This window comes from Beta vulgaris, chromosome 8 (assembly GCF_026745355.1).
Source record: "Beta vulgaris subsp. vulgaris cultivar EL10 chromosome 8, EL10.2, whole genome shotgun sequence".
NCBI lineage: Eukaryota > Viridiplantae > Streptophyta > Magnoliopsida > Caryophyllales > Amaranthaceae > Beta > Beta vulgaris.
The window spans coordinates 3088934-3161022 of NC_079209.1; the positions used below are offsets into that span (position 1 = coordinate 3088934).

Here is a 72089-nt window from a genome sequence, read left to right on the forward strand (position 1 = left end):
GTTAGCCATCAAGCTAGACATGGAAAAGGCGTACGATAGATTAGAATGGAATTTCATTTTTGCAGTTTTAAGAAATTAGGATTTTGTGATCGCTGGATTGACTGGTTGAAAGAATGTATTTCTACTGTCTCCTTTTCTGTTTTGGTAAACGGTATTCCTGGTGACATTTTCACTCCGTCTAGGGGTATCCGCCAAGGTGACCCTCTCTCGCCTTATATCTTTATCTTGTGTGCTGAATTATTGGCTAGGCAACTGTTTTGTGCTAGCACGGAGGGTTCCAGACTTGTAGGAGTGAAGTTAGGTCATTCGGGTGTCAAAATTCCGTTTTTGACTTTTGCGGATGACACTATGATTTTTGCTAAAGCCTCAGTTGAAAGTTGTAGGGAAATAAGGGGAATTCTGGACACTTACTGTCGAATGTCTGGTCAATTAGTCAATTACAATAAGTCAGCATACCAATGCTCTCCAAATACTGATCCTACCCTAGCCTCTGCGTTTGCCCAAGTCCTGCAGATGGGTGAAGCTAGTTCGCTCGGTAAGTATTTGGGGTGCCCGATTATTGATAGTAAGGTTACTAATAACACGTTTGGGGAAATTCAGGAAAAAGTTCAAGCTCAGTTGTCTAAATGGAAAGCTAATTCACTTTCTCAAGCGGGTCGGACGGTTCTGATTCAGTCAAATTTAGCCACTAAAGCTAATTATCAGATGCAATGTTTTTCGCTACCTACGCATATTTTGCTTTCCCTGGATAAGAGTTACCGGAATTTTTTCTGGAATAAATCCCCTGAGTCTAAGTCCCCTAATCTTATAGGATGGGAGAAAGTTTGTAAGTCAAAGCGGGAGGGGGGTCTAGGTTTGAGGAAAGCTAAAGTAATGAATATGGCTCTTCAATTCAAGCTTCTATGGAAAATATTGGTTAGTCAGGGGAATTTGTGGGTAGATTTGGTTTCTAAAAAGTATTTAAAAGATGAATCTCTGTTTGACCACAATGTGAAAGTCACTGCTTCCTGGCAATGGCGTAAGCTGATGCAGTTTAGAAAAACGTTTAAAAAAGGTTTAAGGTGGGTGGTGGGAAATGGGGAGAAGATCTCTTTTTGGTTTGATAATTGGGCTTTCCAGTATCCTTTGAGCTCAATCTGCCCAGTGATTAGGGGCTCTGAGTCTCTGGTAGTCGCCCATTTTATAGACCAAGATAGCCATTGGGATTATCGTCGTTTGTTGGATTTTGATCCTGAGGAGGTTGGCACTGCTATTAAAGGTATTTTCATACCAAGACAAGGTCCTGAAGACAAATTGGTCTGGGCCTTGTCCCCTGATGGTTGTTATTCTGTTAAATCGGGGGTCGAGTTAATTCAGGGTAATGGGGCTCATTTGACTCGTCCCATTGCTAGTCCCTTCTCATGGATCTGGAACCTTCTTATCCCCCCTAAGATCAAGTTCTTTTTGTGGAAGATTTGTAATGATGGTCTGCCCACGAAGAAAAGGTTAGAAATTAGTCATGTTTTTTTACCTCTTGAATGTATTTTTTGTAACCATCATTCAGAAAACCTGACGCATCTATTCTTAGAGTGCCCTTTCTGCATTGATGTATTTGATCTTCTTGGTTTACATCATGGATGGCCCACTCTCCCTCCTAAACCGTCTGATCTTTCATTTGTTGAATTTCTTAGTAATATGAATAAGGTTGTTTCTCTTGAGGATATTGCCAAGATCGCTATAACCTGGTGGTTTATCTGGTATGCTAGGAATGGGGTTTCTTTTCGTCAGGAGCCGTGCTCGCCCATAGGAACCAGTCTCATGATTTGGAAATTTTATTCTAGAATTGTTGAGAACTTTGAAGGGGTCAAATTGGCTATTTCCAATGTTAGGTCGCCTCCTCGGATGCGGAAGATTCCCAGGAAAAATATTAGTTGGGTTGCTCCTCCTTCTGGGTTCTGTAAGTTAAATTTTGATGGGTCAAAATTGAATGATGGCTCGGCCTCTTTGGGTTTCATTATCAGGGATGAATTTGGGGTTATTAAAATTTGTGGGGCTAGTCCTATTTCTCCTAGTCATTCGATTCTGGTGGCGGAAGCTTGGGCTCTTAGGGAGGGCATTAGAGGAGCGTGTAATTTGGGGATAGAGAAGTTAATTATTGAAGGGGATAATCTTAGTGTTATCCAAGCTATTAAACGAATTTGGAAAATTCCTTGGACTATTCATTCTATTATTTTGGATGCAGGGGAGGACCTTAAGCAGTTCTCGGAGGTTCACATTAATCACGGAGTTAGGGAAGGGAATGCAGCGGCGGATTGGTTGGCTCACAGGGGCCACTCATGTTCAAATTTGACATACTGGTTTGATTCTCCGGATTCTAGTTTTTCTGTAATCATCCGAAAGGATGCTTTAGGGTGGCCTGTCTCTTGGGTTCCTCCCTAGCTTTTTCTTTCTGTTATAAAAAAAAAAAAAAAAAATATGCATGATGTATGATTTGATGCTTTAATCAACTCACATGATTATTATTGCTAATCAAAACCTAAACAACTGTTCTAACGCCTAATAAGATAATTAATGGGACAATTTGATTAGAATCCCAGTAATTTGATTGCATAATAACATGTCACCAAAAATTAATCTTTTGTTTGTTTAATAAAGCGACATAGATTAAGTATTACATTGCATTAACATATTATATGGTTGTTTAATTGCATAAAATATGACATGAATTGATATTAAATAGAGGCCATTAATGGACGAATTTTATTCTTGATCATATTTGTGCCCTCCCCCTCGAACTCAATCTATGGTTCAATGACCGTTCATGGAGTCATGATGGGGAAATCTACACTGGATAAGTCCCTAAGTTGTCTCTATGATTTTCTAATATCCAATTAGGTTTATGAGTCTTTCTTTAAAGACTTGTTGGCGACTTCAAAAACGATTTCAATAAAATCTTTACAATGAGGTAGTCAAATAAGCGTCCATCCCGCATAGGCAATACAAAACATGCCTACACTTATTGTCCAAAAATTTACACTTCATCGACTTACTATTTAGTTTATTTCTTCCTTTTACCTCATCTCTACACACTCTGATTACATTCTAGCGTCTTTTTCTTTAACTCTTCCCTCCGTAAGGTGAGCTCAATAACATTTCATTGAGTCGACTCAAGTCCATCGTATATAACAAATATTATTTCTCTCCCTTTGTTCTTGTGCAGTACCTGATGATGATGGATGCATGTACCTTAGAGGATGTAATCGAAGTATCACGAGTTTCTGAAACAAATTTACAAGGCTCAAAACTCTCAAAAGTTTTCATAAATATTGGAAACAAGGGTTCGTGGTCCTTTAGTAGCCAAACAAGTCAGCTTCAAACTCATTTGGATCGTCAATCATGTGACTTAAACCATGCACCATACATGAATAAATTAAGGTAGGAACAAACTTTCCATCAATATAATATAATCTCAATTTACAAAAGAAGTTATAAGCAATTTACTAAGACTGATCACTAAGTGGACCACTTTTACGTATGATGCTATATATTTATTACTACAAATTGAAATGAGATGATTCCATAAGCCATTGATAAGTAGACTACTGTAACTTTTCGAAAAGGTATAATGGGTCTAAATCTGCAAAGTTCACAATTAAAAGTATAAGTGTTTGCAAATCACCATGCATATAATTTCGATTACATATAATGGTAAAAAAAAAAAGAATAATGTCACGCACATTTTTTTATTACTTTCTATTTTTAGCTAATGTATTGCACGAATTTACCACACAACAGTAATTAGCAGTAAAAAGAATTAAAAAATGATTTAAATGAGTATTTCGGGGTTAAAAATATACAATTGTAGAAAAGAATAGTGCCACACGCATATTTTATAATATTAGTATCTATCTTTAGCCACGTATTGCACGAATTTACCACATAGTAATAATTAGTAGTAAAAAGAAATAGAAAATGATATAAATTGGTATTTCGGGGTTAGAAATACACAATTATAGAAAGAAATAGTGTGATACATATTTTTTTGATTGTTACTATCATCATTAGCCCGTGTATTACACGAATAGTTAGTAAAAAGAAATAGAAAATGATATAAATTGGTATTTCAGGATTAGAAATACACAATTATAGAAACGAATAGTGTGACACATATTTTTTTTGATTAATACTATCATCATTAGCCGGTGTATTACACGAAAATACACAATTATAGAAATGAATAGTGTGACACATATTTTTCTGCTTATTACTATCATCATTAGCCGGTGTATTACACGAATTTACCACATAAATAGTTAGTAAAAAGAAATAAAATATGATATAAATTGGTATTTCGGGCTTAGAAATATAGAATTGTAGAAGAAGATCTGCAAATCCGAAGATTGTTTCTAAAACTCTCTTCAACGACACAAGACAAGCAGCAAACAACACTCAACCACCCTCCTCTATCCTTTTTCACTTTCTCTCTCCTCGCCGTTACCACCGCAACAATATATATATCGTCGTCGTCGTCTTTGTTGCTGCGGTTGCTATTGTTTTTGCGGCGCCGCTTCCTTTGTTTTCTCTCTCCTCAGCGGTTCACCACAACAACAATGCCTGCGCAGAAACGTTCGCAGGAAAACTCCGACGAGGATCCTCCTCAAAACGACGCCGTATTACACGACGAAGATGAAGAAGACGAAGAAGATGCAGAGGTTGAAGATGGAGATGAAAATGAAGAAGAACAAGTAGAGCACGATGATGATGGTGATGATGATGATGGTGATGATGGTGATGGTGATGGTGATGATGATGATGAAGAAGATGAGGAGGAGGATGATAAACATGGCGGCGGTGTAGGTTAGTCATACACACTCCATAAATTTACGATTATCACTATATTTTTCTACTTACATTTGTGTTTCTGATTTAATTGAAGATTTTTTGCGACTTACGAGTAATTACGAGCAATAATGAGCTAACATTTTTGTTATTATGTGATCTTTTTGGTTGTTTTTAGTGTCCGATCGAAGTCCTTCGTATACCAGTGATATGAACGTCAACAACGAAGAGTAAGTTTTCTCTCTCCTCAACTCTTATTTTTTGCGGATGATTTTTCATGATGTTGTGTGTGGAATTAGAGAGGTTATTCATATGTATGTTTGGCATTTTTGGCATGTTTTTTTTTATTTGTAGTGCTATGGAAGCTTGCAAATCAAAGTTCGCAGGTGCTTGAATTTTTTTTTTTTTTTTTCTCTTTCGTGGTTTTTGCATTATTTGTTCATGCATTAATTACGCAAGTAGTTTGTTAAGACGTGCGTTTTGTTACACACTGCACTTATAATTATATGTATATGTTGGAAGTTTTTTTTCCACTGATCAATTTTTGTGTTCTGGAAATTTTCTATTAGTAATCAATTCAGCTCTATCTGTCTCAGCTAAGTTGCTTTTCCACTTCTGTTGTAATTTATGAAGAATTATTGAATTGTTATTCTTGGACTGTAAATTTGTTCTTAGCATCCAGTACATTATAGGATCAATTTTTAACATGGTGAGTTGTATGACTTGTGCTTCTTCCTCGAGTGTTCTAATGTTCTCATATAAGGATCGGAAGCATTTCCTTTCTTAAGTATTTTAGGGCCAATGGTTTTGCAATGTGTATAACTAATTTATAGTCCTTATTATCGTGCTTTATGGTGTAAAATTCTAAATTTCTTCATGCATTTTAATGCTATATATATTGCATTGTGTTTTCACAAGAGAACAAACCAACATGTTATGTTCTATCTCCATTCTTTTGCTATACTGTCCTTGATGTTGAATTTAGTTTGTGATTAGGAACCTCATTCTGATGTATTTGTACTGTAGGTGCACTTGTTTTAGTTTTAAAAATATAAGTTGCATGTTGTGGTAAAGCTATGGGTGTCTATTCTTATCAATCTCACTCTAAGGTTGTAATTTAAATAGTAGTGGACAAGAGGCAATGAGCTTGTTGGTCATTCATTTTTTATTATGCTTCTTGGACATGTTTGGTGATACTTAATGTGCAAGTATAACAGTAGTAATTGCATGGTAAGGTAGCTTTAATATAGGTTTGTTATTTGTAACTACCTCTTGGGTTTTCTTCCTTTTCTGGAAATTGGAATTTCTGATTATAATGTAGTTATGGATATGTAGTCCTTTGAGTGTATGTATTGAGTATTGACTAGTGCATGCATATTCCATAGAGACCTTTTGAACCAGAATCCAACTTTGTGACTGTTTTTCAACTGTACTGTTATGGATATATGCATGTTTCGACGGTTATTCAATTGGTCTATTTGTTACTGTCTGATCCTTTTTTACTTGTCCTAGCAGATTCATTTTAGTCAGACTATCGGATATTCGCAAGGAAGTACAATGTCCAATTTGTCTTGGTAAGATTCAGTCACCCTTTGCCAAGGAGTGCAACTAATTGATCACACTGTCACACTGATCACATTAACATTCTGAGACACAGTTCTGTATAAGTGAATGCTGTGCAAAATTTGAATTATGTGCTATATTATTCATAGTTTACTACAACGGTTTACTTAAAGGATTGTTGATCGTTCCTTTTCACCCTCTGAAGTTGTTAAGATGGGCTGAGAAATGAATATGTGCAAACCCTATCTAGTGTCAACCATCTCGCTTTTATTTCAGATATATAGTATGCGAACATTATCCCGCCACCTCAGATACTTCAGTTCGTCAGTGGAGAAGCAGCTAATTCTAGTGGCTCTCTTTAAATTGAAGATAGCAAACTGTTCAATGTGCCATAGATATACTGTCTTGGAGATTTTCTGTCAGCCTTGTTTTATTATCTGAGAATCAAAAGTTTGATGGCAAAAAGCTACAAGTTTTGTAAGTAGGGATAAGTACAGTGCTCAATGCATTTATATTATATTCTGTCATGCTCTACTGGTTTGTCAACGAGACATTGAGGACACATATTTGTCTTGATTCTTGGATAAAATTTGCATTATGACACATGTCGATGCACATGGGTTTTCTATGTGAGAGTTGGGACAATCTCAAAAGATAACAATCTATGAAAGACGGCTAAGTTTTTATTCAAGATTAGGCTACGCCTATATTGCCAATTGAGGCCCCACCAGTTTTTGTTTTATTTTAAACCATCTTCTACTAAGGTTGGTGTGAAGCGAGTATACATAGACAAGCTTAAGTTTAGATCTCAAAATTTGGTCTGTTGAATTATATATTTATAACCTGTAAAGCACTCTTATGTTTGTGTGTTGCTCTGTATTCTATAAACGGCTGAGAAATGGCCCGATACCTAGCTGATATGTAGAATATTAGGACGGTGGCAGTCTGATCTTAAATTTGAACTGGAGATGGTGCTTGTTCCACAAATTTGTCTGGGTTGATTGTGCATGAGTTACAACATAACTTGCCAGGCTTTTTAATAGTGGCAAAAAATGCTATTTGTTTATCATGCTCAATGACCTTAATGAACTATTAGCGGTTTGAGGAACTTGACAGAGCTTCTTGGACTGGGTTGGAACTACTTAATCCAGAATTGGTTATGCTGCATAAACTTGTGATCAACTTATTGTATGAGTGCGGCAAATTGTTAGTTGCAGATCATTGGGTGAATAAAGGTCTCAGAATGTAGGTATAATCAATTATGTATTATTTTGTGTGTCACAACTGGCAGAAGCATGAAGTGTTTGAATTTGCAAGATTGTGGTTTTTTTTTACTTTATCTTAAAAATGTAGATATGAAAACTATTGCATAACGTTTAATTTCAAGCAGCCACCTGCCCATCTGGCTCCCTGATTTTGTTTTTTTCCCTGCCCCTATGTTTTCCTGCCAGTCAATGTATTCATCAAACAAGACGAACTGACTTTTTTTCAATAGGATCCTTCTGAATGGCATTCAGGCCCCTAATATTTTTGTCTGTTCAACTGCTTAGATTGCCCAATAGCTTCCATAGAACTAACATGGTAACTTTTTCTCATCTCGCTCATCAATCTGATGTTGGTAGCTCAACTTCATGCAGCTGAGGTGGTTTTTATTACCAAGTTTTTTGCTATTCAGTTAAAGCTGCTCTTTGTTGGTCATTTGTACCTTGATATTCAATTTTCTCTTGTTGGCACCACAATACTTAAATTTCTCTGGTCTATGTTATAGGGATCATCCGGAAGACAAGAACAGTTATGGAATGCCTGCATCGCTTCTGCAGAGAATGCATTGACAAATCAATGCGGATGGGGTATATATTGAGATGCTAATACCTTTACTTTTTTATGAACATACACTGTTGCTTCTAAGATTTTCAGCCAATTAACTAAAAGATACATCATTCTTCGGCTTTGGACCGAAATGGACTATATGAAAATGGCTCATGAAATATTTGCACTTCATATATACTGTAAATTAGCAGAATAAGGTCTTTGCATTCTATACCGAGGGTCATGGTCTCTCCGTGTTTGTAGGGTTATGCTGTGCACACCCTATCCCTTTGGGGGAAGCCTCTTTGGAGTTATTGGTTAATGTATTTGCTGTTAGGATTTGAAAATCTTGTCAAATAGTTTAGGGCTTGCCCGTCCACGACCACATACTTAGTCTAGTCATCTTAATTTTGCAAACCAACGGCAAAAAAACTAGAATCTAAATTTATTAGTGCTATATGAAATTGCTCTTTCTTGTTATAAAAAGAATGAAAACCCTAAATTGCATTATAATTATTTTTATAATTTGTCACTGGATACTTGGCATGCCAGATGTAAAACCTTATATGCCTAAAAATGATAAGCAGGAACAACGAATGCCCTGCTTGCCGCAAGCACTGTGCTAGTCGGCGGTCTTTAAGAGATGATCCAAACTACGACGCATTGATTACTGCTATATATCCAGACATCGACCAATATGAGGAAGAGGTATGTATGCTTTCTGTAGCTGTATGTTTGAAATCCTTTGACTGCTACTGGATACCTTGTAATTCGTAACGTGCACTCTCTTCACCCAATGGTGATTGCTCCTTTGTCTTATTGCCAAATCTGATTATTATCTGATGACAGGAGCTCGCATTTCAGGAGGATGAGAAAGTTCGAAACAAGCAGGTAAAATATTATTCTTTCAGGGCAGCTTCTGTATACAACTATACGTGCATGATGGTATTCTTGCACAGTAAACTTACATTGTCAGCTCTGGCATCAATGCTTCTAGCGTTTGGGTTGAACATTTTATTGCCAGTGATGCTGCTAATTTTTTTACTAGAGTTCCATATATTTGTTGCATCAAACTGTTGACCCTATAAAATAATTGAACAGATTCAAGCTGCAATTGCCCAAACTTTTCGTCGACAAACAGAGGCACTTAGCAGAAAAAGGAGAAGATCACAGGGTAATTATCGAAGAAGAAGAAATTATCGGTCTGAAGATGATGATGATGCTAATGGTCATGATGGTGGCAAAGATTCATCTTCTGCGGATGAACGTGGCACGGAGCCTAAACCCAAAAGACCAAAGAGGTGGAGAGGTCAGCCTTCACCAGCAGCTGCTAGTGCAGAAGGAGGTGTTGAGGAAAATGATCAAGAGGTGCACAGGGAAGCTGGGGTTTTACCAGCAGCACTGGTTGGAAGCTCAGAGATTCTTGCTTGGGGAAAAGGTGGCATAAGGAGTAACACTAGATATGGCAGTGGTAGTGGTGGTAATGGCAAGCATTCCCGTAGCCGCCTTTCAAGGTTGAATGAGCATCTTCGGAATTTGGACAATAATGACAATGAGGTAATTGAGTTCATGTGGTACTATCACTATAGACGGCAGTCATTTATCTTTGTCAATCATTTTTTGTCAAATTGGACTTTGATAGTAAGACAAATCATCTTAATATATCTTGTGAGAGCAAGAGAACTGTAGGTCATGCTTTGAGAATCTCAATTTTGAAAATTTTACTTTAGATAATTGTAGTTGGTAGATCACTTTGTAATTTGTATCAATGTTTTTTCGTTTTTGTATAAATAATTTATTTAGAGTCCTTCGATAAGGGTGCTGAAATTACATTTTGTTGTTCCAGTTGGATATCCAGGTTTTGCTTGTTTCTCTAGATGAGCAGAAAGAACCTCTTCTGCAGCACTCGTCCTTGTGTGGCAGACCAGCCTTATCTGTGGGGCAATTATGCCAAGTATATCATCTGATCTAAATTTTAACTTCTATACCCCCCTGTCATATTGAGGGCATCTCTTTGTCTTTCCTGCCTTCCTTGTGCATGTTTATCAAGCATTACCATTTGTATATTCTTGCAGTTTATTTCTCTTCAGACCTCGTTGCCACCTGATCAAGTTGAAATTCTGGGAGCGAAAGGCATCTGCTCAAAGTTGAGCTCTTTGTCGACCATGCAAGTCCAGTCAGGTTCCAATGCATTTGAGACATGCAAAGATGAGTTGCAAGTTCTGGATTCTAAAGAAACTCTGGCTGGACTGAAAGCTGCAACCAATTTTACTCGGGGCCACTTGGTGAGGTTTTGCATTATCTAGGAACTATTCTGAACAGGAGAAAGTACAAAGTATACCTTTCTTAATTCTGTCTAAATTTTTTAATTCGTCACTTTGTTCAATGCTATTTTCAGATTTTGGCATATCGGCAAAAGTTGTCAATGTAAGAGGTTTACTGAGGAATAAAGCTGGCTGTCACACGGAGTTAAGTCAACACATCAATATTTGTAAAGGGAACAGAAGTATACACATAAAGTAAGGGTTTCATTGTTTCAAGTGTTTGTAGATTACAAAATTATGTTTTAGTTTGGAGTATGAGGAATTTCTAGGGTTGAAGGTGTCTATATATATGATTTATGTTGGAGTTTGAGGAGTTATGTGGTTTCAGAATCTTAGCTGACGCTTTGTAGTCGTTTAAGTCTCCAATTATGTGTCTCAAGTTATTTGAAAGGAGCTGCTGTTCACTGTTTTATAATAGATTTGGCAAATGCCATAGTTTTTTCCGAATTGTGTAAATTAATTTTGTTTTGTCCAGCAAAAGCTTGGATAGTACTATTGTCTAATGTTGAATTTACATGCCAAGCATGGTTTTAGTTAGTGCCCAAAAATGCCTATGAAATATTCTCTGTGAATTGTTGTGGAGCTATCTGACGAGACGAAAGTTAAGCCTGAGCAGTATTTGAAAAGGCAAAATATGGTACAAAATTTAAATTCATAGTCATACGCGTAGAATAACTTTCTCAACACTGATACTGAATGTTTTTGTTATCTTGTTATGGCTATCGCATTCGCATATTAATGAGTTGCAATCTTGGATAAAAAGCATCTAATAACTTGTTATGGCTATTGCATTCGCACCTAATAATAGTGGTATTATTTTACAACTAATTTAAACGTGTGTGTGATGTGATCAAGTGCATTTTTTTCATAGTATTCCGCCACATGTTACCTGAACTCTTGATATTTCTTCAAGCACCCATGTGTCTTCAACACTCAATCATGGGGATTAGATACATCAACACTTCTGCAAATATGAATTATAATTCTTTAAAATACATGAATGAAGTATATGAAAAAACAAAAGAATTCTTCATTGATACTGAAATTTTGGATACGAACTCTAATATAATTATCCATTTATTCAATCTTCACAAATGTTTAAAATGTACTTGATAATCTTATAATACAATATTAATTTCTTGAACAGGATCCTCTGTAGGGATGGTAAAAACCGACTCAATCCGACAATTCGACCCGAAATAAACGGGTTTTGGTTGAGATTTTTGATCTGTCTAAGTAAATAGGTCGATCTGAACCTAACCTTAAAACTAATCAGGTTAGGCCTGGGTTGGAAATTTCAACGTGAAAGCAACTCGCCTAACCCATTTAATGTTTTTATCATTTGCTCTGTTTTAAAATTTGGGCAAAGCCAACTTTGACTTTGTAGTCCTTAGTAGCAGCGAGCTTAGAAGCCACAAGGCTCCTCAAAAACCCAACTTTCTTCATTCTCTCTCTTTCACGCGACTTTCAACTCATTCTCCAGTCTTCACTCTTCGTCTCTCTTAAATCTCACTCTCTGTCCCACACCTCGTCAACCCTCACAGGAACCCTAATTTGCAACGCAAGCCTCGTTGGCGTCGCCGTCGAAATAGCACGCGGGCACTGTTCCATCGGTGAGAATCGCCGCTTATAAAGTATGAGGGCCCCTCTGGGCTTGCTCTTGTCTAATTCTTGTCGTCTAAAATGAAACGACACATTGATTTTGAGTGCTTGTTGCTCTTCCTTTAGGTCTTGATTGTATTTTTGTGTTCTATGATAGTTGAATTTTCTCTTTCCCTTTAAAATTAGAGCTGACAAACTCATGACGTGAACCAGATACAAAAAATGGTGTTAGTGTTTAGGATTTCCGACTCGTTTGATTAAATAGGTGATTAAGACACCACATGTGTTATAATACAGTTAGTGTTGAAGTTTCCCTAGCGCATCTATTCCCTCTTCGAGCCAACCGTTCACTTCCTTTAACGAGCGAGTCAACTTCGTTGACCACTTACTACGTTCTTTCAGAACCTTAGATTCCCTGAAAGCAAAGGTGTGGAATAGCGCTAGCTAACAAGTAAACGAGTCAATGTTGCGTAAGTGAACGGAATGCTTATCAAAAATAGATTTGGGATCACTTTCATCTTTTTATCCAAGGACAGAGCTAGTAGTTGGATGGGATTCGTGTGTGGTAGTAGAAGATGGAGCAAAGAAGACTTCCCCTGATAGTACTATCAGACGGGAGCTTGCGGTTGTGTGTAGACTACCGAGCTCTCAACAAGGTGACCACAGGTAAAGTGAAGGGAGAGGGCTGAAAGACTCAATTCTCTATTTGAATATGTTATAGATAGAACAACAAAAGACGTATTGGACAAGGAAAAAAGTGATTTAGTATTGAGATCCCAACATGTTTAGTTAAATGAGTCAATATGACATAATACATCTTATTAAATGAGTGAGATTAGTGTCAAGGGATTTGCAACTTGTTTATGTTTGACACAAACATGACACAGGCACGAACTTTTGCTAGCTCACCCTAAAAACAAGCTTCATGGCCATCATTGATATAGATAGTCCAATTTTGTCATCGGACTGTACGTAACACCCGATACACACGGAGTCGAGCCGATCTTCACCAATGCGCATCTAGGATCAACTATTCTCAATAACATATACAAGTTCTTCCGGTGCATTTTTTTCTCACTCATGCGCATCTCCAAAAACTTTCCAAGCCAAGTACGCTTAATTGTAAAGTAACTAATGAAATGAGCTCCCTAAAAAAAGATTTATCTTGTTGGGATGAGTAGCCTGCTAACTTCCTTCAAAACAATCATGAGGAGTATTACATATACTCTCACTTGAGGACAACAACGCCTCGTTGCGCCTGGGGACTTAATATATTCGGCAATAACGACCTATGGGTCGCCCCAACATTGGAAACTAATCATATATTCGACCGTAACCAGGGATATAGCCTCAAAAGCCTCCCCCACTAGGTGGCTAAGCTTGGATCAACTATCCACATGATCAGCACGCGGTCACAATGTTGCTCTGATACTATTTATAACATTCGACCCACACGGAGTCGAGTCTATTGTCACCAATGCGCTTCGAGGTAAATGATTGTCCTCAATAACCAACATAAGTTCTTACGGCGTGTTTTATCCTCACTCATACGACATTGAGAAATTTTCCAGGAAGTCACACATTCCTAGACTACTCCCAACCAAGCACGTTTAACCGTGAAGTAACTGGGGAAATAAGTTTCATAAAAGAAAGATGTATCTTGTTGAAATTAATAGATTGCTAAATCACTTTAAAGCAATCATGAGAGTATTACATTGTAACCCCTTAGATTTATCATAATTAATTAGTATAGACAAAAGTGAACTATTAGACTCAAATTAATTAATTATACCTCATTTTTTAAATAGTCAATAATCGACTTTAATGGATCGAATATGATGACATATCATAGTAACTCTTTTTTTTTTTTTTTTTTTGCCTAAATTTCATTTTGGGCTAGAGCTTGTTTATGCAAATAAATGAGTCCGACCTGAACCTAAGCATGGATCATTGCCATGTGCTTCATCTTAGAGGTGATTATGGACTAGGCCAAATTTCGGCAAAAAAATGATGAGTTTCGAGCCAAAGTCTCATGCTGAATTTTTTGCGCTAAAACCCGCTAGTTTAGACTGGGCCGGGCAAAAAAATTTAGCCTAAATTTCCAGATTTAGGTTACTCGTGACCCGATTTTTTTGCCCAAAAACTAGACCGAACCCAAAAATATTGTTCCAAAACCCACTAATTTTCGAGTTAGTGGACCGGGTCATATTGATCACCTCTGTCCTCTACCCCATCTTAACAAACAAACAAATAGGGAAAGAAAAAGAAAAGAGATGGGTAGTGTTACTAGTGTAGTGTAGTGTGTTTTGGTGTCTTGGAAACTGTGAAAACACTCTCATTGAAGGATTCAACCTAAGATTATTGCGGCCAGTTGAAGGATCTGATGCTGGAGACTCATGATTGACTATGTGATATTGTGAAGTGAGTGTAAAAAGAGAGATACAAAAAAAAAAAATGGTTAAAGAAAGTGCAGATGCTTCGGCGTACAAAGAATATTTGGCCGGTTTAACTGCCGGCTTAGCCACCGTAATCATTGGCCACCCCTTCGATACTGTCAAGGTTTCCCCTCTTTCTTCTTTTTTTGCTTATGCTATTATTACATTCTGAATAGGCTAAGGTTGTACTACCTCTATTTCTAAATTTCACATTTCACGTATGTCGATGCAAAACTTTGAGCTCGAATATCTTTAATTTTGTATACGTAAAAATGATAAAAGAGTGATATTAAAGTTAAAGTGTAACCATTATCTAGAAACGAGGGTAATGTCTCGACATTTTGCAATGATTTCTTTTACTGCTTATTTGGTAGGAGGCTATAAATTATGGGAATGGTAATGTATTATAGTGTAAATTTGTACTATAAAATTAATATCATTATTTGTGGTAATGCTATTTTATCTCAAGATATCTATTTTCTTCCTAAAAATTCATTACTATTTGGGAAGGTGGCATTGGGTGGTAATGGAAATTTGTAAAGAGAAACCCATGTTTTGTGATAAAGTTTCATTCCCATGATCATTGGAATGAGAACTTCTTTACACATTTACACTATGTTTCATTATCATTACCGCTATTTATGACCACTAACCAAATGCGGTGTCAAGGTCTTAAAGTTGCCAGTAAATTTCTTATTGCGAAAAAGTGGTATAAAAAAGGTCTGTTTTGACAAATTCTATAGAGATGATGAAAAGTGATGGTAGTTGATGGTTACAATTTTGCTTATTATAATGAGAATCTTAATGTGAGTAGATGGACAAGCTTAGTTCTGTCTACTGTTGTTGAGATTGATGAAGGCTGGAATTATTTCAATGTAAGACTGTTGTATTAGCTGGCGAGTTCCATATGAAATGCAGCTATGTGTTATGGATGTTTGTGGCATTATCTGGATTGTTGTCCTAATTGTTAGAAACTTGTAATGGTACGAAGTCTGAGCACAATTTAGTGAACATTTTAACGTAGACGAATTCTTTATAGTTTCCGGATAATATTCCTTATGCAAGATTGGAAGCGTTTTATGTATTTCATGACAATGCTCTGTGACAACATAGTTAACTACGTAACATAAAGAATGCAACAATTGGATATTATTTGTAAGGTAAATTATGCTCTGTGACAACATAGATAACATACTATTGGACATCTGTAACAAAAAACATTTCTTCAATGTAATGGGTCTGAAACAATAAAGTATTCTTTGCTGATAGAATATTATGGTGTTAATGTGATTATGCTGTCATAAATCATCTTTGATGCATTTCATCCTTTTTCAAGGTAGATATTACAAACGAGAATTGGTATCCCTGTTGGATTGACCCTTATTTTTCGCTGATAGTAGCCATGTCCACACTTGGACATGGATATTAATACTTCATTTAAATTTAAGCCATTATTATTACTGTATGTAAACGACCAAGGTGGAACCTCCGTTATGTATGTGTGTTGCTGACCTCTTTGATGTTCGGAAAGTTGCAAATTCTTTGCATTACCGAAGCTTTATATTTCTTTCTTGACAACTTTCGTCTCAGTTAGTGGCCTAAGCTAAGCATAATCATCTAAAGACATTGAACCTGCTTATCTGCAATTATTAAATTATTGCTCACTTCTTTTAGTTGTAAGTAAAAAGAGATTGAATACGGTTTGTGGTGAACTATAGACTGCTACTCAGATTCTTTCTTCTGTTTTTCTTTTATTTTCAAACTCTACTATCATGGATAGGCTTATTGGAATAGCTGCTAAGCAGATAAGCTGGGAACTCCATAGAACCTACATGTGGACCTTAAGTACTCAAATTCGCATGGCTCTTGCATAGCTGCATGTTTCTGGTCTGGCTAATGCAGATTGACTTTCTTGGAAATAACTAATTCTAGCCATCAAATTGCACTCTTAATAGTCTTTGTTTTGAGCTCTCAAATAAAAGTTTTGAGGTTGCAATGAAGATTATTAATAATTACAATCTTTGCCTTGTTTGAATCTGGGTCCCTCCAGATCTACTCAATTTTTTTGAACATTTCTAGAATGTATTTTTGTGCATAGAATATTTTTTATTTTTTATTTTTGGGTTTTTGATTGTCTTTATAGCTCATCTTATTATGGAGTTATGGAGCTCATTTTTGGTATTTTGTTATCAGGTGAAGTTGCAAAAACACAACACTGAAGTACATGGCGTCAAATATCGAAATGGATTGCATTGTGCTGCTAGGATATTGCAGAATGAAGGGGTATGGATCTCTGTTCTCCAGCTCTAAGGTTAGGAACACCATGTGTCTCAAAAGGTTTAGCAATCATAATGTTTTCATTGTGGCTCTTGAATGTTTTATTTTGGATTATTACTCGTAACTACTTCATAGTGAAGGGTCTATTAAGAAAACCACTCTTACCTCAATTTCATTAATAAAGGACTCCCCAAATTATTTGTTATATGGCGAAGTATAACCCACCTTAATGTCTTTTAAGTTTTGTATAAAATTCATACTTATCACTTGTGGTCACTGTGGTGGTCGGTTAGTAGTTTTTTTTTTTTTTTTTTTGGGGGGGGGGGGGTGGGAGGGGGTTTAGAGTGGTGTATTTGTTTGTAAACTGGTAGTGGTTGTCTGCATTGTTTTTCTCTTCTCCCTCCAAATATCCATGTGTTCTCTCTCTCTTCTCTTGGTTTTCCGATAGTGCTGATTAAGCCATTGAAGGGGTTTGGATGGAGTGTTGATGATATAAAATCAGGTGGTGGTTTGATAGTTTTACATTGGGAGATTACGGAGAGGATGGTGTTGGAGCTTGGAGGTTTATCGGGATGTCGGGCGGGGTCGGAAGAGGGTATACACTATAAGTGCTCAATATGGAAGGAGGGGGGAGGGGACTAGGAGAGCTGACTAGGGAGGTATTGGTTTTTATAGGGGTGGCAAAAGGCCATGATAATGGGCAATGTTAATGGGTTTCGGGTATAGCATGGTTAGGCTCGTGGTTAATGGCAGAGAGGTTAGACGATTGGGGAGGGTTCAAAAATTGCTGATTTTAAGTGGTGTTTGGACGGACACAGTAAAAAGGTGATTCAGTGAACAAAGCATTGGACCTAGGGTTGATTTCTATATTTGCCCTGTGCCGGATATGAAGAAAAGATTCTTACTTAAGGGTGGTTTTTAGCTAAGATGGCATTCAAGTGTTGTGGATTGCCTGGATGATGATTGTGCTGGATGGAAGTCGATGAACTATAAGTAATCACAGGAAATTATATAGTGTCTGAAATTGCTGTTGAAAGTCTTCCTCCCAATAAGTGATGTGGATGTAGCCTTTTTCTTTGCATGCTTTCCTAGATTAGTTACATGGTTTTACTTATTCTTTGGAATTGAAGTTTATATGTAACAAAAATGATTCTTTTAATGTCTTTTATTTGTATTAGTTAAATTATTGAATTTGAAGGGCCCTACATGGCTATGCTTGTTATGCATATGGGTCCTTCAAAAAAGTTTATATGTAGGGTTGTTTTAGAAAAGTTGTTAAGAGTTTGTTTATTCTCATTAGAAGAGTTAAGGCTTATTCTCATTTACAATGTTAATAGATACTCCCTCAAATAATTGTCTAGTATAGTATTTTAGTCCGTTCATATATAATTGTCTAGTATAGTATTTTAGTCCGTCCATATATAATTGTCCTATTACCTTAATGGAAAATTAGCTTCACCCAACCCACTCATCGCATGCATCTGGGTCCGTCTACGAACTTTATCTCTCTCACTCTTTTTCAACATATTACTCCCTCCATTTTTTTAATCTACACACTTTCCTTTTTAGTCCGTTTCTTTTTAATCTACATACCGTTGTTTTTTCTATTTTTGGTAACATATTATTGGGATTAGGAGCGCAAACGGAAGCAAATTTAGAGATTGAGAAAAGTGGATAAAGGATGGACAAAGAAAGTTAGAAAATAATACACACAATTTAATGTGGGAAAATCCTCAAACGAGGTAAACAACCCACCAACGAGGCAACGACGAGCACTTATTATCCAATATATGAAAAAGGGTACGAGAGTACAACTCCAAAGGGTAAAAAGATAATGGTATGACTCTCTAAATTATATTAGATCTAATTCTCAAAGAGAGCATATAAACTCACTATTGAGCTAGAAATTGTATTCTCTCTATGAGCTTATAGTATGTGTTTGATGTGTATTTTTTTGTGTGTCAAAACAAGGGGAGCATAGGGGGTATATATACTAGAAGAGATACTTTTTCTTGGAGAGCAAGTATTACATCCTTGGAGGCCAATGGTCTTCAAGCTTGGAGGCTAAGGGTCTTCAAGCCTTGGAGGGAGGCCAAGGGTCTTCAATCCTTGGAGGCCAAGGAAATAATATAGTAAGGAAAAATATCTTGTAGTAATTTAGGATTGTGACATGTACCCAACATTTTTCTAACCCCAATAAGTGGTATCAGAGCCAAAGGTTTTGCGCGTTTTCGATCTTTCTAAGATGTCTTCGGCGACAAAGTGTGATATTGGGAAATTTGATGGCAAGATTAGTTTTAGCATTCGGAAAATCCAGATGAGGACCGTTCTCGTCCAGAGTTGATTAAAAAAGGCATTAGATGGTAAATTGAAAAAACCATCTAATATAACCGATGAGCAATTGGAAGAGTTAGATGAGATAGCCTTGTCAGTTATTCAACTATGCTTATCCAAGGAGGTGCTTCGTGAAGTCATTCATGAAACGTCAGCATCAAGTTTATGGTTGAAACTTGAGTCATTACACATAACCAAGAGTCTTGCGAACAAATTGCGCCCGAAAGAGCGATTGTACACAATTCGCATGTCAGAAGGTACTCCAGTCCAAACTCATCTTAATGAGTTTACTTCCGTTTTAGTTCATCTCGAAAATTTAGATGTTAAAATTGATGATGAAGATAAAGCAGTTTTGTTGGTTGTTTCGGTACCTAAATCTTTTAAATGTTTCAAGGAAATCATGCTTTAGGGCAACAATGAAACATTGTCATATGAGGATGTTAAATCTAATCTCCTATCAAAGGAGAAATACGACCTAGGACAAATCTTCAGTATGTTGTGGGTAGTACTTCAAGTACCAAGAACCAGTCTAGATTGAAGGGACATAATTCCAACATTTCCTGCAAATATTGTAAGAAGCATGGGCATGATGTTTCCGACTGTTACAAGCTTAAGAGAAAACTCGAAAAAGAAGAAAATAGCAAGAAAAAGGAAACACCCGAAGTTAATGTTGTTTATTCTCATTGTGAAATTATTCTTTTGGCTTCTCACTCTAGAACTAGAAATTGAATTTGAGTACTTGATTCTGGTTGTGCTTACCATGTTTGTTCTCAACATGACCTCTTTGTTGATTATCAATCAATAAAAAATGGTTTTGTTTTCATGGGAAATGGTTCCCCTTATAAAATTCATGGAGTTGGCTCTATTCGAATCAAGACACATAATGGAAAAATTAGAACATTATCTAATGTTCGACATGTTCTTGCAATGAGTCAGAATCTAATCTCAATGGGAACTCTTGATTCAAAGGGCTCCACGTTTTCAAATCCTTCAAAGGTGCTCATGAAATTATGAAGACCATTAAACATAGAAATCTGTATGTACTTCAAGGTTCTTCCATCGCGGCTTGACCATACCGAGCTCCTGTTTGGCATTGGCGTCCACATCAAACGAGTTTAAGCATGTCACTTCACCATACCGAGCTCCTGTTTGGCATTGACGTCCACGTCAAACGAGTTTAAGCATGTCACTTTCTATTCCTAGGCCTGAAGATCATTCGGGTTTAGCAAGTGACATATCAGTCTAATACTCTTCAGGGTTCATACGACGAGTACACATTTACGGAATTTGTGCCAAGGTGGAGAATGTTGGGTACATCTCACAAATTTTAAATCACTACAAGGTATTTTTCCTTACTATATTACTTCTTTGGCCTCGAAGGCCTGAAGACCCTTGGCCTCGAAGGCATGAAGACCCTTGGCCTCCAGGACCCTTGGCCTCCAGGGCTTGAAGACGCTTGGCTTCGGGGCTTGAAGACCCTTGGCCTCCGGGGCTTGAAGACCCTTGGCCTCGGCCTCGGCCTCCAGGGCTTGAAGACCCTTGGCCTCGGCCTCCAGGGCTTGAAGACCTTGGCCTCGGCCTCCAGGGCTTGAAGACCCTTGGCCTCGGCCTCCAGGGCTTGAAGACCTTGGCCTCGGCCTCCAGGGCTTGAAGACCCTTGGCCTTGGCCTTTGGCCTCCAGGGCTTGAAGACCCTTGGCCTCGGCCTCCAGGGCTTGAGGACCCTTGGCCTCGGCCTCCGAGGACCATTGGCCTCGGCCTCCAGGGCTTGAAGACCCTCGGCCTCCAGGGCTTGAAGACCCTCGGCCTCCAGGGCTTGAAGACCCTCGGCCTCCAGGGCTTGAAGACCCTCGGCCTCGGCCAAATATCTCTTGTAGTATAAATACTACCTATGCTTCCCTTGTATTGACACAAAAAAAATACATATCAAACACATACTATAAGCTCATAAAGAGAATACAATTTTTAGTTCATTACTGAGTTAATATGCTCTCTTTTAGAGTTAGATCCAATATAATTTAGAGAATCATACCATTATCTTCTTACCCTTCGGGGTTGTATTCTCGTACCCTTTTTCATATATTGGATAATAAGTGCTCGTCGTTGGTGGGTTGTTTACCTTGTTTGAGGATTTTACCTTTTTTCATATATTGGATAATAAGTGCTCGTCGTTGGTGGGTTGTTTACCTTGTTTGAGGATTTTACCCACGTTAAATTGTGTGTATTATTTTCTACTTTATTTGTCCATCTTTTATCCAATTTTCTCAATCTCTAAATTTGCTTCCGCTTGCGTTCCTAACCCAAATACATATCACATCTACTTTCTCCTCTTTTTCCACCCATGTCATTCACTTTTTAATATTTTAACCAACTCTTTTGTTTCTCTCTCTACCTTTTCAGTTTTCCTCTCATACTTTTGTATTTCCTCCTTGGTTCTCACCCAAAGTGAACTGAGTAAATTAAAAAAAGAATAGAGGGAGTATATGATGTGGTGTCCTCCATTGATTCTCTCGCTTACTAAATCAACTTTTTATTCTTACTTTTACCACATCCATCCAAAATCCTACACAGATACAAGCCTACACTACACTACTATATGTACTCTAAATATGTGTGCCTAAACCTAAGAGGACAACTAATTGACCATATTTACCTTAAACTTTGCATTTATTAACAACATTTTAACCAACAATTGTGTTGCACTGGTCTCCCGTCATTTTCTTCATGCATGGCCAGATATGGGATTATACATATATGGTTTGACGTATTTTCTGTTAACTTGGTTGTGACGTTTCAAATGCGTGTGAAAAGAGGATACATGCTTGAAGGTTAAGAGGTTTTATTTCTTATTAGAAGAAAAGCAGGAGAAATGGAAATGGGATTGTTGTGACTTGTGAGGAAATGGCAAATATTTAGAGTGGTATTTTGTTATAGAATAATAGGAATGCACTTCCCAAAAGCTAGTTCAAGTGGAGCATAGCCCATTGTCCTATATAAACCACACACGAACCTCCCATACGGTCGATGTGGGATGTGGGATCCTTTTCTTGGGATCAGTCCATAACATTCGTCCCCCCATATGGGAAAGGATCCCACATCGACCATATGGGAGGTTGGTGTGTGGTTTATATAGGACGATGGGCTCTCCTCCTCTTGAGCTAGCTTTTGGGAAGTGCATTCCTATTGTTCTATAATAAATGATCAGTGCCAAACCTCGGAGTGGTGGCCTGGAACCAGCCAGCCGTGACCAACGTGGACGTTGGTCCTTACGGTGGGACGAATGTTATGGACTGATCCCAGGGAGAGGATCCTACATCGACCGTATGGGAGGTTGGTGTGTGGTTTATATAGGACAATAGGCTCTCCTCCTCTTAAGCTAGCTTTTGGGAAGTGCATTCCTATTGTTTAATAACATATTTATACACATTTCATGGCAATTGCTCGATTTTGCATAAATATAGCAAAATTTTCAAACATGGTTAAGGTTCAACTTTCTTTGTGGCTGTCATTGAATGTCATCGTCAATGGGGGGTGTGAATGGCAGCAGCGTAAATTCCAATGCATGTTTTCAACTTTCAACTTGTTTGCGATTGACATTGAATGGCGTTTCCGATTTAAAACTATGCTGACTATACACAATATAGGTTTGAAGTTGTGGATCGATGTGACTTTGAAGGCTAGTTGGTGTGACTGTTTGGCTAACATGCTATGATGCTAATCCAAATACAGCATCTAAGCATGTTATCTCAACACTCACACCACCCAGCCCTCAAAGATAGTCTACCTAGCTATATTCTAGAGGCATAGCATATAGACACACACGTTCTTTCAGATGTAGTTTCAACCAAAATCACAAAAGATATACTTGGAAGCTTCAAAAGATTGCAAAATTATACAAGTATAAAATTGTGAAAACTAAAAGTCAGAATCACATAAAAGAATTTCAAGAAAACTAACTTTTGTCTGCATCATTTTCTAATTTCAGGTACTTTTGCTTCAGTTTACTTTTTGCTTGCTGGAGCAGACTCAATTGACTGTTTCTTTTTTCAGATTTTTACGAATTATTTTGTTTCAGCAACTAAGTAACTCGAATTTTGGAGACAAAGCATAGTTGTGGCTTAATTTTAGGGTTGGAGGTGTAGGAGTGAGTTCAATTTGTTTTTGCTGTGATTTTAGTTGCTTTTGTGTGATTGGAGAAAAAACAGCGTGTAATGTTGTGTGTCCATCTAACGTAATGTGATGGTCCACGTTCTTTCTTTTTCTCATCTGTAAGGCCTTCTCACTAGATCTTGGCCCTTATATAGTCTTACATGTAAAATTCAAATCAGATAAAATTTACGAAAATTGTGAGCTTCGAGCTTGAACTGGTCAGGCTAAATCGAAACACAAAATGAGATATTTGTGCCTCTTGAACCAAGACTTAAATTGTGATTTTGAGATCTATCTTTCACGTCTCTATTGTTATCAAACACATACTTCACAAATTCGAACTTCTAGCATAGTATATTGTCCAAGGTCTGTCCAAGCTCCAAGAACATATCTATGTTTCAAGATTCGTCTTTTGTGAAGAGTTTCACCACAACGAGGATCATATCCTCATCAATAAGCCTCCTATCGTTGATGTTCATCATGGTTGTGTGCTTAGATGTATCTTTTTATTATTTTTTTTATTATTGATTGACATCTTATCTATTCTAATTATTGTCATCACTACTTGTGTCCCATATTGAAGTATCTAGGATTATTTTTTGGTTGTCCCAAATACTAACTTATACATTCCCTAATATATTGAACACTTTACGATCTACATTTTTCTAATTGAGCCCCAATATGCACCATTTTCTTGTCTCTATCTTCTCCATACCATTTGTCGATCTATACTCTACCATGGGACGTACGGTTAGTAATAAAGAGTAAATAGAGAATGTGGTAGTATTGGATGGAAATGAGTTGCCCAATAGTGAGTATTTTAAGTACCTTGAGTTGATCTTATCGAGGAATGGAGGTATTGACCAAAAGACGCGACTCAAAGGATTCAGTTAGGGTGACATAAATGGAGAAATGCACATGTTAAGATGGATGTGTAGGAACACTTTAAGAGAGAAAATTTGGAATGAAGATATATGAATGAGGTTGGAGTTTCACATTGAAGATAATATTAGAGAGAACTGGTAATGGTAGTTTGGGCACGTGAGATGTCTTCTAGAGGATGCACTAATTTGGTAGTGAAAAGTTGGGTTATTGGAGGTTTTAGAAAAAGTAGGGGGAGGTTGAAGATGATTTGGATCGAGTGATTTTGAAACGATATGCAGAAATTAGGTTTCAGGAGCATGTAATTTTTGATGGAAGAGAATGAAGATCCATAGAGACTACTGGACATAAAATCTTGATCCATGCAGCAGGTCTGTTTTTATGGGATTAAGGTCCGGCATTGTTGTTGTTGTTGTTGTTGTTGTTGTTGTGTAGCATGGTGCCATCTCCAGTAGAAAAAGAGCGTACGGAAATTGGTAAGACATGATTTAATATGCAAAAACCAACTTTTACTTGTCAAAGCTATGTTTCTCTTTTTTGGGGGAAGTGGATTAGCTAGAAATACATTAACTGGGGTTAATATTGAGACGAGCCGAGAACACCATTTGAACCCTTCACTTGCTTTTGATCCCAGCTGAGCCCTTTTGAGCTACTCCAGCTGTTAGCTAAGAAGTCAAGAAGATGATGTCCTCCCATCCCACTTTACCTAGTCTTTTCATATAATGCTGTTCAATCCCATGGAGCTACCAGTAATAGATAGATGGTACTGTTTGCTTTTCATAGCTAGTGAGACTAAATGCTATTTTAATTGCCTCAATAGCCAAGGTGGGTATACAGTGTGTCAGCAACTGTTGAAAAAACCACAAGAAAGCCATTGAGCTTTGTCTCTAGGCAAGATTAGTTAGACCTGAACGGCCTGACCATGATAGTAAGCAGGTAAGCACATAGCTGATCCCCAGCTCAGGCAGGCTCAACATGGCTTGAGATCGATCTTTCAAGCTCAAAGCTCACGGAGCTCAAAATCTGAGCTCAGCTTGAGCATGAGAAGTCTAAGATCGAACTCTATTCGTGGCTTGGTCCAAGTTAAGGTCAAATTGAGTTTTAACATGAAATTGTTTGTCTGCTTTGTTCCCATTTGTATTTTATTAACTCTAATTAATATACTATGAAGCTAGTTAAGTTTTCAAGCCGAGCTTTCACCGAGCTAAACTCTTGCAGCTTGTGAGCTGGCCTGCCTCTAAATCACCCGTAGAATTCACTTAACTGGATTGCTGATGGTGATTTGGGATTGCTGAATTTTCAGTTCTTAATTCTGAGGAAAGAAACTAATTATGAATGCTACCTTATCTTCTTCTCATCTATTGTTAACTTTAGTGCCGGCATGCAAGTTAACTCTGCATAGCATTTTTACTCCTTCGAAATAAATTTCTAGTGATTGGGGAAGCGGTGCGGTGATTAATTGATAGATGTGCCGGTTAATGCAAAATATATTTGCTTAATAGTTTTTTGTGGTAATTTTCCATAGGTAAGAGGGCTTTACCGAGGTGCTACCTCTTCTTTCATTGGGATGGGCTTTGAAAGTTCACTTTTTTTTGGCATATACTCGCAAACAAAACACTCTCTCCAGGTAAAACCTTCTCCCTAGTCCCTAAAACTCATTAAATTCGTTAGTTTTTATTCAGCGACCAATGTCTAAAACTGGAGGCTCAAAAGATGATGTCGAGAACTGCTTCTTACAAAATGATTTATAAAGTGTTTCCCACTGCTGATTGTTTGTTTTCCTTGTTTCAACTTTCAAGGTTAAGCTACAAAGTTCTGGACCAGATCCCCTTGTCATATTTCCATCAGCGGCATTTTCTGGAGCTATAATCAGCTTTGTGCTTTGTCCTACTGAGCTAGTTAAGGTAAAGAAACTCGTCTATACATGAAAAAAAGTTTTCTAGGCTCTTTTAAGTAGTGAATTTGAGCTTCTCCAGTGCAGGATGCAAGTTCAAGGAACTGGTTCTTTGATTCCGATGTCCAGCACATATACCAGTACTGTTGATTGTGCTCTAAAAACTTTAAGAACTGAGGGGGTAAGCATCCCTCACTGTCATTGAGGTACATGAAATGACTCACCGAGGATTCCAGAACTGATGGCTTAGCTGTGCAGGTAACAGGGATCTTCCGTGGAGGGATGGCAACCTTTTTGAGAGAATCTTTGGGTAATGCAGTGTTTTTTACTGTTTATGAGAATGTCAGACATTTCATGCACTTGCAACTTAAAGATGCTTCTAGAGATCATAAAGGCTTGGCAGACTTAGGAGTTGGGATCATCAGTGGTGGCCTTGGTGGTATCGCTGTAAGTAGATGATTCATCAGATTCCCTGATATTTGATTTCTCTTTTTCATCCATTTTGCTTTATTTTCTAAGCTTTTTTGTCTTAAACATCCAGTTTTGGTCTACTGTTTTGCCTGTGGATGTGGCAAAAACCATGATTCAAACCAACCCAGATCCGAACTACTCGAGAAATCCTTTCCAAGTATTGAAGTTGGTAATACTCATCTTGTTCGTGAAAACTAGATTAATTTGAACAAGAAGGAATTATCGTATTGTAATTAGTTGATCAGCTATATATTTACTCTTTATTGTAGGTCTACAAGCAAGCTGGGCTAAGAGGATGTTATGCTGGCTTAGGTCCTACAATAGCGAGGGCGTTTCCAGCCAATGCAGCAGCAATTGTCTCCTGGGAATTTGCCATGAAAGTTTTAGGCATCAGACACTAGTAAATAGTAATTATCTTTCTGACATGACTGCTTAGAAAGATTCATTTCCGGCGAATTGAAGCAGAGTAATTTGATGGAGGCCAGAGGTTGTGCAGTTGAAAGAAAAATTACTGAAGTTAATTAGCTCAAGTATGAATGTCCTTTCAACTTTGACGACCCGTTTGGTTAGTGGTACTAAATGGTAGTAATAGCAATGTTTTCTAGTGTAAATTTGTGAAGGCATTCTTATGTCGACATCTATGGTAATGCTATTTTATCCCAAAACACCTATTTTCTTCCTAAAATTTCATTACCATCCATTACCACTTGAAAAGGTGATACTGAGTGATAAAGACAATTTATAACGGAAAACCCATGTTTTGACATCTAGTTTCATTACCATGGATATCTTCACAATTTACACTAAAAACTATTACTATTACCACCATTTAGTACCACTAACCAAACGGGCCGTGAATGTTTTAGTGATTAGGCATCGTAGGAGTCTCGTTGAATCATCTCATGAAGTATAACTTGACTTGGGATAGTTCTGAGCTGTTCCACAGCCCCGGCATTCGATTACTGCTATGAGTATATTGTTATCAATAGCAGCGCGTCGCATATGCTTCTTGTTAATTGCCATACTTCCTATCTCTGAATACTTCATTGACTGCGTACATGCTTCTTATCCCTTCAATTTCACTTCGATCGTCATTGTTCCATTTTGGTGTCAAAATAATTGTCACAGCCTTCTGTTCAAAGAAATTAGAGGGCTTTGGTTTAGGGGAATCAAGAAAGACAAAGAGATACCCATTTTTCTCTTTGATGTTTGTTCAAGTTATTTCCAAATTTCAATCCCACCACCATCAACCCACCATGGCACCACCGCACCACCGCAAATAACCACCAGTCCGCACCCACCAAATATTATTTCGGATCAGAATAGATTACATATCTAGTTTGAACAACCTTAATTACCAACCTCTTAGCACGCCTTGGCCACTTTTCATATCACCTTATTTCAGATCATGTGCTAACACCAGTACACCACGGTAGCCAACTCCTGCACCTCATCACTCTTCATATCCCCAATCCTTTCAAAGCCTAGTTAGTGCACCTCGGCGTACAATCCTCATTGTCTACCCAGTACAAAACTAATATAACATACAATTTAAGTTGAAGTAACACACAATCCAGGTAAAAAAAAAAGGATATACAGTTCAAAATAAAAAAAACATGTCTAAGCTTATTCATTATTAGAGAACAAAGGTCATAACTAAAAAAACATGCACCTTAAATTAAAAAATATATACTTTTTAGGTAAAAAAAAATACACAATTCAAAATCAAACACCATGATTAAAAGAACATAGGTTGTAAAGAGTATACGATAAAAGAATATTTAGTTACATCAAAGAATTGAATATGTGTGGAATTTATGTTAAGGGGCCCGTCATTTTTTAATCGGATGCATCGCGAATACTTTGCATCTGGATGCACCTTTTAAATTGCGGATTTTTCCACTTTAAAATGCAACTTGTCCATATTGTTTTTTTTTTTTTTTTTTTTGTATTATAGGTGCTTTTTGTTTGTTATTGATAGAGTATAAATCTATTCCTGGGGCCTCAACCATCAGCTTAGGCTTTTGGTTGAGTTGGTTCTTTGACATGGTATCAGAGCAACACAGGTCTCCCAGGAATAGATTTATAATCTATCACGCCCCCTCACGCAAGAGCCCTTTGGGCTTGAAGTGTGGATGCAACACAGGTCTCCCTCATACCTGACGCTAAATACTTCACTAAGAAAGGAGGGGTGGATGAGATTCGAACCTGTGACCTTTTTGTCACGCTGGCTCTGATACCATATTAAATGACCAACTCAACCAAAAGCTTAAGCTGATGGTTGAGGCCCCAGGAATAGATTTATACTCTATCAGTTATGATCAACAACTATTAGATTGGGTCATGTAATTATGTTCATGAGAAATATTAGTTCTATATAGAATCACAACTATTATTTTCAAGTATCCCCCTTCCCCATTGTTGGTGTCGGGTTTCCCTTCTCCCCCCTGGTTATCGAGATTTCCAACAAGCTATGTCAGGTTTTTTTTCTTAAAATGTGTGTTCAATTTTTGAATAATAGGAGTGCGTTTTTTTCGACTTGCTAAAGATGTTGTCCGTGGTTGGTTGTGGCCATCGACAAATGTTTGTCAGTTGGGCCAGGTTTCGTGGTTCAAGGTTGTAACAATAGAATATGTCGGTTTTTGGGAATATGTGTTGAGGGACACGGTGACTAAAGAAGTTCGTGAGAATGGACGAGGTAGTGATAATTTTTCATGGTTGGGACGTATGTTTTCCGATTTCTCATGAGTAGATGGCCAACTATTTGTTTGATTTAGATTTCCATAGCTAGTTAATGATGCTAAGCCTGTAATTGCTTAGACAATTAACAAAGTAGCAATCAATTATAGTGGTTAGCTCGTATCTTTTATTTTGCAATTGTAGAGTTCATGATCTAGGTTTAATCATGTGCCATTTTAAATGTTGTTTTGATCTACGGTAAAGTATGTATTTCTGTTTCTTAATGCTCTCATCGGGTTGAATTTGATCCAAGTAGTACTGGAGTATTCATTGATTTGGGTTGGTGAAGGTCATACCTAAACTGAATAAACATAACTACATAAGAGAAGATAAAAGAACTTATTCCTGCAACCATTTATTGTGACTAGTACTTGTATGTCTAAATAAGTTATATAATGGATGTCTATAGTTGTCAAGTATTTCATGCCTTGGATTGTTCCTACTTCAATTACTTTGTTTTACGCATGATTTACTAGCATCACTGGTTAGAATTTTTGTTACCTCCTAGGAATCGTCTGGTTCAAGATATCGAATAGGAGGAAATGAAAATAAATAAAGGAGGGGAATGGTAATAAAAATGTATACTTTTATTAGGTATTTGGTTTAAGCGATGAAACGAAAAGGGAATGTTACCACAGACTAATGGTTTTTATTATTTGAGGGGGAGGGAAAGGTAACAAATTGGGGGAGTTTATTATTACCGAGCAATAGTGATGGATTGATGGGGATTGAACCGAACAAAAATAAAGGGAATTAATAATTAATTTCGTTTCTTGGAATCCAAAAATAATGAACCAAACGTGCTCTTAATTATTCTTGCTCTTATTTCTCCACAAATCTTTAAATTATTTTCTTTTTTGTGATGTTGTCATTGATCTTAATTTAAATCTATAGCAACGACATGATTATTTACTTTCACTAATTACAATTCAGGTATGTGCATTTCGGGTTTCACATAAAGCATTAACTGAAATATTGAGTGAATTTTCTCTCTTCTTTTGAAAACGTGGCGTAAAAAATGTTACCCGAGTTAAGCTTACAACACGAATAAAAGCTTTGCTAAAAGTAAAGGACTTCAACTTTCAAAAGTTATTGTTAAGAATCTAAAGAATAACTTCCACTAATTGTCTAACTTCCATTAATTTTCATAACACGTAAACACAAATTAGAAGGCGGCCCCCCCTCTCTCTTTCCTATCTCAAATCCTAACATCTATTATTGATTCTTTTACCGGTGGAAAGATACACTCTTTTTTTTTATTACTTTGTTCCTTTAGTTTTCTTTGCCTTTTATATTTATAATAATACTTCCTCTTTCCATGGGGAACTTTTCTCCTCTCTTTGCATTGTTCTTGTTTTCAGGAGTATTATCCAAAATCTTAGATCTGATGAATTATCGTAAAATTGGTTCGTTGATAAAGAATAATGTGGCACCAACAATTATCAAATTTTCAATTATATATGCAGATGAATCGAATAAAATTATTTTTCATGACCAACAAATCGTCATACCATTTATTTGAAAAACTTGTATATTCTAGCGATGCGTGCGACAGTGCGAGAATATCCCGTAGTGCAAGATCTACTCAATGATTGTAGTTCAGATGAAGGAAGCTTATATTCATTTTAATTTGTTATGTATTTGTTAGATTTAGATCTCTTTTACAGATATATATGACTAATTATTTATTGATGAACTGATTTGACTATACAAAATTTGTAAACTCAAACAAACAAAAGTTAGGCAAATAGTAATGGAATGCCCTCAAAATTAACTTTTACAAGTTCAATAAACAATAACTTTTGGCAAAATTCAGGTTCTTGTTATATGCTAACTCCAAAAATATTATAAGTCGTGTGTAACATCACCTTACAATAAATTATTGTAAAACTACCTTACTTTATCTTAAAAACATCGTTCTTTTTAGTAAAAAGATTCACTTTTAAACAAGGAGTGACATTTTATGTTAAAGAAAAATTAGTAATTTATTATAGATTTTATACTGAGATTCTTTACCTAAGATATGACATGATTTGAACTAAAGCGATTAAATGCGATTAAGTTGTCACCCATATCTTTCTTCTGCGTTTTGTCTTTTATTTCAACTTCTTGCAATTCTATTTCTCTGATTGTAGTGTAGAAACGAATTATGGGGATTGACAAGAAGTATCTAAGAGTTGCCTCTCTTTTTGGCGACTAATAGACAGTCACCACAAAAAAAAACTAGCGAATCTTTACTCGGGTTAAAAACATCAGCCTCGTGGTGTCCAATGGACACCATTTTCGGTTATTTACCAACACTTCAGTGTTGTCTTTTTTTAGGGAAAAAAAATAACCAACACAAATGATTTCTCACAGTTGTTAAGAAAAACATAGTATGACGAATAACGTTCAATTCCTTATGAATTGTTTTATGCAATGGAGGAACTAAGAACTATCAATAATTTCAACTACATTTCAGGAATCAGTTTTATATGAAAACATGTCCTTCTGTCACGATAGCTGCCCAAATTTCGAGTATTGTGATATTGTGTTGTATTGGTATGCTCTTGGGAGAGAGAAAGAGTTATACAGCCCTAGCTATCCATCATAACACATGGGCTGAAATACCAAAGCTACTAATACAAACAAGACACTAACACCCAATATCTATGTACGACATAAACTATATAAATATAGTTCAACACTCCCCTCAATTTGGAGTATGAGGATCACTAATGCCCAACTTGTCAAGTAAGTACAAGAATTGTCGAGTCCCAAGAGTCGTAGTAAAAATATCCGCAAATTGCTCCGTAGTAGAAACATGAGAACTAGTAAGAAAGTCATCTTGAATAGCATCACGAATGTAGTGACAATCAACTTCAATATGCTTGGTACGCTCATGGAAGACTGAATTTTGAGCAATGTAGAACGCATACTTACTGGTCACAATAAAAAGAGCAAACATCAGAATGAGTGACTCCAAGACTACCAAGAAGAACACATAACTATTTACGTTCAGCACTCACATCAACCATGGAGCGATATTCAGCCTCAGCAGAGGAACGGAACACAGTACATTGCTTGCAAGTCTTCCAAGAGATAAGGGAGGAACCAAAAAATATCATCCAACCTGGAACAGAACGACGAGTCAAAGGCTAACTGGCCCAATTAGAGTCACACCAAGTAGTCAAATGAAGATCACAAGAAGAGGACAAAATGATTCTCAGACAAGGACACCTTTTTAAATATCACACGACCTGAAGAGCAGCCTCCCTTGGTGAGGCTGATGCATGAATTGAGCAAGAACGTGGAAAACTTAAGCCAAATCATGACGTATAAAGGCCAAGTAGATAAGACGCTCCACAAGGCATCGATACTGAGAAGGATCGGAATACAAAGGACCATCTGCATGAGCGAGGTTATGGTTCTGCTCTAAAGGGGGTGTCAGCAGGGTTAGGTCCAAGAAGACGAGGCTCATAAATGATATCAAGTGCATATTTTTGTTGTGACATTAATTAAGAATCCTTTTGGACTATGAGCAACTTCAATGCCAAGAAAATATTTCAGGAGGCCAAGATCTTGCATACGGAAACACTCACCAATATATGCTTTGAAAGAGGACAAAGCAACAAAGTCATTACCAGAGATAATGAGATCATCAACATACACACAAGCACATTCAAACGAATAGATCCACGACAGTAAGTGAAAAGAGAATAGTAATAGGAATAAAAGAGTGAGAAAACCCATACTGACGCAGAGAGGTAAAAATAAAGTCTAGCAAACCAACAACGAGGAGCTTGCCTCAGACCATAAAGAGATTTCTGTAACTTATACGCCTGATCAGGATGAGTACAGTTGAAGCTAGGAGGGAGTTTCATATATACCTCTTCATCCAGATCACCATAAAGAAAGACGTTAGGAACATCCATCTAATTAGATTCACAGTTAGAAACAACAACTACAACAAGGAAAACACAAACCATTGACCATTTTGGTCACATAAGCAAAAGTTTCATGATAATTAATCCGCTCTAGCCTCCAACTGATGATTGCCAAAAATAAGCAAGCGACCTTTTGAGACCCTCAACACTCCCATCAGAGTGATATTTAATTTCATACACCCGTTTACAAGCAAGAGCTTTCTTGCCATGAGGAAGAGTAGTCATGACCCAAGTCTGATTTATCCTATAAAGCGTTGATCTCTTTCTGCATAGCCTCCCTCCAACCAGAATGCTCCATAGCTTTTTTTGGGGCTCAACACCCTCATCAACTGATGTAAGAAAGGCACGATGGCACATAGAGAAATTATCAGAATTCACGAAGTGAGCTATAAGATAAGGAGTACCTGAGGGACGAAGAGCATGTGATGAACCTGGAGGGGGGCACGCAATATCAACTGAATGCACCAAATAATCCTTCAAAAGAGTATTGGGCTGCTTCTCACGATGACCGCGACCCAAAAGGGGTAAAGTAGGACCAGGTGAGTGGCGGCTTGTATAACACCCCGACAATTCTCTATTTACAAAATAGCTTTTTCATATAAAACTTAGAGAATTACAAAAGTATCATCTCCCGTGTGATAAGGTATCGACTTATTCAGAATTTTGCAGCGGAAATAATAAATAACTTTATAAACATAAATAACTTAGTCAACCATAAAGTCAGCTCCAAAACCAAACCAAAAGTCAAACCAACTTAAAAGTCAAACTACTAAAACCACAACTAAATCAAAATTATGAAAGTATTAAAGAACTACAACACAAGCTCTCCAAATGAAATCTCAAACCCAATGATGCATCATCTTCAAGCCTGGAATGATCGATTTTATTGATCTTGAAAGACTGCTCACTAAATGGGTCATCACATGATCAATAAGGCATAATCATGATCGACATACAGAAAAGTACGTAATCAACAAAGTTGAGTACTAGATAATAAATAAAATATAAAACCTACTAATAAACCTTAAATCAGAAATAAATAGTAATGCGATAAAATAACAGATTGACTATATTGAACTTGACTCCCCAACCAAAAGGTTAATTATAATTAGATTGAATATGCAATGGATAGAGTCGTCCAAACCAAACCATGCATGTCTTCAATTTAGAAGACTAAGTACAGGCGCAACTTCGTACTCCCACAACCAACAATATCGATATATTAATTAAATAAAATAGGACACGTTGATTAATCGGGTCCCAAGAAAAGTCATGTGCTACCACCATGTACTCTAACTCATAGTAGTCCAACACTTCAAAGGTGCACAAATCAAAAGCTTATTGCTATTCACTTTCCACTTTAAGTTAATAAATAATTATTTATTTGTTGTGACTCACAATTAAAGTAAGACAACCAACATAAATATCATGGATACACAAAATTTTCATTTTTATCTTAGGATTAATAAGGTGATCAACAACTCAAATAATCCCATCACTTAGTTTAATAACCAACCAATATTTATTTGTTGACTTAGATCAACAATCAACCAACCTTTCAATAGTTGAATATCCAACTTTACCAAACAAGGTCCATGGTCCTTATAAAGTAAATATAATAATAATAATAATAATAATAATAATAATAATAATAATAATAATAATAATAATAATAATAATAATAATAATAATAATAATAATCATCATCATCATCATCATCCAAGAGAACAACATGATATAATTCATGATCCAATAACAATATAATTATTATTCCCTCATGTGAATTAATAAGGAATAGTTGTCAATAATAAGTTAAAATTTATCCCGTCCGCTAAAAATAAGTCATTTTTTGATTAATTCCTGAATAAGTCTACCTTTAGTATTTATCAATTTTAAACAAGTTAAATTACAAATAATTTGACTACTTGTATTGTTTTTCGAGTCTATGTCAAAGTTGTTTGCACTCTTTTAATGTTTTGTGATTAATGATATCAACCCCCCTATTCCTAAAAAAAGAAGACATAGACTTGTTAAAACATACTGGTATTAAAGATTGACTTATTCAAGGATAATCAAAAGGTTGACTTGTTTTAATCAGATGGCTTAAAGGTTAACTTATCCTTGATAATTTTTCAAATTAAATAGAAGTTCCCGATACCACATGTTTGCATACATCATACAAACATATAATAACCATCATATGCAACATGTTTCACATAACGGCATACAATATGCAAAATCACTTGATTGTAAGCCACATATGAACTATGAAAAGTTCCTTATACATGATACTACATCAATTTTAATCTTAAGAAATGATACTTGTCTAACAACACATAGGTATGTACATACCTTGTGTAGACAAAACGAGAGGCCACTTCACAACCTTAGAAGTCACTCAAGATATAATCTCCACCTATCAAATACCAAAATATCCAAGTACTAATACTCTAATAAAAATTACAACGACTTTAAAATATCTTAAACCTCCTTAAATAGTGTTTATAAACCCTTTTAAACATTAAAATTTTAACTTTTAGTACCCCCTAGTATAGTACTACCATACTAGTCATCAAAATCCTTAAAAATCGATACTTTGATATTTGAAAACCCAACATAAGTGTGCTAATAAAAATTCCGGTAACTTATAATATCTTTAAAACTCTTTTAAAGTCACTCTAACATAGTTATTATAAATATTAAAGTCATCAATTTTCATAACTACTCCCTCTGTTTCATTTTAATCTACACACTTACACTTTTCACGCTTGCCAATGTAAAACTTTAAGGACATATATCTTTAGTTTTGTATTTGTAAAAATTATAAAAAATACATATTAATAAAATACATACTAAGACGAATCTAACAAGATCCCACATGACTATGTTTTTATTCACATATAAATCACAAACAAGGGTCAAAGTGCAATTTGTAAATAGTGTAAAATGTCAAAGTGTGTAGATTAATATGAAACGGAGGGAGTATAACATAGTACTACAACTTCCAACTCTTAAAACATTAACAATTAATACTTTCGTTGCTTAAGAACCTAATTTAAATATATATATTAAATCTGAAATTTATTTACTCTATTAAACTAATTATATAATCTGAAATTTTATATTTAAATCATCAAAGATACAAACTTTAATTATTAAAACATCAAAATCATACTTAAAACATTAACCTAAGCATTGAAATAATATAGAGGAGGAAGAGAAAATAATCAAGAGGAGAGAGAGGGGAAGAGGCAACGACCGACTGCTGCTGTTTGGCCGGCGGTGCTGCCGTGGACAAAGGAGGACAAAAGAAAACAAGTGAGGAGAGGAGAGAGTGAACCATGAGAGAAAGAAGAGAGGAGAGAAAATTAGGGTGTTTGTGTAATGGCAAAAATTGTTGATGAAGGGGAGTATTTATAGGTTTTTCCATTAGGGGTCCAAAAAAGAATTGGACTTTGTGGGTTATTTACTTATTTAATGAAAAAGGAGATCATTGTAGGCATAAAATTTTTAGTATATGCCACGTCACACATTTAATTGACCCTTTAAAGTCTTAAATTCTTAAAGTCAAATGTTGACTTTTTATTTATAGGTGATCATCAAATTTAATTAATTTTGGCTTATCACTAAATTAGCCCTATTTTAATTAGTCATCTATTATTGGGTCATGACTCATTAAATAAACGATTTTTTCACCAAATACCCCGAAAAATTAAAAATTTCACCATATACCCTCAATGTTTCAAAAATTCACCATATACCCTTGAGTTTCCGAAAACATGCACCAAATGCCATTTTTCTAACTTTCGTTAACTCACAGTTAGCTTTATTTACCATTTTGCCATTATTAACCCTAAACCCTAATTCTGATCTAACCCTGACTTTAATCTAACTCTAATTCTGACCCTAATCCTAAACCTAAACCCTTATACCCTAACCCAAACCCTAACAGCACCCCTAACCTTAACCCCTCGCCAGCCCCCACGGCACCATAAGCAAGTTAGTTAAAACGGTTGTTGAGAAAGCAAGTTAGTTCTCACGGCACCATAAGCCTTTTTGTCCAAACCAATCAAGAATTGGTGAAATATTTCATTATCTCGATCCTCCAAGAGCTTCAAAGCCATGTCACACTCACATTTTTGGCACTCGCAAGCGGGTAACAGTTTCAACTGTGCCAACTCATCATAAAGCTCCAGAAGCTTCTTATAATACACATCTGCAATCATTGTATCCATTTGCTTGAAATCCTGCGATTTTGGGCTCCATGCTTCGCAACATCCACGACACAATCATAGAATTAACCGTGTCCCAGTCCAGTATATCAGTAGGTTCCATAGGTTTAAGGATCGCTCCATCGACGAATCCAAACTTATGCCTCACGCGAAGTGATAGGTCATGGCTTGCACCCAACTCACATAGTTCTCGTTGGTGAAAACTATAGTAATAATTTTCCCGGTTGGACGTCGGATCCAAGATAATAAGGGGAGAAGGTGGTCACATACCACTCTCCTTCACACATTGGATACACTTTTTTATCATCTCCCATCGCAGCATTTCGTTCCTTGTCGTTCATGCGTGTGAAGCAAAGGTTCCAGTAAGATGAGCAAATAAGTCCGGCAAGCAAGGATCACCGACGTGGCTCTGATACCATGTCACGGTGACTTCCCAGATTTCGAGTATTGTGGTATTGTGTTGTATTGCTATGCTCTTGGGAGAGAGAAAGAGTTATACAACCCTAACTATATATATCCATCATTACACATGGGCCGAAATACCAAAGCTCCTAATACAAATATGATACTAAGGCCCAATATCTATGTACAAGATAAACTATATAAACATTGCCCACCACCTTCAAATCAAGGTTAGCTAATTATCCTCATCAAGATACAAAATCAATTAAATTGCTACATTCCTATAAAAAAAATTAAATTGTTACATATACTACTTAGATTGTTCTATATAAAATGGGCACCTTTCAAAAAATAATATGAATTTCTTTATCCAAAATGTTGTTTCACAATTGAGGTTGACACGCTTAGTTATTTGGAAATATATAGTTAGATTATAGCAATTAAAGTAGAATTAAAATCTGGGATTTACGGTATAAAATTTTCTCTACCTTTTTGTTCACATTGTTAATTAGAGAAGAGAAGATAAGATCAAGTAGTGGTAAATAAAAAGAAAAATTGAGTTGATTTGATAAATAGCTCAAGTATATGTTTTAACTCAATGAATTATGAATATCTATTTAGGCAAAATGTGAAAAAAATTGTGAAATAGAGGGAAAGAAATGAATAATGATTAAATTGGCATATATCCCACTTTTTGATAAAAAAAGGACAAGCAGATCATAAAATTAGACACAATTATATCCAATAGTCTTTTTGTTAAATCAAGTATATCTTGAATCATCAAGAATTAGGATCATGTGAGAACTATTTTCAAATGAGGGAGTATTAATTAACAAACGGCCAGAATACCTTAAGTACAACACCATTGCAATACTGTCAAATCCTTGAAAACCCAAAGGATGGGGTTGGCAACATAAACCAAAAAATTGTCTCTTATGTATAATGGTCCACAAAGATCTTCACCGAATCCATTTTTATTTATTAGTTATTAGTACTATAAGCTCTTACAAACCATAATCTATATATCATTATTTTACTCCTTTTATTGAATTATCTTTGGTTTCCCTTGTTGAATCAAAACCCATGTTCTACTTTCTTGACGAGGGTATCTTTTAGTTTAAATTATGTTTATATAGCAGTTTTTTTTGGCCTCTATATAGTTGTAACTTCAACCTTCTTTGAATATCATTATTCCAAAATTTATCTCTTGTGGTGTTCCAAAATTTATCTCTTGTGGTGTTTGCACACATCAATCTTGGTCGATATCTCAAATACTTTAAAAATCGACTCAAGGTACTTTAAACATTCACTTTGGAGTATCTTTGTATCATCCATTTTTATTACATTCATATTACTCCCTCTTAGTACAAATTAGCACCATATGTACTTTCTTTTTCTTTGACATATATAGTATAAACCCTCATTATTCTAATATTTTTCTCCACAACTCCAACATGAACTTAACTCTCAATAATACAGTATCAATATGATATTGTATAAAAACATCATACATAAGATATATCATCCTAGATACACAATGACACGACGTCAATTCATCTATTAGTAATGAGAAGATGAAAGTACTCGAGGGCAAGTCCGAAGTGTTGTGATCTAATTGTGGATAGGAAAGTACGTACTTCATAAAGACCTCGCATGTCTTGACATATTTTTCCATTTTGTAGTTTTTATCTCAAATTTTAGATAATCAACAAACTCACGTGGTATATATGCATTTCGTCATCATTGCCCACCAAAATATGGTCTCTTTTGGTACCTTATTACTACAATATCATTATTAAGCTTTAGTAAAATTGATGGAAATCACATTCAAATTTTATATCCTTTCTATATATTCCATCGTTTTTCTAATAAAACAGATGATTTTTATTGTAGAACGTCACGACATAAAGCTGAATTAGTTTTTCAAATTGCTTGTATATTTTCTCTATTTGTACGTGCTCTATCATTTTCGTCCACAATTTCATAATATATCTCGACAATTTGACCAATCTTGTGCATCTCTTTAGTTCTTTTAATTTAAACGAATACCAAAAAAAATTTATTCTTCAATCTTAAAGATTGTCTTCAAATTTGTTGTTGAATATTTCTATTAACCTAACAATGCTAATTTAATCAACACACCTATAAAACCTCAATAAGAATACCATCACACTTCCCTAGGCAATATCATCTTGTCTTACATGAACTAGTTTCTTTCTTAAAAAACCAATCTATACAAGGTGTAGAAAGACTATAAGGTTGACCCTCTTACCTCCTCATCGACGGGGAGCATTATAAAAGCCTTTGTATGTGCTTCAAAGTTCAAATCACATGCATCATGCATGTGAGTTCATTCACTGAAAATAGATCAACAATTGTATGTTGCATGCTATGGTTTAGAGCAATAAGAATTAGTTAACCCTTGATCCTTGCATATATAATAGGACTAGGAGTTATAGTGGTCTGAGTATCATGTGTAACGTCGCCATGTCGCCGCGCTAAAGCTATACAGGTGTATCAATTGGTTTATATTGTTGCTGTAGATCTGAAGTATGGCAACTGTGTTATGCTATAGCTGTTTTTGATTCCCTGAAGTCTGACAGTAATTTTTATTTTGTGGTACCACAACAGCAAAATATATCAGCTTTTGTTTCTTTATTGGTATAAAGTTTGACAGCACCTATAAGGCTATAACACAAGCCAGAGCTATCTGAAGTTCTGACTTTATGCTTAAACCTAACTCCCTTATAGTGTTTTTTTTATAGGAACTCTTCAATAGTGTTGGCTTTGTTTATTATAATGACTAGTCTCATATGTATCCGATGCGTGCCACAATCCATATTAATATTAATATTGATATTTGAAATCGTTAAAAATAATAATATTATTGCGAAAAATAAACATGTACTTCGTGCTTATAATTTATCTTTACAAAATATAAGATTGAAAATGAAGATAAGATATATAAGTTGGTCTATGCTTACTTTTTCTTATCAAGTTTAACTATTTTGATTGTATGTAATTGAGAAATAAAAAGATTTGTGGTACTATTTTTTTTTCTCTCGGCAATTTCATTAATTTTTATCTTATGTTCTTTGTAATTGTTATTGAACATTTTGGTAAAAGAAAACTTTGTATTTTTGGTTTTACAATTGTTAGAAATTTTATTTGTTTATGTTAGTTTCCTAATTATATGTAATATTTTAATATTAATCTTAAACTCTATTATATTAGTTTTCTTTTTTTTTATATCTTTTCTTATTATGAATAATTCTAAATCAGGAAATGAATGAGAAATTTTGAATAGTTTATGTATAAAATTAGAGGTAGATAAATCTTTTTATAGGGGGACATCATAACTCCTCCATTGGCTTATATAATAAAGATAATTACCTAATACCTATACATATATTTTAAATATTTTATAAGTAATTATCTTCCCTTAAGAAAACCCTTACTTCCTTCCAAATTTGGACGATTTCTTAAATAGTTCATAGAGATAAGAGATTTGATTCAAGTTTGTTGTTAACTGGATTTTTGACTTGTGTAAAGCATATATTTTGGTAAATTTGGGGTATTTTATTTCAAATAATAAAATAAAAATGAATAAGATATCCCATGATAGAGTGATAATTCCCCAAAAAAACTTGCTTATTCCTTATACAACACTGAAAATAGAATAAAATATAACAACTGAAGCCACTGATTTAGAAAAGGAAGATGCCTTAAGGTCTAAGGATAAGTTATCTAGTTGACCTCAATAATAATGTTGTGTTTGAGATATATACAAAAAATAATTCATAAGGTAAATCATAAGCAACTAGTGTGTTCAAATTAGAAACTCATATATTTCCCTTATCGATTATTTACAAATTACTACATAAATACCAATAGAAACGATGGTAAAGTGATTGAGAGAAAGCAATAGGAGGACAAAAAACAATTAAATGAGCATTTGGAATATAATATGGTGTCTTATTTTATTTTCTATCTCAGTTTTAAATGATTGAATTCATTCAGTATCATAATGTACACAAACAACAAATATAACAAAGTCGACAGATTACTTTTTTTGAATTTGACATGTATCGAGTCCATTTTTGATACACCCAATGATAATTTTGTAATAAACTCTCCAAATGAGTAGAATTTTACTCATCTTAGTTCTAATCACTTATGTCTCTGTCTCTCCCTTCTTTACTCTTTTTCTTAATTCTACATTTTTTTTCTTTTACCTTCATTTTCTCTCTCCTCCATTGTTTCTCTTACCTTTAAATTTCTCTCTCCTCCATTGATTCTCACCTCCGAATTTCTATCTCCTCAATCGTTTCTCACCTGCGAAATTTTCTCCTATATTAATCATCTCTTTTCTCCAAATTTACAATCTTCATTGAAATTAATGAATGGCAAAAACAAATATTTGAGCTTCGAATTTCATTAATGGTGGAATTAATTTTAGACTTAAAATTAAAATTAGAGTGCTCGAGATTCTTCAATGGTGGAATTAATGATTGATAATGCAAAAGATGATTTGAGAATCAACACTAGTTTAGGTGTTTTGTACCTTCATTATTTCACTTACCCAAAGTTTTCTTTGTCCTCCATTGTTTGTCACCTCTAAATTTCTCTCTACTTCATGATTTCTCTCTCATCGTGGTCAACTAAATTGATGGATTATAAAATATGATTTGAGAAAGTTGGCTTCATCAATGGCAAAAATAAAAATTGAAGATTCAAATTAGGCGGTGTTTGGTTTAGATAGGGGAAAAGGTAAGGGTATAAGAAAGAGAAACAAGGAGAATGGAAAGGAAAACCCTTTGATTAAAAAGGTTGTTTGGGATAAAAAAACTCATCTTCAACTTTTCACCATTCCTCCACCATGTTCCCCATCCCTCTCTCTCCAAGAACCACCTCCCCCTCACGTTACCCCCTTCCCTCGCCTCTGCCACCTCACTGCCGTTAATAACCACCGTCCACCACCACCGCGAAATTACCGCCACCATCACCACCGCCAAGTAACCATCGCTCCTCTACTTTCTTTTCTTTTCTACCACCATCGAAGGAGAAATTTGAGATTTTAAAGGTCAAATTCGACCATAAAAACTTCAGATCTGAAGTTTTCATGGTCGAATTTGACCCTTAAAGCCATAATTATTGATAAGAAGAAGTATTCATCCATTCTTACTCTTGAATTTTTTCTCTTTCAAGTTTTTAGGCTTATGGGTTTTCAAGTGTTGTTGGTGGATTTTTGGGTGTATTATGTTGTTTGGGAGGAAGTGGTGATGGGTTTACGGGTGCATGTGGTGGATTTTTTCCGGTGGTTTGGTGGTGGCGATGGTTGGTGTGGCGGTGACGGTGGTTGGTGTGGCGGTGACGGTGGCTAGGATGGTGGGTCAGTGGTTTGGGTGGTGGTACAATGTCTGGGGTGGTGGTTGGGGTGGTTGGGGTGGTGGTCAACCATTGGTCAAGGTGACCATGGAGTAGAAAAGGGAAAAGGTAAGTGAAACCTTAAGGGGGGATGGGTAATGGAAATAGAGGACTTTGGGGTAATGAGGAGGGTAAAGGGAATGATTAAAATGTGTTAACAAACAACAAGTAAGGTAATCGACCTATTTGATTCTCTTACCTTTTCCTAAAAACCCCCAACCAAACGCCCTCCATAAATGAGAAATCAATATGGCAGTTGCAAAATGAGCAAATATTTATGCCCCTTTGAGAAAATGAGCGAAAAAAGTTTGTTATTTTGAATAATAGGGTTTCCTCGTTTTTTCTCAAATGAGCAGAAATTTTTGCCCATTTGAAAAAGTCTGTTCATTTGGGCAAATGAGCAGAAGTTAGAAAACTTATGCTCATTTAGAGAATTATCAAATGAGCAATAATGAACAAAAAGTAGTTTTGGATGTACCATGAGCATAATACACCCAAGTTTACTACTCCCTCCTTTTCTTTTTACTCTACACATTTTCCTTTTTAGTCCGTTTCTTTTTATTCTACACACTGTTGCTTTTCTACTTTGGTAACATATCAAATCTACTTTCTTCTCTTTCTCCACCCATGTCATTCACTTTTTAATATTTTAACCCATTCTTTTGTTTCTCTCTTTCACTTTTCAGTTTCTCTCATACTTTTGTACTTCCTCCTTGTTTCTCCCCCAAAGTGAAGTGAGTAAATTAAAAAGAAACGAAGGGAGTATGAATGTTCTCACATGTATCTTTTAAGAAATCGTTTCTGGTTATAAATGAATATGTATTTATGATATATCATAATTTCTTTTTCTTAGGGTCTGTTCTCTTCGACATAAAACAGCTGAACTGAACTGAACTGAATTAAATTAAATTGAGTTAAATTGAATGTAATAAATATATAAATAATATTTTAAACAATAATACTATGAATATTAAATAATAATTATTATGATAAGTAATAATAATGAATAATAATAATAATAGTATTTTGGATATTTTTGAATTATAGTTATAAATAAATAATATTAATAATCGTAAATTAATAATAATAATTAACGATAATAATGATAATTAATAATTATTATTTTATATTATTTGTATTAATATATTAATACTTGATGATGATATATAATAACAATAATATCTAAGAAGTAAATTAATATTACTATTTTAATAATTAGATTTAATAATATAAAAATATTTAGTAATAAAAATAATGATTGGGTTGGACCGCGAAAATTACATCATAAACTGTCTCGACGCGATTTGATTGGTTTATGGGCTAAAAAAAGTGGGTTTATTTGTGCTTTGACCTAAACCATGTTCCTCCTAATAATAATAGTAATAATAATGAGTAAAGTTGTAATAAACAAAATAATATATAGAAACGACAATAATAATAATACTTAATAGTAATGATATATATTTAAATAATAATAATAATGATAATAATGATAATAATAATAATAATAATAATAATAATAATAATAATAATAATAATAATAATAATAATAATAATAATAATAATAATAATAATAATAGATAATTAGAAAATAAATTATACCAACATAATAATAATATTTAACAAAATGGTTATAAAAGAATGGAGCTGAACAGCACTGAACTGAACAGAACTGATTGGAGCTGAACTGAACTGAACTGAACTGATTGGAGCAGAACTGAACTGAACTGAAAATAAGCTGGGGAGAACAGGCCCTTAGGGTGCGTTCTCTTCACCTGGATAACCTTGAACTTATCTGAACTGAACTTATTGGACCTGAACTGAACTTATTAGACCTGATTGAACCTGGTTGAAAATTATTGACCTGATTGGAACTTATTAGACCTTATTGAACCTGATTGAAACTTATTGACCTGATTGCAACTTATTAGACCTTATTGGACATGATTGAAACTTATTAGACTTTATTGGACCTGATTGAAACTTATTAGACCTTATTGGACTTAATTGGAACTTATTTGACCTTATTAGACAAAAAATTGATGAGCTATAACATAAATATTATCCCTAACGTACTACCCTTCAAAATTTATTATGAAATAATAATTATTGGACTTGATTGAAACTTATCTGAACTGAAGTGAACTTATTGAACCCGAAACTTAATTTGTTAAGGTAAAGAAAACTCACCCTTAATTGGTTGGAATTTGGTATGTCTTAAGTTTACTACCACATTATTTACTTGATTATAGCAACAGTTTAATCACTGTTCTTGATGCCTTTTGTGGTCTCTCATCATTACTTTCTTCATGTATTTCCTCCACTAATTGCTTTTGCTACATTAGCTAATCCTTTTCATTGTAATATCGTACGTCACTATTATTGTCCTCTTATTTAAAGGAATATGTAAAGAAGAAGCTAAGACTCGTTAATTGATACAAATGATATTTATATCCTAGCTTTAGAGACATCTACTTCATACATCATTCCTCCTTCAGCCATCATTATAATTGCTCTACAGGAAGTGGATGCACATTTTAGCACAGTATATTTTTTTTGATAAGTAAGTTCAAGATTATTATATTTTTTGATAAACTTTTCGACAAACTGAGCTATCCTGAGAGAGGAAAAATGTTATCATAATGGAATGGATCAAATAATTGAGAGATTTTAAAATGAAAAATGGAGCATAGAAAAATGAGTCAAATGATGTACTTATATAAGAAACCTTATTGACATGAGTCATGCTCACATATTCACATGAGATGAAAAGGATTACTATTTAGTCTAAAAAATAAAAATTGTTGTCGCTCAAAACCCTTGTCCCTTCATATTATGTGATTCGTTATACACAAATTATTAAAAGAGACGTCTAATTTTAATATAAAAGAAGACCTAGTCAGTAAATGGATTAAACTAGTCATTGAAAGAACTTAATTATTCATTATTGGATTAATTTTCTTTTTAATATGGGGCTTATCATTGCCTAATTTTAATTTAAAAGTAGGCGGTCTTTTCAAAGACAAACTCTTCTTTATTAGCCATGCTCACATATTCACATGATTTATTACAACTATTTCCAATTTACATATCTTTTCTATTGTCCACATAGATCTTTCGCCTTCATCTACTTTTGTCGAGCTATTTTTTTTTATATTGTTTCCGATGTTCTCGATCCAAGTAGTATATGGTCTTCATCACCTTCTTTTTGAAATTCAATATCCCAACTCTCTTACTTTAACAGGTGCATAATTGAGTCAGCACCGTATATATATGCCAAAACTAAATCACTGTAATATGTTCTCGTCATCTTATCTTAAATTATTTCTGCAAAATCTTTTGTACGAATTCTATCTATTAAGGTGTATCATCCATCTCAACATGTGCATCGCAACCCCTATTTTCCTAATATGATCTTTCCAAAACGGCCAACAAACAAATTTACATAATAATGTTGGTCTAATTGGCTTTCAGAATATTCTTTCTAAACTTTGAGGTACAATATGGCAGCAAAAGATCGTAATTGTGCGTTCCTTTTCATCTTGAGCCACCCTTATTAATGTATCCTACAAGTGATGTAGATTTTGATCAATATCTTCATTCCCCTATGCAGTCAATCCAAAGTATTTAAAAGACTCACAAATGGGTAACTTCGTTCCCTTTTGATGTACCAACATCCTTGATTGACTGACTTGACTCCCTTTTAATACTAAAATTGCACACTATATATTTCATTTTGCTCTAACTTAACCTAAATACTTGAGATTTTAATATTTGCCCCCTCTCATACTTTAACATTAACTTCACCGCTGGCCTTCTCCACCAATACAACATCATTTGCAAACAACATACGCAACAATATACATTCCTGAACATGATGTGTCATTTCATCTATTCATTAAGGTCACGCGTAGGCAAGGATTTATTGCAATTCTCTCTTGTTGTCCTATTGTATTAGGATTACTCCTCATCTCCTCACATTTGTTCTTGCATTACTTAACTAAATAAATATATTTGCATTCTATACCCTTCTTGTATATTGTCCATCAAAGCATATTTCTGAAGTGGTACCTTATCATAGACGGAATGACCTTCTGTAGAAATGGTTCTTCCTTATCCTGTAATTTTTAATCATCTGTATCATAATGATAGATTACCATGTCAAATGACCAAGTCAACTAAAAGTTTAAACTGATGGTCAGAGTTCGAGGATTAGTTTTATACTCCATCGCGCCCTCTCACACGAAAATCCATTAGGCTTGAAGTGTGGATGCAAAACATGTCTCCCTCATACCCGACATTAAATATTCCACTTAGAAAGCAGATTGGATGAGATTTGAACCCATGATCTTTATGTCATGCTGACTATAATACTTTATCAAAGGACCAATTCAATCAAAAGTATAAACTCATATTTGGAATCCCAGGACTAGTTGTACATATACTCTATCACATAAGATGAATGGCTTATATGACTTAAAGTACCATACAATCAACATAAACCCACATCTATATATATATATATAATATAATATTATATATAATATATATATATATAACCCAAGACAAATAAATGTCATACTGCCACATGCACTCTCTCCTCCCCCCACACAATCAAATGAAACATAAAGCAATAAAAATGTTTGTTTCAAGACTCGAACTCATGACCTCTCATCATTTGATATGCTAATGCACTAACCAACTACACTATAATACTTATGTTGGTCTTTGTGAGGAAAAAAAATCATTTAAAGATAAGATACTATTTCTATTTTTGAAGACTTCAAATGCATGTTGGCAAATAATCCGAGGCGTATTGCCCCAGACAAAAACTAATTAGTTATCTAAAATGCTTATACCTATTCTCAAATCGATAATCTATCACAATCTTTCACAATTTCAAAGTATGACCCAGAAGTTTTTTGTTCTCCCAGTATTATATATATATACTTCCTCCATTCTGTTTTGAATGAAACATTTGCTTTTTCACGCAATCCAACACGCTTCTTTAATCATTAATATCTTTAGTTGCGCACACGTAAAACATGTACACAATTATAATTTGATAGTGTATATGCATCGAGACGAATCTAACAAGACCTCACTTAACTATGATTTTCTTTATATAATGTCAATTGATCAATGAATGGTGTCATTTCACCCAATGTTTCATTTAAAACATATATATATATATATATATATATATATATAATATATATATATATATAATTAATATATATATATATATATATATATATATAGAGAGAGAGAGAGAGAGAGAGAGCATGTACAGTCTTGGCATCTCCCCTATTTTGTAAGTTGACATGAAGATGCTCGTACTCCAAAAAGCTCAACGAATCCAGTCAATTTGGGCTGAACTGATTCAGAATTGAACCGGATCAGTTGGACTCCAAGGTTTGACAAAAGGCAATCGACCCGCTTGAAAACCAGATCAATTAGAAAACCACATCAGTCACACGTTAACTGATCGGGTTTTCACCAAAAAAGTTAGAAATCGGACTTCAAAACTAAGTATTATGTTGGATTTTAAGTAACATTACTAGTGCATATATATATATGTGGCAAATCATCCAAGTGCATATATATGTGGCAAATCATCCAAGTAAGTTAGTAAAATGGAAACGTAATTTGAGGTGAAGGATTATTTAAAAACCACCACACAACCCAAGTATCTAGTTTGGTCTAAAATCTTGGTCAAATTTCAAGTGAAATAGTCTCCCTCTAATTATAATTGAATGGTAATATGGTATGAATAAAACATCTGTCAGAACCCTTAATTTGTCTACGTGTGTGTTGTAGTACATTCGACAAAAAAGAGATAAAGTAACACAATATAAGCTAATTAAAGGAGTCAATCTTGTTACTGTCAAGTGGTTTTAGTATGAATTCTCCGAAGGATTTGTATGTGACCGTACCCTCTTTCTTATTGGGTTGTCTGCTCTAGACCCATTTTCAATTCTATCAAATTTATCATGGTATTAGAGATCAGGTTGTTGGGCCTTTTATATGGGCATTTGTCTAGCAACTGGATAAAGGCCTCTATTGGAAATTTTCCAGTAAGGATTATTATTGTGTACGATACTAGTGTGCTATTATTCTAATAACACTCACATGTGAGGGGAGGAGCATTTAATTGGTTTTAGAATGGAATTTTCTATGGGCTTGATTGTGGACTGAATTTTCTCCTCCTTATTAGATTACCCATACCTATTCCCAGTTCAAATGAAATTTATCATCACCATGAAAGGGGTCACAAGTCAACCCTCTCATAGAAAAAGTGTCACTTCACCGCTATAATCTATACAAATATATTAAAAGGTGTGCGAAAACAAGAAACTATGCCACGTGGCGCTCTCCCTAGGGAGTTTTAATTCATGTAATTCATGTACAATAAAAAAAAAATTAAGAAATTGCATAGTATAGGGTTTGATCTCGAGACCTCAAGTACATATACTCAAGTATTATATTAATAAATAAAATCTTTTCTTACCCAGGGCATAGCCGGGGCCTAATAACTAGTTAGTTACTATAAAATCGTGTTGCCATTAAGATCAGTGCGTGCCTATGATTTTAGTTTTTTTTTTTTTGACATCAGAAAAGCGTGCATTAATAAAAGTCGAATTACATCCTACAGAGCATACTAACCATACATAAGTAAATCATCATGAACAAGATTAGCTACTAAAACAGGGGGGATGGGGCATAACATTTCTTCCTACAAGGATAGCAGACATCCTCAGTAAAATAAGATGGACTTCTCTTGGATCCAATACGCACCCTGCAAAACAAAGGGCTAGAAAAAGAGGGACTTCGACGCTTTAACGTATTATGTTGTCTATTGATTCTGGAGTGCAAACGAAAGGAGATGTTCATCTTGCTGGTAGACTAATTGTTGACCCGTGAAGTAGACTTCGCCGGCGAGCAAAAGGAGGTGCTTGGAGGTACTAACAAAGAGATGCAAGACGACTTTTGAGAATCCATACTTGTAGCCTCAACGTCGGGGCCTAAAATTGGAGCTTGTTTACACTGCTCATACCCTTCAACAGGGGAGTGTTTCATGTCCAGGGGTGTATGGTAATCTATAGTCGTGATGCAATCCATCCTTTTTGATGGATTTAAAGTTCGGATGCTGATCATTTGGTTTTGAGAAGAGCAATAGTAATGCAAAGTTTTTCCTGTTGACATCACCCTGTACATTGAGGGGGTGATATGCAAATAGGTATTTTGCGCTTTCCGATTTAAAAATTAGAAATTGGACCATGTAGATTTCATTTTTTTTCCTAGAAGTAGACTCCAGGACTGAATTAGTATCTTTAATGTTGTGATTTGTTCCAACAACATTCACTTTCACCTTCTCTGAGAAGATTTGATTCTTCTCCACTTTGATAGTGGTGGTACCTTGGTAGGATTTCCTTTTTCCTACCTTTCTCCTCCTTTCCAAGGAGTGAAGATTTACTCAGCACTTCATCCTCACCGACTACTTTAGCAGTTGTATCAACAAAATTTGAAGACAGTCCTAACAATGACGATACTTCATTTAATTTTTGTTGAAATTCTCCATTATTTGGGTGAAATTTAAGAGCTTGGATAAGATCTATTAATGCTATGTCGGGTTGGCTAAGTTCCAAAGCTGCAACGGGTCTCCTAAAAAAAGTTTTGGCAACTGTAGCTTCATACATTAAAACAAGAGAGCACAACTCACCTGCTTTCTGAAAATCCTTTTCCTTGATAAAACACGCAACCCAGTTCAAATTGATAGATATAGCTAGGCTTAAAAAAACAGACTTTTCCTCCTCATTATTAACGTCTGAAAAAAACAAGAACTTGATGGCTCGAATATAGTGTGCAATGGCTGACTTAATACCATTGTATCTATAAAAAGTATTACCCTCAACTTTCGAACTTCCAGCATACTCGAAGATACCAAAAGGATTAACAAGATAATCAAGCCTCTGGACCCAACTAGTTGAAGAACAATCATGCTCGTCAAAATGATATATAAAGGCCCAATTCCCCCTATTACTCGTCAATACTGTTCATGATTTCTAAGATAACGAGATATATAACTCTAAATACTAAAATGATTAAACCACTAGTAGATAAGGAGGCACCAACGCCTCTTAAATCAGCCTAAGCTAGGTTGTGAAAAGCTACAACTAGTGGAATTGAAGCAACTAGGAAAATAGGAAAGCTTAAGTGATAACCTCACAGTAAGATTTCAGAATAACTTAATGGAGTTAAAAAAGAATTAAATTGAATTGAACGTAATGGAGCTGAACAAAACTGAAATAAATTGAACTTACTTAACTTAATGGAGTTGAAGTAAATTGAACTGAATTTAACGTAATGGAGCTGAGTTGAATTAAATTTAATTGAAATTAAGTTAAATAAACAAGGCCTTATAATTGCAAATGATTTCGACTAAAATGGAGTAACACTGAACACGTGCCAATTTGTTATTTAGAATGAAACTAGATTATAACAAGGTTCCTAACCTACTTTCTTCTCAACTTATATTCATTTAATTTTAATGTATGTGTTGAAATGAACTTTTTGTTGTTGAGCTTGATTCATTTTTGCTAAATATAACTCATTTTGCTGAACTTAACTTATTTTTTTGTTAAAACTTAACTTATGTAATTTCATGAGATTAATTTATATGTTTATGAACTTATTTTTATGTAGTTTAACTACTTATTTTTGTTGACCTTGTTTAAACTTATTCTAATAAGGGTTCGTTCTACCCAACTTATTTTGACTTTTTTGAACTTATTTTGACTTTTTTGAACTTATTTTGTCTTATCTTATCCGAATTTATCTTATATTATATCTGAACTTATCTTATCTGAAATATCTTATCTTTCATGAACTTAATAAACTTGATTATGTTTATATTATTAGACTGATTTATTCTTATATGAACTTATCTGATCTGAATTTATATTATCTTACCTAAACTTATATTATCTTATCTTATCTGAACTTTTTTTTTTGAAATAAGTTTAAATAAATTGAACGAAAAAACTGAGGTGAATATCCTATAAGTGAGTGTTTTAATTACATTAAGTTGATATTTACATCGAATAATATAGCGTGAATCAAATGATTAAGTCTGGTGGCCCATATTATGTGTACCAAATGGGAAATTATGTGATTGTAGCACACCTCTAATATTAAAGGAAAATTCTACATGATAAATTTATACCGGAATTATTATATACTTCCTTCGTTCTTTTTCAATTGCAACATAGGGTTTTTTTTTCTCCTTCAAAAAAAAATCTATTGTGATTTTTACATAAGGAAAAATATAGTCATGTGGGGTGCCATAAAACATTGGGTGAAATGACACTATTCATTGATCAAGTTTGACTCCAATTTATTACCATTATATAAAGAAAAACATAATTAAGTGGGATCTTGTTAGATTTGTCTCGATACATACTATCGAATTATAACTTTTTTATACTTTTTATGTATGCACAACTAAAAATATTAGCGATAAAAAAAACGCGTTGAGTTACGTAAAAAAGTAAACGTTTGATTTAAAATAAAACGAAAGAAGTATATGACCTGATGAGGTTTTGTAGCACCATATAACGACGAAAGATGAATTTCTGGTTTATATATCCGACCCATCTTTTAAGATTAAGGAAAAGTTTGACATTATTATCGTTGGTTGTCTATTCTTACCTTTGTCACAGTATTAGTGAGAATTTAGCAAGAATTTACTTTAACTTCTTATCCTTTCTCATCCACTCTCATCTGTCCTCAAACATACAAACAAACAAACAAAAAATCTACAGTCTCACGTCCTTTTCTTCACCCATTAAACGATCTACTAACTACAATCTTCTGTTGTATTCAGAAATTAATAATCTGCTGTAGTAACGGGCTCTTTTTGATTCCAAAGAGAGGAAAAAAAAAACTTGGCAAATTTGAGATGACCTAATAATAATGTAGGATGAACTTAACAATTTGATTATGCATGGTAATTAATCACGTACAATAACATCATAATAATTCTTGTATATAAAGACATGAAAAACCTGAAGCTCTCAACTGAGGAACTTATTCTGTAGGATAAAGATAGAGAGGATCGAAAATGGGAGTTTGACAGAAGATAGAGAGCATTCAGAAGAGTGATATAAATCAAGCATTAGAGATAAATCCATTGATTACGCGACGCGTAATCAATGGTTTTAGCTATAACAATCGCAATGATTAACACACTAATCATCTTTTTGAGGCCGTGCGCAGTTTCCATGTGTGTGGCCTGAGTATCAGCTAGAGCTTTCTGCTTGAGCATCATAGGAAGAGTTCTTCCTCCTTCTTTCATTGTGTCCTGCCAACCTCCTTCGACAGCTTCTTTTTGTGTCATCAAATTCTGATAATTCATGGAACCTAGTCCAATTTTCAGATTATTAGTACAATAATTGAATGCTAGTGAGCAAGATTGAACAAATCATGAGTAATTAGTACCCTCAAAACTGACAAGAATGATGTACAGTGTACTATTTAACCTTTTTTTCCATAGAAAATTTCAGTTTTCTAATTATATCAATTGAACGTGCTGTGTCAAATATATAAATGTTTCTAAATTATACCCCTTCCTCATGTCATAGAATAGGATTCAATGGTTGTAAATTCCGTTATCTTCTTCTTCGTCTCAATTTAACAGAGAGTCTGTCGGTTACAGAGGTGAGTGAATCATTGTAAAAAAAAGTCCAAATAAACAATTATAAAATGGAATTGAAATGGAGATATATAATTACCCTCAAAAGTCTCTCACAAATTAAACAAATATATTTTTTGAAATAAAGTTTGAAAAGTTGAAATGGATATAATTATATATTATGCTTTATATGCAAATAATACTAGCCACTAGGATTAGAATAATAATTATGGTTTGTGGTAGAGTTCGTTAAACCTACAAGCTAAGATGTACCTTAATTAAGCCCGTGCGCGCACCTATTAGAAGATGTGACAAGATTAAATTGGTAAGGAGATCCACACACTCCTTGATATATTGTTGCTAATTAATTAAGTCGTCTAGGAGCACGCACATAGTTGATAGTCGGAAATAAGTAAAAAGTTACGGACACAATACACATAGGTAGATAAAGTAGTAGATAGTGTAGAAGTAGTTCTGGGGGTGTGAAAGAGCGAGAAATAATGTAATGTTGTTACGCACTTGCTACATTGTTGGCAAAATCGCTGATGAATGGAGTTAACGATGACGACCGGAGCTTTGGCGTGGAACTCGCAAACCTTGTGGCGGCGGTGGTAGCGCTTGGCCTCCGTCAAGTCAGCCGTGCAATTGTCTGCTTGACAATAGACAATAGTAGGTTGTGATCCTCCCCTTATATGGTCATTATCAAAATATCCCTCCATTTTCCTTGGAATAATCAAGGTAGAAGGTTAAAACAAGCTAAGGATATATAAGAGTGAGTTAGTGGACGAAGTGGCTGAATATATATATATAAAGAAGGGGGGATGTGTAGGAAGAAAAATCAACACAAAAGCAAGATAGCTTTGTTTGTAAGGCTTCAATAAAGGTAGCATACTTAGCTATCTAACTAGCGAAACAGGAATAAATATAGGCACTTTGAGATTATATGGCAAAATAACGACAACAATGTCCGAGGACCACATCTTCCATTATTTTTGTACCTTTCATTATTAGGTCCTTAATGTTATTGATTAGCTGGAATTCTCTTTAATTCGAGTGCAACTTGTTGGTACAAAATTCTAGGTCAAAACAGTGACCTGATATTATTCAGATGCTAAATATGTAACTGATTATAGACAATGGAGTACAAAATAGTAGTAATACCATTTTTTTTACTTTCTTGATTATTCCAACTTAGTTGCAATATAAATGATTTAAAGATTATAGGTGAAAAAGAGAGAAATAATAAGAGATATTATGAGATGAGGAGAGATATAGAGATATATCCTTAATCAGTAATGTGACATAATAAACGCAAAAAATGGAGTATTGTAACTAATTTGGGGTGGCAAAGTATTATATTGATATTCTCGGTTATTGGGAACTCTCCAAGTGCAAAGTAGAACCACTTGAAGATATATACAGAGTGTTGTTTTCATTTTTATAACATTTATTTAATAATTCTCCGCTCTTTTCTAACACTAGATGTGGCTTGAATGTACATATTAGAATAACAAAAAAAGTAGAAACATTTATGTGACAATTGGTTTCTGAAATCATGACGTAAAAAAAATAGACACGTGATATTTATCATAAAGAAATAGAGAAAGTATGTTGAAACTTAAGAAATATATCAAATATATATTCTATTTAAAATAATTCAGTTCTCTGTCGATTCTCGATCCTTAACATAGGCTTCACCCATGTTATATATTGTCCAATTTTTCGTACAAAGTTTCTACAACCTCTTAATAGAGTATTTGAAATTCACCATCATTATTTGAACCAAAAAATACCAACCTAATAATAAATGACTACAATAAGTAGAACTCGAAAGCTTTAATTTGGTCATTGTTGCTCCATCTACTCTAAATATGATTAAGTATAATTTTTTTTACATTTCGAGGTCTAAATTTAATGATAATAAAAACATATTGTTTATTCTAATTTTGTGGTGCAAGTATTGGTTTATATATCTGGAGCTAAAACTGTTGTTCGATAATATTAAAAGGTGTTTACTATTTACCTTCCGTATTTACTAAATACTGCCCATATTTTTTTATGTATTTTGTTTTTTTTTTTTACATCAAAAATATAAATTTTTAGAATTTTTTTAGCAGATGCTGAAATAAAATTTCAGTTCAATCATAGTGGAATCGACCATTTTCTCTTGTTCCACTATGGTAGAACTGGAATTTTTTTTGTACCACCATGGAGGAACCGAAACTTTTCACTATTATACCATGGCGGCATCAGAATCGGAAAAAAAAAACGATCGGTTCCACCATGGTAGAACTGAAATTTTCTTTCAGTTCCATGGTGAAGAAGGAGGAGGAGGAGGAGGAGGAGGAGGAGGAGGAGGAGAGGAGGAGGAGGAGAAGGAGGAGGAGGAGGAGGATGAGGAGGAGGAGGAGGAGCAGAAGGAGGAGGAGGGAGGTTGTGCGCACAGGGGGAGGGTTGCACGCGGGAAGGGGCCGGGTTGCGGGGGGGCTAGGCTGTGCATTGTTGGGGGGGCGATGGGAGAGAGAAGCGATGAGGGGGTTCCGTGTTGTGTCTGGGACGAAGGGAGACGCGATGGGAGGGTTGCACGCGGGAAGGGGTTACGGGGGGCTAGGCTGTGCATTGTTGGGGGCGGTGGGCGAGGGAAGCGAGGGGGTTCCGTGTTGTGGCTGGGACGAAGGGAGACGCGAAGGGAGGGGTGCAGGGCAAAAAGGGGGAAGGGGGAGGGGAGAGGGGGTAAGGGGGGAGACTGGGGAGGCGAAGGGTGGGGTGAGGGGTTGTAGGGGTGAGGTGCGGTGGGGAGTGTTGCTGGTAGGGATGGTGGGGCTGCAGGGGCGGAGTTGGGGTTGTTCGCGAATAACTCGGTCAAAACTCAGCTTAAGACGTTAATGAGCCGTGCCAAACTAGCCAAACTCGGCTCGAAAAGCTCGTGAATAGGCTTAATTGTTATTTTATATAAAAAAATTATTAAGTATAACTTAAATCACTTAAAAAAGTTATTAGAGGCTAAAACACTTTAAAAGTTATTATACGTATCTTTTTATGGAATCTTTTACATTGAACAACTAATGTCTTTTCTTTTGGTATCCTTCTAGAGCTAGTTTGTCTATTTTTTATGTCTATTTGTAAGTCATCATTTGGTTAGCATGTAAAATTGAGATAAAATATGTTTATTCACGTTACTTTTTTAATTTAGTCTATAACTCTACAAGATATGTCAACAATTTTCTTAAACGTTGAATATGAAGTTTTCGTCCCTCATTGATTAGTGGTCTTATTTTATATGGAGTTTTTACCCCCGTCCCTCATTGATTAGTGGTCTTATTTGCGCTCTTCGGAGCCATTAATGTGCTTCTTGTAGTGTGTTTGTAGTTTCAGGTTTATCATTATGGGAATTAGTATATTTGCGTGTATCTCCTACTTATTTATACCACTATAAGAGATGATGTACTTTGAGAGCATGAGCATTGAGTCGGAAGAGTTTTGAAGCAAATTGAATGGTGAAAGAAGTCGAAGAATGACTCTTGTTCACTCTTTTAATGATAACCTAAGTTCTAAAAATCCAAATGCAGTGATTTTGATTGAGTTAGATTCTACACTTCAAGAGCTTTCCAACAAGTGGTCGATCACTTGCCCAATTTCGACGAATAACGCAAGAATCATTGCATTTTGCAGATGGAAAATTATGCAATTTTGCACCCGACGACCACCCGATCGGGCGACCATACTTATTCATATTTGGACGTTTGAAGATTTGGAATAAAACATTGCTTGCGGCCCGACCAAATGAAACTCACCCGGGGAGGTCAGGCCAAGCGATGTTTGTGAGCAAATAGGAAGCTAAAGACCGTTGGTCTGGAAAGATCTCGCCTAATCGAGTGAGAGGAAGATTTCATAGTACGTACTTGATGACCGCTGGGTCGGCAAGAATCCTCCGTCCCCGGTTGTTCGGGCGGAGCGACTTTAAGTTGTTTTGAAGCGCGCGTGTTACACTGTTTATTGTTTAATATAAATACTCCTTTAAGGGGAAAAAAATTCGTTTTCATATTATTACTGAGTTTATTAGTTTTCTAAGCACTCTTATTCTCTCAAGAATCCTAATTTAGTCTACTTTGAAACACATTCAAGATTTCAATAGAGTGTTGTTTTCAAGATTTGTTCTTTAATTGGTATTTGTCTCTCATCCTTTACTATTCCTTGTTTTTTAATTCCTCCTTGTTATTCCATCATGTTGTTTTCTTATTTAATTATGATTATGTTTTTCCTAATTATGTATAGTAGTTTATATTTTATGGATTAGGGTAGTATACATATGAAGGATTGATTAAATGATTATTTAATTCGTTGATTTCTTTGACTCTTGCTATTGAGTTATTTATTTTAATCTACAAGTTTGGCCAACTTCGTTGATTGTTGCAATACAAAGTTATAGACTGAGAGGTAGAATTCTATATAGGCTCTCAATAGTAGCTAGGCTTAGCGATCTATGACCATGCGAGAGCGGTTTAGTGAGCTTCAATGGAGGTAATGTTCAAAAGAAATTACATATGCCCTAGTTAGATTGATTTCTTGAGTTTCTCCACTCATTTTTGATATCCTGACATACATAGTGAATCATTTTCCTAGTATTTCCCTTATTTGATATTTGTGATTATATTTGATTATTTGAAATTAGTTTAGTAAATTAAACCAACTCAATTTTTATCTGATTTAGTTAGTATAATATTAGAGTCTAGAGATTATAGTATAACTATCTCCCTGTGGATTCGATCCTAACTTTCCTGACTACTAGTTAGTGAATCTTAGACATTTTTGATTGGGTGATACGATTTTACCCTATCATGGAACTATTAAGGCAAATGGTGATCGAAGTAGTGACGATAATGACACAATGTATATCAATATCTACATGTATACTAATTCCAAAGAAAAAGTAAAAATCTTGAAAAATTACCCTTGTAACTAGTTGTTCAACTATTTTTAATTTCTCATATTTTAATTATACTGTGAATAGTTATTTTCATAATATTGTCCAACCTCTAACCTATCAATTGTAATCATAATTAATGCTTATTTTTTGTTCACATATTATATCTTTTATATACATACCGACATGACTAAAATTTCGTGCAATGCATTAGGTTCAAACATTTGTTATATCTCAAAATACAAAAAGTGGTTTTTTAATGGTGAAGCTCCTACCATACCTCTCAACCATAAATTGGAGGTTCGTTTTACATTACCTCAATGTCATGGTTGGATATTATATGGTCGCAAGTTTCTCATAGTAAAATGTGAGATCATCGGTGTAAATGGTTGAGAATTTTTATGGAATGAAGTATGCCTTTTAGACCATGAAAAAACAAATATACTCTTCATTCAATAGTGATAGGTGATGTATGCAACTGAAAACTTAACCAAAAATATCTTCGTTTATGGTACGAAAACTTGACCCTTTTTTGGTAAAAACGTTCTTTTCTTGATTTCATATCTTGTATTTATTATCAGCATGCAAGATTCCTCCTTTATTTTGTATTTCTTGACGGGGCTCTTATTACTGTCTAGTGTCTCCACTCACAAATAAAGAATATAGGTGAATAAATTTGTCGGGTAATGGATCAGAATTCCACAATAATTATAATCTTCATAGTTAATATACAAAAGTCTTCTACTTATTATCTAGCATTATATTAAACCATAGACAATCCATTTTAAAATGTTCTAAACGAGCTATAGAAGAAACTAATTTTTAACTTAGGAATGTAAAATTGATTGTTTTATCTTATTCTCTTATCATGCTTTGTCATTTTGGATGAGTAAGCTTGGTCTTATGTCGTCATCAAATAACAGGATGCGAATGTGCTAATCTATGCTAACTATTCTGAAACAACAATATCTTAGGTTAAGACACACTTGCCATTTCTATGCAAACATCCCCAATTTTTGTTACATGATAACATTATATCAGAAAAGGAACAAATTTACATATTACATTTAATCTCACCCACCTATTAATTGTTATTCCTCTAGACTCTGTTGTCTTTAATCTCCACACTCGTAATTTTACACTATTCATATATTACACTTTAACTACTAATAATTAGTAATACATCAGAAAAAATATAATCATGTGTGGTCTCATTAGATTTATCTAATAGATATATGTTTAAAATATCAACTTTTTGTAATTTAAGTTATTAGTCGATCATTAGATATATTAATAATGTATGCATTGTGTTATTGTGTATACGCCTACATGTGTGGTCTCCTATCGCAATTCGCAACAAGTTATGTGAATATGTGGTAGAGTTATAACCCACTTTTCTGGAAGACCTAGTGATAAACTTTATTGGGCCCGTACACAAGCCCATGTCGGAGGAGATAGTGACCACATAGAGGTTGGCAAGCAAGGTTCCATCCTAAAATCAATTGGTGATAGGTGGAGTAACCCAACAATCTATAATTAGTCACTCTCTCTCTAATTTTTCAATGTGGGACAATTATTCCTGACTCATATGTGGGTTTACTCTTAACACTCCCCCTCACATGCGAGCCACCTTTAATCTTGCAATTTGGATAGGTCACAACATTCTCGTTGGGCCCTTTCTGGACTTCCAACATGAGGTCAACTAGGCACCTTCTTGGGGCCTTTACAATTCTGTTACGCTTATTTTTCTCCAAACAGATCTTCAACAACTTCCATCTTGCATATTATAATGGGCTAGGATCGTCTGCTCTGATACCATGATAAACTTTATTGGGCCCATACACAAGCCCACGTCGGGGGAGAGAGTGACCACATACATAAAGGTTGGCAAGGTTCCATCCGAAAACTAATTGGTGATTGGTGAAGTAACTAACCAATCTATATATTAGTCATTCTCTCTCGAATTTTTCAATGTAGGAAATTATTCCTAATTCACATGTGGGCTTTATACGTCTTTGGCATGACATCCTAAATGGACAAAAATTCCCTTAAAACAAAGGAAGACCGACATTAAGACTAAAAACTCACAAAACGACCCCAAAATGAATTTCATTTATGCTTTAAATAGATTAGGATATTTGCATACTATTTTGGAATGAAAAACCAAAACTAAACCTATTTGACACTATCGGAGGAAGATAATTAAGAAGATAAATCCAAAGATATATCCCCAGTCTGCCATGTATAACTATTTGAGAAGGCTTAATTTACTTGTAGAACAACATTTTTCTGTTGCTAGTGAATTGCAAGCAGGCTACAATAATTAAGTACGAAAACAGTAGAAAGTACAAAAAAGAGAGGGTATTTGAACCTGTGATCTATCGTTCACAACACTTTAATTTAAACCATTAGGCCAAGACATCCTTGGTAGATGGAGAAATAGATAGATAGATTATTAAGTTTTTCTCTGGCAACTAATACCAATAATCTCAATATTGGTCCCCTTTTCTCATTAATTAATCGCGTATTTATATTTTAAGGTCAAGAAACCTTACTAAACACTAGCTCCTAAAATATCAAGTAGACTCCTAATTGCACAATAGATAATCTACATCTCCTACTACTATACTTCTATTATCTATAATAATATCATATGTTATATTCTATCAATTAAGATAACTACGTTATCATCGCCTCCTCCATCTTGGCTTGCTGGTCATCGGTCCGTTAAGTCTTCACGACTTCGTCGCTGGACTAGTTGTTCTGTTGTGGACTTCGCGACTTCAATATTGGACACCAAACTGTCGTCACCTTGTCGGTCGAGGTTCTTCATTATCTTCCGCTTCTTCGCCACCAGTGTTTAGTGCCCACTTTCTCTCTTTTTTGCAGTTCAAAACTTCAACTTCAATTACTGGTTGACTATTGGTTGAAATGAATTTGAAGCTCTGAATTCCGTTTGAAATTGTAGTATGAATTTCACATCTTAAGTCTAACAATGTCGCGGTGCCGCCACTAGTTATGGTTGTGGGCTAATCGCTGTTGCTAAGCCGTTGTGCTCGATATTTTCACGACCAATGCCGCTTGCTAGGTTTGCCGTCTGTGTGGTCGTAGATCTTAGGTAAGTTTCTTATTTCGGTTTTTCACCTGATACCCCCGAGTTTTCAAAAAATTCACCTGGTACCCCCTAAGTTTTCAAATACACGGGGTATCCCCTAAGTTTCAAACTAATACACTCAGATACCCTTAATGACTAACGGTGTTAACCGTCATTATCATTAACTCTAATTTTCTATTTTAAATCCTAATTAACCTCTTAATACTAACCTTAATCCTAACTCCTACCTTTAACCCTAACCCCAAACCTTAACCCTAGCCCATCCTCCCACCACCCACTCCCCCACTCTCCCACCACCCCTGACCCCCTTCCCTAGTAGCCCCCCCTTCCCACCCCCCGTAGTTCCTCCCTAACCCCCGCACCGCCATCCTCCTCCACCCAATTCAGTTCAGCATCCCATCCCACCCCACCCCTCCCTTACCATCGTGCCCCACCTCGATTTTGGAACAGCCTCGTGCCCTTCCCCACGCCTGCGCCCCCCACAGCACCACCCCCTTCCATTTTCGCACCCCACCCCTTCCCCGCGTCGCCGGCAACCCTTAACCTTTGTATTTTCCTCTTCACTCTGTGTTTTCGCAATATCTGTACTTTGTGTTTTTTGTGGAAATCGGAGGAGAGTGGTGCTACGGGGGTGGTGTAGGGGTGCGAAAATGTAAAAGGGTGGTGCTATGGTGGCTTGGGGGTGGAGGGAAGAGGTGAGATTTCGAAAATCAAATGGGTAGGGGGGGGGGGCTGGCAAGGTTGCGGGGGTGGGGGAGGGAGGGTGGGTGTTGCGATGGGGGTTAGGGCTGCATGGGGTAAGGTGGGGTGGGTGGAGGGGAGGGGTGGTGGTTGGGTGGTAGTGGGGTTAAAGTTAGGGTAAGGACTTGAAATTAGGGGTTAGGGTTATGGTAGGACTAGAAGTTAGATTTTAGGGTTAGGTTAGTTACGTTAATTAAGGCTAATTAGGGTTTAATGAGGTTTATGACCAACGGCATTAACTCCCCTTAGTCATTAAAGAAATTTGAGTGTATTATAATGAAACTTAGGGGTGCCAGTGAATTTTTTGAAAACTCGGGGTACTTGTGGAAATTGTAATTTGATTGTAAATTGAAATTTTGTTTGTTAGCTGTGAATTTTAATTGTTAGTTAGGCTGAAATTTTGATATTAGTTTTGAATTTTATTTGTTGTGAAATATGAGAGTGATATGTTATTATTGAATTTGTGGAAATTTGGGGATGATATGCTATTGCATTTGCCAAATTTGTGAAAATTAGAGAATGACATGTTATTGAATTAGTCTTTTATCATTGATTTTAAGATTGTATTTGTTTGGACCCACAATCTGGTCCAAATGTGTCATGCAAATCCCATCTAAAGGACCGGCTCAACATGCTCCCAAGGGGCCCACCAGCTCTTTAGGTAGAAAATAACTTTACCATAAAAAGGAGACATACAGTTTTCCTAAAAGCATGACTGTTCCCTCAATAGGGTTTCCTATCTAGAAAATTCCCAACATTATAAAAGCAGCAAACCAATCAATGAAGAGGTATTCAAGTCTTACCTAACAAAACCGGAGCATCTCTCTCTACAATTACTCACTTTCTCTCTCTAACCCGGCACTGACTTGAGCGTCGAATGGGCTTTTCCGGGAACACTCCTGGGCCAGTTTTTTTTCTTTTGCAAGATTTTAAGTGACGAGACCCGGAATCATATTCCAACTCAGGATTTGACTCTCATCAACCATACATCACTCTTTTGACTAATTTCTTAGCAGAGACAGTATTTGAATTTTGTAACATATTGAATATTCATTCGAAATTGCCCTAATTCTCATTGAAATCTTTGCGTTCAACCCATCGATAGACATGTGTGCACGATCCTCTAATTATTTTAAGACAGGCAACATATATTTGCAACAACTCACATGTAGATTTCATGATATATTTCTGACACTACTAAGTGGGACCATGATGACAATTTGGGTGACGATAATCTGGCCAGTGGCTCGAGCCTGTGTTTTGTGTTGTTTGTTTGTTGTATTGGATTCGACAACTTGAATTTTTACAGCGCATTTGGCCTTTTGCTTAATTTATACTCTTTGGACTTTGATGGTGTTTCTTCAGAATCTTCAGAAGCTTAAGGCCTTCTATAAATTTACACCCTATGGCATTGGTTGAGTGTCATTAAAAGTGGATTTAATCACGTGGCATCTTTTCCTGTATATATAGCTTCACGTGGAATTGTTGTCCTATTCGTTCTTGTATTAGGGCCACCAAATTTTCTCTTTTTTTTTTCTTTCTCTATCAAAAGTTAATCAGCAAGATTGATAAAAACAAATGGTAGCCAAGAAATTGACCTAAGATACTTGAAATTTTGGATTCTACTGATCATGTTAGTTTGTCACATCAATGTTTTTGTCTTTATGCGCTCTTACTCTAGTAGTCCTATACTCCTCTCTTCTCTTGTAAAAATCTCAAGATTGCTAATTACTACCTCCGTTTCTTGATAAATGCAACATTTCCATTATTTGGAATAGTCACAATAAGTGCAACCAAGCTCAAAATGGTAAAACAAAGTTCAATATTATTACAAATATGCCACCAAAAAGCAAGAGGGGACCACAACTTTTTTGTTTTATCATTTGAATTACTCTACTTTATTGTGGTCCCAACTTTCTCTCTCTACATTCCTTGGTATTCCCCCACTTTCTCTATGTTGCACTTATTAAGAAACGGAGGAAATATTTACTAGATGGATATTGATGGTTTATTGTTAAGGAAAACCTACATATACGAGTCCCACGTTGAAAAACTAGGGATGATTACTAGTATAAAAGTGACCATGGGGGACCATAATTTTACTCGATCTCTCGTTCAATATATATGGTCCCACCAGTTTTTACTTTCATGCAAGAACTCCACCCAACCATAAATGAATTTTTTTTTTGAAGAAAGTTGAATGAGAGGCAAACAAAGGGATGAAAAGAGTATGTGTTTAGTAGTCATCCATCAAAGGCCTGTGTATGGTGATTCTTACATTCAGAAAGGAGGTGGCGTGAAACTTCATTGAAATTAAATCTAGTGGACAACTTTTATATATTGACAATTAGTTTTAGAAAACCTTTAAGATTCGTAGTTCTTTCAAATAAGATTTGAAGAAATATGATTTAAAGGATATATGTTAAAAGATTTGGTTTGGACTTACGCGAGAAATTTATTATCAACAATGACTTGAAATATTTGATTCCACATGAAGGATTTTCTGGTTGATTTACTTGGATTTGAAAAGGAATATGAGTGAAAGAATGTGTAAAAGGTGGTGTACATGGCTCAAGAGAAAAAGTCTATGGCTCAAAAATTGAAAAAGAAAGTATATGGCTCAAGAGGTCAGGATTCCATTTTGTTTTCCCTCTTTGTTGTTTGGGTTTTTCATTTAAGGCATTTCTAAAGAGGAGTAAATATTTCTCCCTCTAATAGTGCCTCTCAACATAAGCCCTGTTTCTGTCTAGAAATTAAGGGTTCCGATTACTTTGCTTAGGGAGTACCGGGTCAGATTAGAATGTCCTGAGTCCAAAGTCCGTACGCCGGAATCCTGCAAAAGTAACGGTTAGACTGCCCCGGGGGTTGTTCCGGGATCGCCTCTCCGACGCTCAAGTCAGTGATCAAGCTTAGAGAGATAAAGTCTAGAGAGAGATGCTCTAGTTTTTTAGGTAAGAATTCAATACCTTCTCATTGATGAGGGGGTTGAGTATTTATAGTGCTGGGGATTTCCCAACTGTGGGCCAGCTAGGGGGCATTGACAGCTGGAATGCACCATCACAGGTGGGGCCCACTAGAAGCTCTAAGGCATTTATTGGGCTGGATTATCCTTGGTAAGCTTATACCAGGAAATAAGCCCAAACAATTAGCCCCACGCCAGGAATGGGAAATATCGAGGCCTTGCTGAAATATTTCCAGTTCGTGGCGGAACCTGGACAGTTTGGAACCCAGGTGGCCCTGCTTCTCAGGCAGGAAAAGAGGGCGCGTGCCGACCCGATCTCCTCAAGGAGGAGGGGTGGCTAGAGTGCCGACCCGGTCTCCTCAAGGAGAGGAGTGGCCTCAGTGCCGACCCGGTCTCCTCAAGGAGAGGGTGGCCTCAGTGCCGACCCGGTCTCCTCGAGGAGAAGGGTGGCTTGAGTGCCGACCCGATCTCCTATAGGAGAGGGATGGCCTCAGTGCCGACCCGGTCTCCCTTAGGAGAGGGGTGACTTGAGTGCCGACCCGGTCTCCTCAAGGAGAGGGGTGGCCTTAGTGCCGACCCAGTCTCCTCAAGGAGATGGGTGGCCTTAGTGCCGACCCGGTCTCCTCAAGGAGAGGGGTGGCCTCAGTGCCGACCCGGTCCCTCTTAGGAGAGGGGTGGCTTGAGTGCCGACCCGGTCTCCTCAAGGAGAGGGGTGGCTTGAGTGCCGACCCGGTCTACTCGAGGAGAAGGGTGGCTTGAGTGCCGACCCGGTCTCCCTTAGGAGGGGTGAGTTTAGTGAACGGCTCGGCCTAGGACCAATGAGCCCTATGGTTATCCGAGCCGGTTGGACGCGGCTCGGACGAGAGGCCAATGAGCCCCATGCCTGTCCGAGGCGGTGCCTGCTCTCGCTAAGTCAATCTGGGACTTAGGAGACTTACTCAACCAAGGAGGAGTGCCTCCAAGGGCTGAGCTAGGTGGACGCGGCTCGGATGAGGGGCCAATGAGCCCCATGCTTGTCCGAGGCGGTGCCTGCTCTCGCTAAGTCAATCTGGGACTTAGGAGACTTACTCAACCAAGGAGGAGTGCCTCCAAGGGCTGAGCTAGGTGGACGCGGCTCGGATGAGGGGCCAATGAGCCCCATGCTTGTCCGAGGCGGTGCCTGCTCTCGCTAAGTCAATCTGGGACTTAGGAGACTTACTCAACCAAGGAGGAGTGCCCCCTAGGGCTGAGCTAGGTGGACGCGGCTCGGATGAGGGGCCAATGAGCCCCATGCTTGTCCGAGGCGGTGCCTGCTCTCGCTAAGTCAATCTGGGACTTAGGAGACTTACTCAACCAAGGAGGAGTGCCTCCAAGGGCTGAGCTAGGTGGACGCGGCTCGGATGAGGGGCCAATGAGCCCCATGCTTGTCCGAGGCGGTGCCTGCTCTCGCTAAGTCAATCTGGGACTTAGGAGACTTACTCAACCAAGGAGGAGTGCCCCTAGGGCTGAGCTAGGTGGACGCGGCTCGGATGAGGGGCCAATGAGCCCCATGCTTGTCCGAGGCGGTGCCTGCTCTCGCTAAGTCAATCTGGGACTTAGGAGACTTACTCAACCAAGGAGGAGTGCCCCTAGGGCTGAGCTAGGTGGACGCGGCTCGGATGAGGGGCCAATGAGCCCCATGCTTGTCCGAGGCGGTGCCTGCTCTCGCTAAGTCAATCTGGGACTTAGGAGACTTACTCAACCAAGGAGGAGTGCCCCCAAGGGCTGAGCCGGTGCCTAAGGTTTTGGACCACTGGCTGAGGTGACCGAGTGGGTAACCTTGAGCTGCATGACTGAGAACTGGCAATTATTGAGCTGGTGAACTTAATAGTTTCTTGGGAACCCAAATGCCACGTGGCAACGGTGGATTATTGGGGTGCTTGAAAACATGGTGGCGATTCAACTTCCGGTTATTCATGACTTTTGTGACAATTGATATTCCGAGGGGTTGTGCCTTTTGAACAGTTTTGGGCAGTTGGGAGGCCCATTAAGGTGTTGAAGACACAAGGCCCGGTCCAAGAGGTGACGTGGAGCACGGGGACCGAGGTTTTTGCCTATAAGTAGGAGAGAGGGAGAGATTTTTGTCACTTTTACAATTCTCTCTCTCTCTCTAAATTTGAGTTTTCTGCTCTCTCTCTCTCTACTTTAGAGCATTTTCTCTCTCTAAGTCCGAGCCCATCTTCTTCGTCCGACCAGGTACGCACTTTTTTGTTTTTCGCTAAGTTTTTCTTCTCTTGCTTTTAATAAAATCGGCCGACCCCCTTCTGTTGATAAATAATGGGGAGCTCGTCCGAGTCAGTGACACCCCCTCCCTCACCTCCTTATAATTTAGCCGAGGAAGTGAGGGGATGGGAATGGTTTTGGTGTCAACTTTAATAAGTTGCCCGGACCCTCGGCTGTGCCTGAGGCGCTTTCCCTCCCAAGTACTCCTTCGCAAGCGAGGAGGAGGAGGCCGAGGGTGCCATCCCCCTACCCTGGGAGGTGTCCCTGGCCTATCCTTCTTCGAGGAGTTACTTAGACAAATATTGTCTGGTTGTAGTTAGGGATAGCTATGCCGGGAGAGAAGGCGAAGCTTCTACATCGGTCGGCTCGCATATCCGGAGATCGACCCAAGAGCGGTCCGGGAGCAAAGTTCCCCTTCCTTCTCTAATAAAGGCCTTGAAGGAGGATGCTCGAGGCCAAGCAGCAAAGTTCCAAATAAAGGACCCCTACCTACTGGTCCGCCCCGATGCTAGTCACACTATTTTGAGCCCACCCCCTGGATGCACCGCCTTTTATTACAAGGCCATGGAGATGGGCTTAAGATTCCCGCTGACCCAGTTTGAGAAGGACATATTGAACGCCTACAACCTATGCTTGGGTCAGCTGTCTCCTAATTCGTGGGGCGGAATCTTGGCAGTCCAAGTAGTATGTGATATCATTGGCGTCAGGCCGACCCTCACACTCTGGCGCCATTTGTACAAGCTCTTTGAGATGCCAGCCGGGGATCACGGACCTGGGTGGTGGTGTTTCCAAGCTCGGCGAGGCTACCGAACCGTTCTTGACTTACCCACTTCTCAAAAGGGGTTTCGCCGGTGCTTTGCCTTCGTCTATTATGGGGGAGAATGGGGCATCCCGACCGTGCCTCCATCTGACGACCCAAATCACTGCCTCAACTTCAAAGTGCCCGAGCTGTCAGAAGACGAAGCCGTGGCCGCTATTTACTTTCAGTTGGAGGCTAAGATAGTAGATGTGGAAGTTTTGTGGCGGGGAACTGGCTCCCGAGCTGCAAACTCTTTAAAGATGAGCACTTCCTAGCCGCTTCGGTCTGAGCCGGCTTTTCCCAAGGGTAATCGGCAAAAGGGGGTCCGGTTGACTTGTTATCGCTTTTACTTTTATTTTTGCTAACTGTGTTTTTGTTCCTTTTGCAGAAGCTTCCTTAGCTTTTCTCAAAGAGACCGACTCAGAGATGGCTGAACGATTGACTTCTGCTGCACTGAAGGCGGCTCGGATTAGGGCCGAGATGAAGGCCAACAAGATAACAAGCCTTCGAAGCCAAAAGTGAGAACCCTTTTACTTCCGACCCGGTTTGCTTTAGGTTTTGCATTTTTCACCAACTTTTAATGTGTTTTGCAGGATCCTTCCAACCCTAAACCGAGGAAGCGCAAGGAGCGCACCGAGGAGAGGGTTGAAATGACGGAAAAGGCTTTGGCGAAGGCCCGAGCCGAGCAGGAGGCTGCCGCCAAGAAGGCAGAAAGGATCCTTCTATCGAGGTGAATAGTCCTCGACCCGATTCAGAGGTGGGGGGACACATGTCTCGTCCACCCTTCAGATTTCGAGCCTGTTCGGAGTCCGGGGTACGACCGGGGGCCTCTCACCATTCTCCGACCGAGCGCTCTTTATCCGAGGCACCGGTCCCGTTTACGCAAATGTCCAAGACGGACAAGAAGAAGAGGATCTCCGATGCATTGGAGATCCTATGTACTCAAACGGACCGGGACCATATTAATGAGGTCAACCCAAGGAATGAGTCGAGTGAGCTCTTCCGCTCTTGGATGGACGTAAGTGAATGTTTCTCCGTCCTTTTACTTGCTTTTTTATTGGCCAACTTCTAATTGTTGTTCATTGTTCTGCAGTTCTCCATCCGGATGACCAAGGTAGCCGAAGACCGGCTCGCCCTGGTGCAAGAGGTCTCGGACCTGAAGCAGGCGGCTCGGTCGCACTTTGATGAAGTGTACCAGGCCAAGGAGGCCAAACGGATTGCCGAGCTGCGCTTGGAGGAGGCCAACAAAAAGATCGAGGACGGCGAGGCGACCTGGAACCAAGAGAAGGAGGATTGGCAGATCGAAAGGACCAACCTCTCTCTTGCCAAGGAAAACGCGAGTCCGCCAAAGCCACGGCCGAGACCAAGCAAGCTCAGGCCGAGAAAGATCTGAAGGAGGTCCGGCTCAAACTCTCAACGACCGAGGCTCAACTGAAGGAAGCCCAAGCGGCCGTTTCTCGCTCTCAGGAGGAGTGGTTCCAAGCTTGGCAGAAGTCGGATGACTGTACCGATTTCTGTGCCGACGTGGGCCAGTCTTCCCATAAGATGGGCGAGGACGAGGCGCTTGGTAGGCTTAAGGTGGCCTTTGCTGATTCCTGTCCCGGGCCGACTGGAATTCGTCTGGTCTCGCTACCAGGAGCTGGCCGATGCCGAGGCAGCTGAGATCAAGGCCGGATGGCCGAAGAGTGAGCTCGGACAGCGACTCTGACTCGATGATGGAGAGGAAGATGCGGAGCACCGAGCCACCTCCACCAGAGCAACCTCGGCCGAGCACCTGCCACGTTCCTTCTACTTAGCTTCTTAGGATTTTATTTTCTTAGCTTTGGCCTTGTCGGCCCTTTTAGCTTTTCTGCTTTCCGACCCCACTTTTGTAAACTTTTGGTTGTATTTTACAACTTTTATCAATTGGAATACAACTACTATTTTGCAACTCGTCATTTGTCGCATATTTTTCGTTATTTGCAATATTAAACATTCAATAGACAATAAACTGGTTAAGTTTTGCTTGCCTTTTTGTTCAAAAATAGACTGGTTAAGTCTCTTTCATTTCTGGGGTAAAACCGACTTGATACATGGACTGGTTAAGTCCGAGTTACAATTGATTTGTTGCTAAACCGACCAGGTATGCTGGCCTTACATCATGCCCCTAGTGCAAGTAACGAAAAAAAGTTACACATAGAATCTTTTGAGATTGTCTAGGTTCCAAGGCCGAGCCAGGGGACCCCTTCGGGAGATTCGAGTCGGAATGTCCCTGGCTTGATGATTTCTGTAACCTTGTAAGGGCCGTCCCAATTTGCCCCCAACTTCCCTTTGAGATGGGAAAGTCCAGTGGCTTCGACCTTTCGGACGACCCAGTCCCTAGACTGATTGGCCGAGGCTTTACTCGCCGGTTAAATGCCTTGTGATTCTTTGCTTGTACCGGATGGCTTGTAGCAAAGCATTGCCTCGGGTTTCTGGCAATAGGTCTAAGTTGATGGGCTTTTCTTCTTCATTTGGTCGAACTCATAGAATGTCATCCGAGGGGAAGGAATTCCCACCTCGACCGGAAGGACAGCCTCGCTTCCATAGACCAAGCCGAAAGGGGAGTGCCCCGTGGCTCTCTTTACCGTTGTTCGAGCCGACCAGAGTACTCCAGGTAGGTCGTCTACCCATGCCCCTTTAGCGGCATCAAGGGACTTCTTGATACCCTTCAGGACAATTTTATTAGCCGACTCGGCTTGCCCATTGGTCTGAGGGCGGGAGACGCCGAAAACCTTGTTTGAATGCCGAACCGGGACAATATCTCGAGTCGGCCCACTGTTGAACTGTCGGCCATTGTCTGATACCAAGGCTCTTGGAATTCCGAACCGGGTAATGATGTTTCCTCCATATGAACAACTGAACCTGCTTGTCAGTAATTGACGCCAGTGGCTCGGCTTCGGTCCACTTGGTGAAATAATCAATTGCCACAATTAGGAACTTCCTTTGCCCAGAAGCCGGGGGAAAAGGTCCGAGCAGGTCCATGCCCCACTTGTCGAAAGGCAGGACTGCTTGAATGGTGGTGAGGGGAGTGGCCGGCGCCCTCGGTATGTCCGAGTGAATCTGGCAGGAGGGACACCGTCGGACTAAGTCCGAGGCATCAGCTTTAAGGTAGGCCAATAGTACCCTGCTCTTAGCGCCTTTCCGGCTATAGTCGACCCCCTTGATGGCTTCGCAGGCTCCTTGGTGTATTTCTCGGAGGACATATTTCCTTCCTCGGGAGTTATACATTTGAGGAGGGGATGAGTGAAAGACTTTTTATAGAGCTGCCTTTCATGCCAAAGGAACCAACCAGACTTATGCTTAATCCGGT

The 72089-nt window shown here is 37.0% G+C and overlaps 4 protein-coding genes across 6 annotated transcripts; 3 read left to right on the forward strand and 1 right to left on the reverse strand.

The window, feature by feature from the left end:
* The first annotated feature begins 4337 nt into the window (after window positions 1–4337).
* On the forward strand, window positions 4338–11086 carry LOC104900645 (putative E3 ubiquitin-protein ligase RING1a). The gene is made up of 10 exons (XM_010688122.4): window positions 4338–4836; window positions 4997–5048; window positions 6334–6392; window positions 8150–8231; window positions 8778–8898; window positions 9040–9081; window positions 9292–9747; window positions 10037–10144; window positions 10266–10475; window positions 10589–11086. The coding sequence occupies exons 1-10, from the start codon at window positions 4590–4592 to the stop codon at window positions 10619–10621; spliced, it is 1410 nt and encodes a 469-aa protein (XP_010686424.2). The 5' UTR covers window positions 4338–4589; the 3' UTR covers window positions 10622–11086.
* Window positions 11087–14310: 3224 nt separating this feature from the next.
* On the forward strand, window positions 14311–27545 carry LOC104900646 (mitochondrial arginine transporter BAC1). 3 transcript variants are annotated; one of them, XM_010688124.4, is made up of 8 exons: window positions 14311–14675; window positions 16745–16862; window positions 25718–25819; window positions 25992–26096; window positions 26169–26267; window positions 26345–26533; window positions 26628–26726; window positions 26827–27545. In XM_010688124.4, exons 2-8 carry the CDS (start codon window positions 16776–16778, stop codon window positions 26956–26958), a joined length of 813 nt encoding a protein of 270 aa, XP_010686426.1. In that variant the 5' UTR covers window positions 14311–14675; window positions 16745–16775; the 3' UTR covers window positions 26959–27545. The 3 variants fall into 3 exon arrangements, with proteins under 3 accessions (XP_010686426.1, XP_010686425.1, XP_019106656.1); XM_010688123.4 differs by having other exon boundaries at window positions 14313–14675; window positions 16745–16834; XM_019251111.3 differs by lacking the exons at window positions 14311–14675; window positions 16745–16862 and adding an exon at window positions 17457–18665.
* Window positions 27546–53310: 25765 nt separating this feature from the next.
* LOC104900647 (squamosa promoter-binding protein 1) lies at window positions 53311–54778 on the reverse strand. Its single transcript, XM_057391113.1, has 2 exons — window positions 54496–54778; window positions 53311–53705 (listed from the first exon to the last, which is right to left on the reverse strand). Exons 1-2 carry the CDS (start codon window positions 54693–54695, stop codon window positions 53585–53587), a joined length of 321 nt encoding a protein of 106 aa, XP_057247096.1. The 5' UTR covers window positions 54696–54778; the 3' UTR covers window positions 53311–53584.
* A 14821-nt stretch (window positions 54779–69599) lies between these two features.
* On the forward strand, window positions 69600–70151 carry LOC130589699 (uncharacterized). The gene is made up of 2 exons (XM_057391193.1): window positions 69600–69776; window positions 69852–70151. The coding sequence occupies exons 1-2, from the start codon at window positions 69645–69647 to the stop codon at window positions 70149–70151; spliced, it is 432 nt and encodes a 143-aa protein (XP_057247176.1). The 5' UTR covers window positions 69600–69644.
* Window positions 70152–72089: the final 1938 nt, after the last annotated feature.

Bases quoted from the DNA above. Each gene is read 5' to 3' on its own strand.
- LOC104900646 (XM_010688123.4), top strand. From the start codon at position 14,571: ATGGTTAAAGAAAGTGCAGATGCTTCGGCGTACAAAGAATATTTGGCC. The intron at 26,268-26,344 runs GTAAGCATCCCT...TTAGCTGTGCAG, and splicing joins AAACTTTAAGAACTGAGGGG to GTAACAGGGATCTTCCGTGG. The intron at 26,727-26,826 runs GTAATACTCATC...TCTTTATTGTAG, and splicing joins CTTTCCAAGTATTGAAGTTG to GTCTACAAGCAAGCTGGGCT.
- LOC104900647 (XM_057391113.1), bottom strand. From the start codon at position 54,695: ATGGAGGGATATTTTGATAATGACCATATAAGGGGAGGATCACAACCT. The intron at 53,706-54,495 runs GTGCGTAACAAC...AAATTGGACTAG, and splicing joins TTTTGCCAACAATGTAGCAA to GTTCCATGAATTATCAGAAT.
- LOC104900645 (XM_010688122.4), top strand. From the start codon at position 4,590: ATGCCTGCGCAGAAACGTTCGCAGGAAAACTCCGACGAGGATCCTCCT. The intron at 5,049-6,333 runs GTAAGTTTTCTC...TTGTCCTAGCAG, and splicing joins ATGAACGTCAACAACGAAGA to ATTCATTTTAGTCAGACTAT. The intron at 10,476-10,588 runs GTGAGGTTTTGC...TGCTATTTTCAG, and splicing joins ATTTTACTCGGGGCCACTTG to ATTTTGGCATATCGGCAAAA.
- LOC130589699 (XM_057391193.1), top strand. From the start codon at position 69,645: ATGTCCAAGACGGACAAGAAGAAGAGGATCTCCGATGCATTGGAGATC. The intron at 69,777-69,851 runs GTAAGTGAATGT...ATTGTTCTGCAG, and splicing joins TCTTCCGCTCTTGGATGGAC to TTCTCCATCCGGATGACCAA.